Here is a 72089-nt window from a genome sequence, read left to right as displayed (position 1 = left end):
TGGCCATATGACCAATTAAAAATTGGGAGTTGTGTTTCTGTGGAAGGTGAGGAGAAGTACTAGAGGACAGATACGACTGTCAGCTATCCCATTGTTCAGGGCTACTTGTGCTGCCCAAATTTTGCTCCCACCCACTCCTCCTCTGTCAGTCATCTTTCCGTCTCCTGAATGGCTAGAGTACTTTATCTGGTCCTTCCTCCTAGCACATGACACTTCCTACCCTCTTATGACCACTTCTGTTGTGAGGGTTTTTTTAATCCCCTGCTGAACTTTGGCCATTCATTAGGCAGCATTCTGTGTTGAATTCTCTTGAATGTCTCCCGTCCTCACTACCAGTGGGTACAGATGGGGCAACATTTACCCCAATAATCTGTAGTCCCCTGGCTCTTGGTCAACCTCCTCATTCTGACCCATGAGCTGCCCATGAGCATTCTGAGTAACATAGTTCCTTTCTTACTTTCAAATCCTCTCTTTTCTTGGATCCAGATGTACGTCTATATGCTGAACCATGGATGGATTTGAGTAACACCCACGCAGAATCACCCTTCCCTTGCAATGATTGGAAAGAGGTTTATCATACCTGGCTCTTCGCAACTTGGGGTGGGCACCTCCCACGATGCCCTCAGCCTCTTGTGAAAATACGCCCGCCAGAGTCCAACCCATCCCTCTTCCACAGACATGTCTGGATTCCATCTCAGGCTCATAAGCCATTACATAATCATAAGCTGTTAGATAAATAATCACAGACTGTTATATAAACAATGCCCAAAGCCTCTAGCTCTTCTGTGCAAATACACAGTGTTATAAACATTGGATGGGTGAATGATTATTGCCTTCAGTTTGCCAACTCTCTGGATCATTTTCATCAGGCCTAAGTGCAAACTTGTGGTTTGCACAGATGTGAATAGATACTAATGACTCTTCGATTGAATGCACATCTGTTGACAGTGAAGGGGATCCGTTATAGATGGATAGAAACCTTGTCGCATGAAGAAAAGTGAGGGGTGCCAGTGAAGTGCAGGCAGAGAAGTCTTTGCTGTCTCTAAACAAAAATGATTTCCAGAGTCTCTTGAGTTTCACAGATGATGTGGGGTGTTTGTTATGCATTATTTCTCAGCTTCATTGCAACTTGAGCATGGGATCTCCACTTTACAGAAGAGGAAACAGAGGCTCAAAGAACGGATCTGCCCAGGGCACATCGATAGATTTTGGGGTTTGAACTCAGATCTGTCTGATTACAGAGCCAGTTGGGTTTCTGCTACAGCATGACCTTTTGGATATTTGATGAACTTTCTTGCAGCACAGGTAAGAACCTTCTGGAATGTGCTCCAGCAGGCTGAGCAGGAGCCAATGGGCAAGAGTATAGAGAGGGCCAGTGGGCTCGGTGGCATAGTGTGTCCCATGAGGGAAATGATCTAGCTCACGGAGTGCCTGGGGACAGGCCTAAGCAGAAGTCAGGAGCCTATAGAGAGGATTGCATCCAGTTGGAGGTTAGAACAACACCATCTCTAAGGCCCTACTGATTCCAAGACTGCAATCAGGATGAGAGGGGCAGGAGACAGCAGTCTTTTCCTGAAGAATGCAGGTGCAGATCATACTTAGTGTCCCAGGAGAAGCAGGTTGCACAACAATGTGAATGCAGTTAATGGCGATGAATTGTACACGTAAAAATGGCTAAAATGGTAAATTTTATGTGGTGTATATTTTGCACACACACACACACACAAAGTCAGTAGAAAAAGAAAAAAAAAAGATATAACTATGGTTAGACCAACAACACACCCAAACACAGGAAACATCCAATGTTATCAGACTGAAGGACGTTTGGTTTCAGCCCTTAGACTCCAGGCCAAAAAAAAAAAAGCATATTTGCTACATGACTGGACATGCCTTGGGGTCTGACTGGAGAAGGAGGACCCAAAAGGAGTCAATAGTATTCTTTGCTCACACACTGTGGTGATGGCAGGCCCAAGTCCCTCTTCCACTGTAGGTCAAGACTGATTCTTTGACCCACTGAGGTTTAGTCATAATTATTAAAATCAACAGATTTCTATCTGCGAGGTGTTTCATCCTTACCTTGCATGGGCTGCAAGAGTTCAGGTGATTTGGGCCCTGCAGGAAGGTCGAGAGACTCTGAGGAGGGAAAAGGAGGCTTCAGAAGTGACAATTAGTGGGCATGATTTCACCCCCTCTCTGCATGGTGTCTATAAGGGAACACATCCAGGGCCCTGTGGGTGATTAATGATCGATCATAGACCAAGAAATCTCTTCAGAGAATATGTTCTTTTCTATCTAAAGTCAAGTTCATTTTTCTGGCTTGGATTCCTTCAAATGAGTCAAAGAACTGGGACTTTGTTCTCATAAATCTAGTGTTCTTACCTGCCAAAAATTGCATTTATGAAGAGTGGCAGTGACCCAGAGAGGCAGAGGAACAATTGTGGGAACAGACAGCATTTGCCTTGACTGGGGGAAGAGTTTGCATTTTTCTCCCACCCTGTCCCACCCCTGTCCTATCCCCATACCTTCCTACCCCTTGGTTATCATCAAAACCTTCTTCCTGGACTCCCCATACCGGGTTCTCCAGACTTCAAGCTAACATTCATTTGCAGAAAAGTCCTCCTGAAATCCCATTTCCATCATTTCACGTTCTAGTTGACGACCCTTTCTTCCCGAATGTGAGCCCCCAGGTTGGCATCATCACGTCCCTCAGAGCTCACCGCACCTCCTTCCCCAGCCCTGTCCGCCCTGTACCAGCCCCCGTGGGCTCCCGCCAAGCCCATCTCCTTAACAACCAACCCTTTCTGGCCTCTGTGCTTTGTCATGAGTCATCCCTCCCATCATAAAACTGCCTCCCGCCTCATTAATTCAGGGCCACCACCTCCTGCGGTGCCCAGCTCACTGCCTTTAAGACGCGTTCCAAAACAGCCATTTGAGTATTGGTTCACTGTGCCCTGTGTCCCCCGGTTCACAGACCTTCCGTTTAACCATCTCCCTGGCTTTCTTTTTTTTTTTTTTTTTAAGATTTTATTTATTTATTTGACAGAGATTACAAGTAGGCAGAGAGTCAGGCAGAGAGAGAGAGGGAAGCAGGCTCACTGCTGAGCAGAGAGCCCGATGTGGGACTCGATCCCAGGACCCTGAGATCATGACCTGAGCCGAAGGCAGCGGCTTAACCCACTGAGCCACCCAGGCGCCCCCCTGGCTTTCTATCAGCATGTGGTGCAAGGTGAAAGCAGGAAATTATGGGGGTGGGGACAGGGCAGGAGAAAGTGAGGGACGGGGGAGGGGGGTGGAGACCTAACTTCTTCTTCGACAGCTCTTCCAACGATGATCTCTCTGACCTCCACTTTTAAAGGCACATGGTGCTGCCATTCCTGAGCCTTTGGAAGCTTCTGGGCTGCTTTTCATCTTTCCTGGCTCAGGGTTAGCAATGAGCTTCCCATAACTGCTCAGTCAGTTCCTACTTGTCCATGTGCTATCTTCCAACATACAGCTATGACTGACTCCTTCCTCCTTTTCTCTACCCTTATGGTCTTCTGCTTTTCTTTCCCAAGCCCTCTCCCGTAATGCTGATGGAGTTTCATGAACATGGGTGCAAACTGCCTTCTTTATCCGGAAGTCTCGTGTGACTATTTACCTTTTGTTGCTAAGTTCTTTCTGACTGAGTGTTCTCTCCAGGCACATGGCAGACCTCTGGTCACTGTCGTTGCCTACATAGCAACGTGCTTCTCTGGGAAGACACAGAAATGGTGTTTAGCTGATGACCTGAGCAGGCTTTGTTGACTTTGGAGGGTGGGACTGATTACACATGAGCTGACCCTGTGCCCTGTGAATCACTGAGCTTCCTCAAGCATCTTATTCTGGGCGGTCATGCCAGCTGAAGCCCTAGGGAGGACACAAGGCTTCTTTATCATTGACCCATTGGGCAAGCGACAGGTTCGTTTGAGCTACGTCCTCTGTCATGTCATAGGTGTCCTGAGGGGTCTGGATGCCCCTGCTGGGAGACAGAGACAGAAAGTCAATGCACATGCAGCCCTCAGTCTGCTTCTTCTCATTTCCCAGAGGGAAAACAGAAGATGACCCAGGCTTACAGCAGAAACACAATGAAAAAAGAACGCCCCATACCTCTGGGTCACCCTGACAGATGACACCCCAGTACAGGAGTTATTTCTGAACAACAGAAGAGCTGCCAAGCTCCACCCCTGCTCTGGGCTCCCACCATCCCACACGCTCACATCCTACACAGGCTTCTAACCGGCCAGGGGCCCCAGAGAGAGACAAGGAAGAGCCAACCCAAGTTGGCAGGTTATTTTTTCCTTCCTACCTGTGTTGGTTATAGTTACTTATAGGGTGGAGAGTTTGGGCCTTAATTCAAATAACCAGAACTGAACACTCTAGCTTCAATGAGGTCCTAGAAGTTTGGACCTATTTAAGCAGAGAAAAGGTGACTGTGGTCACACCAAGGAATGAACTACCTGTTCGCACAAATAATACATTATGGATTGAGTCCCTTCTCTGTGCAAACTCTGTGTTAGGACCTGGGGGTACAAGGATGGCAAGTAGATATTGCCCTGTCCTGAGAGAACTTAGAACCCATGGAAGACACAACAGGCAGGTGTGGTGCCTTCCTCGTGGTGAGTGTTCCACCAGGAGTGGTAAGAGTCATGCGGGATCCCAGACTAGGCATCAAGGATGGTTTCCATGCAAGACGGCATCTGAGCCAAATGATGAGTCAGGTGCAGGAAGCAGGAAGGGGTCGAGCTGAGCTCAGAGTTCTCACTACATCCCATGTGGCCAACAGCTGGCAGGTTTGGGTACAGGTCAGAGGGACCAGGACGTTCCACGGGGCGACACTTAACCCAAAGCACAACCAAGAGTCACGAGCAAGTTCCAAGCTGGGGCAGTGACTCACATTTTGGAAAGATGTCTCTGATGGCCAAGGGCAAAACAAATTGGGGCCCATGGCGGGGTGAGGGAGGGAGTCTACACAGTGTGGCAAGGAGCCCAGAGCCCAGCTGGGTCTTGGCAACAGAGTGGTGTCCTGCACGAGGTAGTGCAGAGGAACAGGACTCCTGAGGTCTTCAGGAGGTGGAATCACTGGGACTTAGAGATGGATTCACTCGGGGGTAAGGCTGATGGAGACCTTGGGTGATGGTCATGTTTCCAGACCGGGCATCTGCATGGTGACATTTACCAAGACAGGGACACCTGGAGGCAGTTCAACAGAATTGGCTGTATCTTTCTTACTTATAAAAGCAACAATGAGAACAGAAGATGCCCCTTCCTGGAAATTCCACGCCATGAGCCTGAGGAAGGGGTCAGGCCTAGCCATTCCGCTGCCCAGCTCTTCATCTTAACCCTGTAGTTGAACTTCATGTGCAATAAAGCACCAAGTCAACCGGCTCCTCAGGCTGATGCTGTGGCATCCCAAAGCCAGTCCCAGCTAGATGTGATGACTTCAGATGTTACTCCTTGGCCCCACATACTGTCCTGTATGTATGCATGAGCATATCCCAGAGGTCATGGCCCCTTGTCTTCTGAGACCTGGTGCATGATGTCACCCCTACCTGGAGCTCAGCCCCCAGCCCTCTCCCTGACGCCAGACCTCACTCAAAGCCCCCCAGCTCCTCAGGCCTCCTGAGATCCTTCTTTGTCTGAGGCAGAGCCAGAGACCGTGCTCTTCCGTTTCATGACACAAAAGGAAATATTAGAGTGAGCAAAAAGATGGCATGCATCCTCCCACACACAGATGACCACTTGGTTACCTTGGCTTTAAGGTCTGGACTTGCCCAGAAGTGGGAGCGTTCCTCTAAAAGTGCTGAGCTGGGTTTAGCATGGAGAAGGACACAGGGCTGACGAGGACACAGTCTCCGTTAGCTAGGAGGGACAACGGGCACTCACCTAAATCACTACATATGAAGCTGACCGTGATCGGTGCTGCTATGGGCTGAATTGTGTCTCATGGAATTCACATATTGAAGTCTTAACCCCCCAGCACCTAAGAAGATGACTCCATTTCAAGATAAGGTTTTTTAAAAGTAATTAAGTCAATAAGATCACGAGGGCAGGCCACGAGTATGACTGGCATCCTTCGAAGAAGAGATTAGGTGACTGACACACGCAGAGGGAAGATCCCAGGAGGACACAGGGGGAAGACAGCCATCTACATCCCAAGGAGAGAGGCCTCGGGAGAAACCAACCCTTTCTGGGACACGCAACCTCCAGAAGCGGGAGACAATAAATCTGTTCTTCCAGCCCCCAACTCGGAGGTACTTTCCTAGGGTCACCTGAGCAAACTCATAGAAGTGCCATAATAGAGGGAAACCAAAAGTGCTACCAGAATGCAAAGGAGACAGAAATTGAGGCTTACAAAGAAGGAAGTCAGTGGAGGGGTTATTTGTGGGAGTTTCAGGATAGACTGGCTGGGCTCAGACACCCCTGATCTGCCAGTCCCCTCAGCGACTGTCCCCACCAGGTCACGGAGAAGATCAACTGAGATGAACAGGTCCGTAGAGTAAGCCACAGGAAAGAGTAGGTATTGTTTTATTAATTATTGTAGAGGAATCCTTCCTCACATAAGCAGAGAACACAAGAAAACGGCACCCAGGAAGCCAGGGCCTGAGCAGGGGAAAGGTGAGTCACCTGCGAGAGCCGGGAGAAGGAAGATAGGACGGGGGAATGCAGGGCAGGCAGGAAAGCCAGGGAATGCTGGATTTCCCCGCTGGACTCTGTTCTCCAGCAGAGAAAAAAGGACTGTTCAGGGTTCCTAAAGCAAGTCAGAAGCAGGACAGGGAATGCTGACCAGCTAGTGGAAGAGGAATCTGAGAGAAAGGCAGAAACCCAGGCAGACCAGATGCAGGTTTCTCTGATGCAAAGGAGAGCCCAGTGAGTAACAGTGGCCCTTGTATTCGTTGGCCTTAAATATTTATTTCAATGTTTGCATGCATAAGCAATTCAAAGAGCCCAGACACAGTCACTCCCTCCAGCTCTTAAAAGATTTCTGCAGAAGTGTTCCTGGAAGAGGCAGTTAATGCCTTTGCTCCTTTGCCCTGAAATTGATTTCTGAGCAGCGGGGCCCTGCACTTGCGAGTTGGCTGTGAGTGGGGTTCCTTGGGTCACTCACACCTGGGTGGGGATGTGATAAAACTCTGGGAGCTCAGGTTTCCAGAGAGAGAGCAGTCCCTAGAGAATTCAGCTGGGAGATACCTGATGAATAAATAAATGGGTGCTCCCAGGGTCCCATCCATTCACCAATACTCTGCCCTCTAACTCTCTATCAGAATGATTCAAGCATGAACCTGCCACCTCTCAGCATGAATGGACTGTGCCCACCATCACTTCTTCCCTGTCTACCCTGTGTTATTTGGGTAACAGAGAAGTTGAAAGTTGTAGGTGGCTAGAATATGAATAGTTCAGTGGAATAGTTCAATGCTCCCATTTTGCAGATAAAGAAACTGAGGCCCAGAGAAAGGATCTGATCAGTGTTTTAGTCCATCAGTGCCCACAGATGACATTGGAATTCAGACACCATGACTCCCAACCCACAGGGTTGTCCTGTCCAGCGCCCACCGGAGAAGCGTTGACCCACAGAAACATAACGCAAGCCAGAGATGTCGTTTCAGCCTTTCAGGTCGCCACATTTAAAAAGTGAAAAGAAACAGAAGAAATTAACCTCCTTCATGTTATCAGCCGATGTGGGCAAAATGCACAGACTCCCTCAGTCCACACCTCTCATTCCACCATCTCGAAGCACGCTGTGCGCCTACTTGGGCTTGGCAGGGAGGAGGGCAGGGAGAGGGGGGTCCGACTCTGAATAGCAGCCTTTCCAAGAAAAGCAATCAATGTGCAAGCCCACTAGCCCATACATTTTGCAGAAAGTCTGCACTTCTCTCAGGAGCATTAAGCATATAGAGAAACATCCTCATAATGAATGTGTAGGCCGTGGTCGACATTGTCCCAGCCTACAACACACAGAGGACTTTTCATCCAGGCACCCTTTTCCAGGGTGCTTTTAGCTGACAAAGGACTCCTGTGGGCGGCTGGCATCCCAGTTATCTCCTGAGGTGGCTGGAAGTGGGCGGCAGTGGCAACTTCTGGGAAGAATGTTGGAACAGAAGGGCCTGGGGAGAGAAAGGGACTGCCTCTCATACTAGAGCCCATGTAGGTCAGCCCAGATGACTAACGTGGCATTCCCTCGCTCCTTGGGCGCCGGGAACTATACCAACCCGCAGGGCTTCCAGAGTTCTATCCGAAGCTGCAGCCAATGTCAGAGCTCACTCATTTCCAACAGTCTGGAATTCCACTTCAATTCCTTTAAAAAGCAGTTGCCAACCGGCTTGGCCTTCACCTTGTCCAAAGGCATCACTGTGCATCTCAGGGCCAAGGGCTTCTCTGCCCCTCTAGATGAGTTCTGGTGTTAGGGCCACTGAACAGATGGACCAACCAGGGTGGGTGATAAATAACAGATTCCCAAAGGAACAAAACTCTAAGACAAGGCTGGTATACTCTCCACGACCAGCTGGCCCAAGGCGCGGCTTACCAGACCGTCATCTAGGCAAATGCTCAGGTCAGTGGAATTCACAAGCTCCTCGGACAATCGGAGATCTCAGAGTGCGGTTACAGAGTTTCTTCTAGAGTTAATACATACACACATGGCCAGCAAGTCCTTGAAATGTGGCTGATCCAAACTGAGAGGCCCTCTAAGTGCAAAATGCACACCAGATAGCAAAGGTGTCACGTGGGGAAAAAAAAAAAAAGATGTCGAAATGTTTATACTGACTCCATGTTGCAATTATTTCATCTTGCATATATTGGATGTGTATTATTAAAATCAATTTCATGTGTTTTTTTTCAGTATTTAAATTTATTTATTTTTTCAGCGTAACAGTATTCATTGTTTTTGCACAACACCCAGTGCTCCATGCAATACGTGCCCTCCCTATTACCCACCACCTGTTCCCCCAACCTCCCACCCCCGACCCTTCAAAACCCTCTGGTTGTTTTTCAGAGTCCATAGTCTCTTATGGTTCGCCTCCCCTTCCAAATTTTTTTTTTATAAACATATAATGTATTTTTATCCCCAGGGGTACAGGTCTGTGAATCACCAGGTTTACACACCTCACAGCACTCACGATAGCACATACCCTCCCCAATGTCTATAACCCCCTCCCCCTCTCCCAATCCCACCTTCCCCCAGCAACCCCCAGTTTGTTTTGTGAGATTAAGAGTCATAAAATTGGACCACTTCCTTACACCACACACGAAAATAGACTCAAAATGGATGAAGGACCTCAATGTGAGAAAGGAATCCATCAAAATCCTTGAGAAGAACGCAGGCAGCAACCTCTTTGACCTCGGCCGCAGCAACATCTTCCTAGGAACATCGGCAAAGGCAAGGGAAGCAAGGGCAAAAATGAACTATTGGGATTTCATCAAAATCAAAAGCTTTTGCATAGCAAAGGAAACAGTCAACAAAACCAAAAGACAACTGACAAAATGGGAGAAGATATTTGCAAACGACATATCAGATAAAGGGCTAGTGTCCAAAATCTATAAGGAACTTAGCAAACTCAACACCCAAAGAACAAACAATCCAATCAAGAAATGGGCAGAGGACATGAACAGACATTTCTGCAAAGAAGACATCCAGATGGCCAACAGACACATGAAAAAGTGCTCCACGTCACTCGGCATCAGGGAAATACAAATCATGTGCTTTTTAAAATGAGACATGTGGTTCACATTGTATTCCTACTGGACAGCAATGTTCTAGTAGAGGCATTTGCTCTGAAAGGCCACTTCCTGGAATTTAATTCCAGTGACGCTGGATGGGATTTGACTAGCGGTGTGGGGATTGATGGCATAAGCTTGGTGGCTGGTGACCAGGACAAGGATGTGAAATGGGAGGGCTGGTTGAAAGCACTGGAACAACAGGGCCCCCCCCCTCGGCACCCCCTCCCCTGATTCATGGCCCTGGAGGCCGTGGCTTAAACTTCAGGTGAGGCACCATCACCTGGACGCAGGTCTCTCTGTTGGAAACCTGCAGGAGGACATCTCCACATGAGAGCTGAGTTATGTGATTGCTTCTCACCCTTTGGAATTGCAACATGAAATCTAGTGCCGAACCTTGTTGACACAAAGGATCCTTATAATGATGGAACTGATCTGTATCTTGCTTTGGGTGGTAATGCACAAAGCGATGCGAGGGTGGAAAGAGTTCCGTGGGCGTGTGGTGATGGGAGCAGCACAACCGTGTGAGTGTACTAAATGGCACTGCACTGTGCCCTTACAAGTGGTGAGGACGGTAAATTTAGTTAAGTGTATTTTCCCACAATTTTTTCAAAGTCAGAGGCTTTGGCCTAAAGATCAATGACTTTCCTTCCCGATTTACCCTGTTCAAGAAGGTAGAACCAATAAGCCATAAATCGTGTTAGCAAGACCTGGGGTCCCAGCTTCCGGGTGATTGACCTTAAGAGAAGCAGAAAAGGGTGTGTCCCTGGCAAATCTGTTGGGGGAAGGCATGGACCCTCCCGGTGTTCCAGTGCCCAGGCCTCCCCTCAAACATGTTCCATACCCAGATGGGTCCTTTATGCCACCCACAGGTGGACCCCCAACCTATTAGTACGGAGGTAGCCTTGATCAAAAATGCTCATCATTGTGGGTGTCAGAGAGCCAAAAGTCTAGGTGGAAGTATCAGTGCCTAGAGCTCCAAAGGCGCCGGGAAGCCAAGGCTTATTCCTGGTAGAGTACATCGAATCTACTTTACCATGTGAGGTGGGATTGGCATTTGGGGAGGTATTTCTCAATATCACTTCACTCGAGTTGCAAGGTTTCACATAAACTAAGGGGGCTTGACTTCATGGGGCCAACCCAATAGTCATTGTCAAAGCAGCCCCGAGTTTCCTCATTCACAGGAAACATGTAAAAAGAGCCCACTGAGGGGCACCTGGGGGGATCAGTCAGTTCAGCTCGGGTCATGATCCCTGGGTCCTGGAATTGAGCTCCAAGTGGGCTCCTTGCACAGCAGAGAGACAGCTGCTTCTCCCTCTGTTCCTTCCCCACCTCATGTACTCACTCTCTTTCTCTCTCTCTCAAATAAATAAATAAATAAAATCTTTAACAACAACAACAACAACAAAGAGCCCACTGAGTAGGGCAGAGCAGGGCAAGGAGCCTATCTGTACTCCAAGAAAGAGACCACCGAGAGATCTGCCGCTGAGTCACCAGGAGACACCAGTCAGCAGGGAGGAGGGAGCTGCCAGGCTGGGAGTGTCTCTCTTATCCCATCATAAGAGAGCACAAGATAACAAGGGTCCAATTTTGGTAATGGGGTCATTCCAGAAAATAATGATTTCTTTCCCCTTAAATTCACATTAAGCTGTCCAGAGCCCCTAGACTGCCCAGACTGTGTATTAAGAATTCCAGACATTGGGGCGCCTGGGTGGCTCAGTGGGTTAAGCCGCTGCCTTCAGCTCAGGTCATGATCTCGGGGTCCTGGGATCGAGTCCCACATCGGGCTCTCTGCTCAGCAGGGAGCTTGCTTCCCTCTCTCTCTCTATCTCTCTGCCTGCCTCTCTATCTACTTGTGATCTCTCTCTGTCAAATAAATAAATAAATATTTAAAAAAAAAAAAAAGAATTCCAGACATCTCGGCCATAAATTTCAGCCACAAGCGCATGTATTTAGACCCAAAGTTCCTCATCCCCTCCGGTCTTGACCTCCGCCATGGCCGTCGCCGAGAACCTGCGCCAGAAAGCAGCATCAGTGGTCCTGCATCTGACCTGGACAAAAACATGTGGACATCTATAAGATTCTGCTCTGTTTCCGATGTCTCCTTGGCCACTTTTCCCTGAGCCAAGAGATTCAACTGTTTATGAAAAACAGTATTGTATTCCCTCTTGGTCATCTAAGTCATGGGAAATTTTTGTGCGGTGATGCATAAATCCCAGAAAGTTTGGTTTAAAAAGTCCTCTGAAGTGTGGGTGGTTCCTCAAGTTTGTCCAGATTTACTGAATATCCTGTGTCCATAAAACAGGCCTGAAGGCTTCACCCGATCATCCACGCCCAAGAGGCCCGTTAGAATCATGGGCTCCCCCATTACGGAGTTTGGACAGCTGGCTGTTACATGGAGGACTTTCAAACTCGCAATCAAAGTGAGCCTACAAAGCCCAAGTCAGCAGAGTGGCTGAAGAATATGATGTTTTGACTCCGTTAAGGACGACACTCCCATGATCCAAAATCCCTCTAATAAAGTCATTGTAGTAAGTCCCAAAATGAGTTAAGTGTTCTCTTTGAGAAATCCGTCTTTGGTGTTTTATTCAATCCATCAACCAGTATTTCATGAGCACCTGTGTGTCGGAGTGTGACAAGGCCCCTGACTGCTCGTCCCTTCTCCCAACCCTCCTTCCCCTCATCCGGGAGAGTCTCCTATGGCCTTCTTCCATGACCAAGTGACCGCTGAAGAGCATTCAAATAAAAGCTCCCAAGTACTGAGATGGAAAGAGGGAGAGCTTTATTCAGCAAAATTGGTCTTAATTGGTTTCTGTAAATACACAAGCCGTGTGGGTTTAACCCCGCTTTTGTAAGTATATATTTAGAGATGGATAAATAGGCAGATAGACAGATATTCATGTGCCTATTTCAACACAATCAATCTGAAAGCATATATACGAAACTGGCCACCGCATTACCGGTACAACAGCATTCATTTTCTTTTCTTACAGCTTCTTCTCGTATTTTTTCTAGCGTAAACACATATCGCATGTGAAATCAAAAAACACAAGTGGGTTTTCAAGGAAACACTAGCATGAGAGGAGATAGTAAGTCGGTGTGATAACTACTGAAAGAGGTTTATGTGTGTGTATAGTTTGGGGGGGTGTTCTGAGTTCTGGCTGAGATCACAGACACTGTACATTTTAGGCATAGACACAGAGAAAAGTAAATTTTGTTATTTTTCCTGTGTGACTGGGATTAAAATTATATATGTGTACCTGTACATTATATCACCATATTTAGTTATCGAAGAGCCTTGACAACCATTAGCATCATCAGTAGGCTCCCTACTCCTACCCTATCCACAATCCTATCCACTACACTAACAGGTCTTGACAATAGGAACTCTATTACCCACACCAGACCCACCAATCAACAAATTTCGGTGGGTTATTTCTTTTTTTTTTTTTAAAGATTTTATTTTATCTACTTGACAGAAATCACAAGTAGGCAGAGAGAGTGGGGGTGGGGTGGGGGGGTGGGGACAGGCTCCCCGCTGAGCAGAAAGCCCGATGTGGGGCTCAATTCCAGGACCCTGGGATCATGATCCGAGCCAAAGGCAGAGGCTTTAACCCACTGAGCCACCCAGGCGCCCCTCGGTGTGTTATTTCTATTCACCATGTGAAGCTTAGGTGTTTCTATTCCGTGATCAGGATGGGTTTCCAATGCAAAACAAGTCTTGGCTGGTGTCCTTATGAAGTCATTTCAGCAATTAGTCTATTATCAATCCTTTTAATAATCCACATAGCAAATGATATCCTTGCAATTACATGGTATCTTTGCAACTTCCTTGGAAAATGAGGAGTCTTTCTGGCCCTGCCCTTGTTTTTCTGCTTGGGCAGAAGCCCAGAGGAGACAGAGGAATAAGCTGCAGGCATTGAAATTGATCTACATAAGAAAGAACACAGCAGGAAGGAAAGGGTGGAAACAAGGAAGGAAGTGGAAAGAGCTTGAAAAGGGGAGGGAGGGGAAAGCAGGGAAGATCCAGTGCAGCTGGAATTCTTCTAAAAAAAAAAGTGGGAGGAGAGAAAAGGGGCTTGAGCAGCTGGTGCTCCCTGGGGACTCTGGGTAGGAGGAGAGAGAGGAGAGGACCAGAGAGTAGACAGCATGAGTTATAAGAACGGCACAATGTGACACATTCTGCTTCCCCCCTCCCACCCAAGAAAGCCTTCAGCACATTTGCATTACTCCTCAAAGTTTGTGTCTCTCTGGCATGTATTAGTTGTCAGATCAGGAATCATTTTGTTTTGCTAGATGGGGAATCAAGGGGGCTGAAAAGGTCGGGGCAGGCCCCCGGGAAGCATCAGGAACAGCCAGGCTCTGCCTTTGCTGAGTGGCCCTGCCCCCATGGTACCACCACCCCACCCCACCCCGCATGAGCCATGGCATCACCCTTTCCGCGTGGCTGCATGGAGGCCAGATGGAACCAAGTACCACAGACTGGGGGGCTCCAAGAACAGAGATCTTCTGTCTCACAGTTTTGGAGGCTAGAAGTCCAAAGTCAAGGTGTCACAGCGGTTGGTTTCTGCAGAGGGCTGTGAGGCTAGGACTCATGCCCCTCTCCTTGGCCTGGAGATGGCCCTGTTGGCCTCCCCATGGTTTCTTCCAAGTGGGTGTCTCTGTGTCCAAATTTCCCCTTTTTTATAAGGACATAAATCACACTGGATTAGGCCCCACCCTAGGGACCTGGTTTTAACTTGATTAGCTCTTTCAATGACCCTATTTCCAAATAAGGTCACATTCTGAGGTACCAGGGCTTAGGACTTCAAAGCATAAATCTGGGGGTGGGAGAGACACAATTCAAACTCCAACACCCACTGGCAAACCCTTGACCTCTCGCTGCAGCTTCTACCTTGGGGGTCACACGGGGGAGTCCCTCCCCTTTTCCTTCAAGGTGCTCATCCCCAAGTCCAGGCCTCCCTGTCCTCATAAGGTATTACACAAACTCCTCTGAATTCTGGCTTGGTGACCTGGCTTTTCCCCATTTTCAGGCAGGACATGGAGTTTTATCAGATGCTTCCATTTCTCTGGGAAATTCTGTAGGGACTGAGAAGAGAAGAGACTCTCCCAGGTGGGCTCAGATCCCGTTGAAGCTATTCTTTGTTTTGAGCCCCCTGATTCCAGCTTTATCCCCAGGAGTCTGGGAGGGCTCCAGTGGAATGGACAGGAGGCTCCCTACTCCTATCCCGTTCGCTGCTCTGGGATAGACCTGGGCCTTGGCCTCATCTCTCAGGGGACTCCCTGATCCTTGTGGGGATGAGTCTGTTCCTCACAGCCCGGCATCTTCACCCTAGATGCCTGGGAGGATCTGCAACTGGAGAGACCGGTGAGCGGAGCGCACATCCAGGCCAGGCAGAGTCCCTGGAGTAAAGGCCAGGATGGGGATGGACAACCCGACAACTGACAGAAGTTGGAGGAGGGGCTTGCTGGTCACCAGGTGTAGCAAAAGGTTTGCATCAAAACCCAAATGTCGGGCACGCAATACCGGGGAGAACACAGCTCACAAGAGTAAGAACTTACAGTTGAAAATGTCTTCAATTGTGTCTTAGGGGATTCGTAATCGTAGGGCTTCTTAAAGACAAGTGGTTTTCCAAGGGAGGTCCCAGGGTGTGCTAAGGCTTCCTGTGCGGTCCCTCGGGCTTCTCCAGGGACCAGGGAGAGAGACTTGGGGGGCGGGGGGGGGGGGGGGGGGGGGGGTGCTCTAGCGCCCTTCCCCGGCTCCGCCCCAGCCTCCTCCCTGGCTCCAAGCAGATGCCCCGCCCTCACCTGCCTGATACACCCCGCTCCCCCACGGGATTTCATAGCCAAAAAAAAAAAAAAGTAAAAACCATATATTATATGTAATAAAAATAGATATTATTATATTTTAGATAATAAATATATACTAATTATACATTACGACTTTATATATAAATATACATTGTTTTACATGTATATAAAAATATATAATATTTAAATATATTTAAATATATATAAATTATATTTATATTTATATTATATTTAATTTAATTTAATTTAATTATATTTAAATTATATTTAAATATATATGAATAAATATATTTAAATATATTAAATATATTTATAAATATATAAAAATATACATATATATGCATCAATTATTTACCTAATGAGATCACCCTGCATATAAAATCATTCAATACACAACTATTCGGCTTACTGGTGATTTCCCCTCAGGATCGCATCTGCTCCATGACGTCAGCGTGGGGGGCTGTAACTCATTCCTGATGAGAAGGATCCTCTTCCATGTCGCGGGGAGCGGACTACCTTGAAAGGACCGCTGTCTCCAGGGGAGATGATCCAGCCTCCAAAAACAAGAAATATTCGGAAGCGGATCAACTTTGGCCTCGGATGCTTCTGGTGGGCCCTACGTGCACCAAATCAGCTTTTCAAAAACTAAGCGCACTGATCCGGCTGCCTCCGTGCAACACCCCCTTCCGGGAAAAGATGATCCGACGGGGCAGGGCTGCACACCTTCTGCGAAGTGCAAGAAGACTATGCTTCCTAAGGAAGGAAGAACATGGGGGGGGGGGGCATTTTCCTGACACCCCCGTCCTGGGGCACTAAGTTCTTACATCTGGGGATAGGGTGCTCTAAGCTGAGTGGCTCGAAGGAGAGACACCAGGAGCTGGCCTGCTCTACGGCCCACGTTAATTCTGCTCCCCAGCCTTTCGCGGGGTGCCTCCTGTACCCTGCAATGTGCAAAATGTTGGGGTTGAAAGGGGAGAAAGGGGCAGTCCTTGCCCTTAGGGGGCTTCTGGTGTCGTTGGAGCCATGGAGCTTTATGCACAGACGATCAAATCCCGTGCAAGGTACTAGCCGGAAGATGCACTCCCCTAGCCCAGGGAGCACCAAGGTGAGGCAGGGCCCAGTCTGGAAGCCCTGGGCCGCTTTCTGGAGCAAGGCATTGCCTTGCAGGACTTGCTTTATTGAGTCTTGGTTTATAAATACCTCTGGACAACACAAATGCACTTCCACGAAAGGATAGAATTTCAGCGTTAGAAGCAACCTTCATGCTCATTAACCCCAGCGCTGGTCTGATGCTAGAAGCCCTTCTAGGATACACGCACGGAATCGTGGGTTGGTTTTTGTTTTTTGTTTTTTGTTTTTTGATTTCTCTCGATACAGGGTGCTCACTACCACCTGGGGAGGGGGTTGGACCACCCCGGGACACTCAGGCAGAGGCCCCAGTTTGCAGAGCCTGCTTCCAGCTTCGGGGAGTATGAAGGCTGAGGAATGTTCCCCATGTGTCTGGCTTGTTCCACCTGCCCAGGGCCCCAAGCACAGGGATTCCGGGCTCTCGGGTTGCATCTCGGGTGTTGGAATGGAGTTACCAGCTGCCCGCGGTCACTCTGAACGCACGCAGCAGCTCAGGGCATGGCATGTGCCCTTCAGGACAAGCAGCACAGCCTGGTACCCGGGCCCTCCCCAGGCTGTGCCCCTCCTCTGCCCTGGGGCCCATGGTAACCACAGCCGTGGCGGGGCCTCGCCTGGTAGCTCGGCTCACCCCAATTAGACTCGCCATTCACCTTGCTTGCAGCTTTCTCATCTCACATCATTTTATGTCTGCCATGGCCCCAGGGTCTCCCGTCACTCTTCCAAGTGCATCGAATGTTCCAGGTCATGAGGGGCTGGGTCCCTACTGAGCTGCTCCCGCTAAAGTCGAATTAGCCACATCAACCCCACCTCCAGTCCCCAGTCAGGCCCTCTGTGCTCTTCAGTGGCCTGCCCTCTCTTCCCACCCCTTCCTTTCTTGGCATCCCTCCCTGCCATCCTCCCCCCATGAACCCCCAACAGAGAAGAATTTTGTCCCATCGTCTCTGATAACCTATGAAGCGCATAGTAGGTTTCAACACGCGTTTGTTGAATGAAGACGTGAATGCAATGTGAACCCCGCCCTCCCCACTGAATCTCACAATTACCCAGGGACGGGGAAATGACAACACGTTGTCGCAAACAAGCAGGAGGAGTGTTTGCAAGGGTTGGAGGCTCAGAGCCCATAACCATGAGTCCTCCCTAAACATTTGATCGCTTGATAAACAAGATGTAGACACGTGATGTGTTTCTTCTGTCTCTGCTCCTTAGCCATGCCATCCAAACATGGAGTCAGCTGCCTTTGTCAGAACACATCTTGGTTTGTCTGGGCTTAAACAAGGAGAAATGTCATCCTGAAAACCGTGGCCATTGCATTTGTGCGGCGATGTATAATGTTCAGGGAATTCTGTGAACAAAGCCATCGTGTGTGCCAATGATGGACTAGATGACTTCTGGAGCTTTTTCTAGATCAATCCCCCTGTTTTATGGCAAAGAGCAGAGATTCCAAGTGACTTCCCCGTGTTCCTGCAGGGAGGTGGACACCGGGCTGGAGCTGCAAGTTACCCCATTACCCCGCGTTCAACCTGCTCTGCCCAGCCAGCTGCCTCTCCTCCAGCCTCTTCCAGGAAAGACTCCCTCTTTTTACAGCTCCCCCCCGCAGGGATCTTCTGGACAACATCTTTTCTTTCCGGGGCTTATTCAGAAAAGATATGTGATGATGACAAGCCATCTGTGACTTTCCAACCTGTACCTGGAGTTTCTCCAAACCATTTGCTCCTGATCATAGGCACCTGGTACGTCTTTCTCCTGCTCCCACAGTGGAAGCCCGCAGAAGTGGAGCTCTTCCCTGGTGGGATTGTCTGATGAAGACCTAGCCTCCATTTAAGAAATGTGGGAGGGTGCCTTCTTGGAGCATATTAATTTTAGTAAGAACCAATTCTAAGGTGGTTTCTATGCAAATAGAAATATAATATTAGTGGTCATCGAGGTAAAGTGGGTTTCTTAATGAAAAAAAAAGGGAAAAAAACCCACCCTGATTTGTAATGTTTGCTTATTTCATACTCCCGCCATGCTTAATTTCCAGCTGCTAACATGTCATTTAAGAGGAGCTGGAAAGAGATGCACACAGTTGACTCTTATCAGCTCGGCTTGCTCCAGCCACCACGTTTCCTGAGATTTTTTTTCTATGAGCCAGGGCCTTTTTAAACTCACCTCACTGTGATCTATCTCTAAAAAACTGGAGCAAGGAAAAGACCTTCCTGACGGGTTTTGGGAGGACTGAATGAAGGCACACAGAGTTGACTCAGAGCAGTACCTGGCCCACAGGAAGCACTCGAGAGACAAACACAACCGTAATTACCACCACTGCAGCAGACATGATCTCCTGTAATCGCTTCAACAGCCATAGGAAGCAGATGCCCATCAGACAGCTGACAGGAGCCTCTCCTTGGTGAGCAGGTGTGTAGGTAGAGCTAAGAATATTGGGTAGTGTCTACTGCTCTGCTGGGGAAAGCAAGGCTACACAGTCATCTCTCGACGCCAGCATCCCAACTTCCCAGGCCTCCTGAGGATGGCTGTGATGGTTCCTTTCTTGTGTCAATTTCACTAGGCGAAAGGATGCCTGAATAGCTTATAAAATGTGATTTCTGAGTGTGTGTCCAGAAGAGATTACTATTTGAATGGGTGGACGGAGGGAAGGTCCGTCCTCACCAATGCAGGTGGACCTCCTCCAAGGCACTGGGGGCCCTGAAGAGAACAGAACAATGAAGGAAGGGGGAATTCTCACCCTCTGCTTGAGCTGAGACCAATTGGTGCCCTTGGTTCTCTGGCTTTCGGACTCAGACCAGGACTTACATCATCGATCTCCCCAAGAGAATTAATCAGTGTTCTCGAGAGGAGGAGAACCAGTAGGACATACAGAGAGATGTACAAGAGGACATTTATTATAGGAATTGGCTTATGTGCTTATAAAGCCTGAGAAATCCCATCATCTGCCCCCTGCAAGCTGAAAAATCAGGTGTAATTCAGCCTGAGTGTGAAGGTTCGAGAATGGGGAGACCCCCGAGAATCAAGTAGGTAGTCAGCTAGAGCCCTGGGGCATTTCAGCATCAGCACCCAGGAGGAGGTCCCACAGGCCTGCCCAGTTACAGGTGCATTGGCCCCTCTTGCCACCCCTCCCCCAACCCAACACCTATCAGTTGAGCTTGACACTGAGCTGCCAGGAGGGCTCTGAGGTTTCTCTGGGCTGAACGCAGGTAACTTCCTTATCCCCTGAGCAGTATTCACAGCCCTGTCACCCCTCACCTGCCTTTGTCCATTTCAGACACATCTCAACGTGGTCTTTGAGAAAGAGGGATAAGAATGCCCGGCGCTGAATGGTGTTCACTGGCATGTGTGTGTAAATGAGGTGGGCTCATCTTGGCTCATTAGCGTCAGCTCTGGGCACCTTTATTCCCTGATCATGACGTTTGGATGGTTCTGTGGCCCTAGATGCTTGGGGGAGGGGAGCAGAAGGCAGCCAGCTGCTGACTCGTGACTGCTCAGTCAGAGTGGGGCTGAGTGGGGATGAGTCTGGAGCTGTCTTGTGGCTACTTCTCCAAGGAGCTGAGTTCTGCTCCCCAAGGTCTTCACACACTCTCAAAGATGGTCTCTCCTGAAGGCCGCGGACAGCACCCTTGCCAAGTTGCCCAGGGCAGGGGTGCACAATGGGGGCCTGTTCCTGTGGAAGCCAGGAATATTCTATGAGAAGAAAGCAAAAGGAAAAAAATGTCTAAATATCTGTTTGTGCGTCCTACACCTCACCCACTCCAAACATTAACTTCATACCAAGCTCCCACTGGATCGGTGTCCAGGGACTTCAAGCAGCCCTCAGGCAGGTCAGGAAGGAGCTGAGGAAAGTCAGCCATTTCTATACTAGTTCTGATGAATGTCAGCCCCACAGCTGAAGCCCATGCTTCATGCTTTCAGGGGTTTTTTTGGGGGGGCGGAGGGGAGGTTGCGGGGGGTTGTGGGGGAGGTTCCTTCTCTGTTTTGTTTTTTGTTTTTTTGTTTTAGTTTTTTTTTAAGATTTTATTTATTTATTTGATAGATCACAAGTAGGCAGAGAGGCAGGCAGAGAGAGAAGGGGGGGGGAGCAGGCTCCCTGCGGAGCAAAGAGCCCGCTTGATCCCAGGACCCTGAGATCATGATCTGAGCTGAAGGCAGAGGCTTAACCCGCTGAGCCACCCAGGTGCCCCTTGTTTTAGTTTTTGATAAAATCATTTGCCACAGCTATATTCCAAGGGTGACAACGGTGGGATTATTTTTTTTTTCTGATTTGCATTCTTTTCCTATTTTTGATGTTATTTTTTTCCCCTTAGGTGAAAAGGGCATAACTTCAGCTGGCTCCATGAACTGGCAAATTTACATTTTGACCCTCCCTATCACACCTGCTAAGGATCACCTAAGCCATGGCCTGACTTCAACAGGTTTGGTTGCAAGCAGGGTTATGGCTTCATAACCATAACCAGGGAGGTGAAGGAATACAGCTTTTATCTTACAATCACCTTGTCCTGAGATTTAACCTTTCAGAAGGAAAACAGCCTCATCAGCTAACAGGATCAAGAAGCTTATATTCCAAGCACCATTCTGGTCACCTAAGAGAAAAGAGGGCAATTTCACAACCTAAAAATCGCTTTCAGTCTTACCCAAAGTCTCAGTGACCATCAGGAAAAAATTACAGAAAGGTCCTCTGAGCTTAGGCTTATTGGAAGGAAAGACAGATTTTAAAGCTGCATTAATGAAAACAATTTGATTCTGGCCCATAAACAGGCAGACAGATCAATGAGCCAAAATGAAGAGTCCTAAAAGTCCTGGAAAACAGGATAATTTAATGTTTAAAAAAGGGCAAACGTCCAATCATTGAGGAGAAAATGGATTATTCCACAAATGGTCTTCTTTCATGTCCTTATAAAAAATGTCCTCATACTGTATGCTTAAAAAAGTGAAAAGTCACGAAAATATCAGAAAAGAACACAAGGTCATTTTTTATGTCATCTTGGAAGTGGAGACAGTCTTTTAAGACAAACTCAGAAGCTATAAGAACAAATATCGATGAGGTTGATTGTACAAATATTTAAAGTTTCGTTCATACCAAAGACACTAAAATGACATCAGAATACAAATGAAAATATGGAGGAAATATTTGGAAGATAGGTTATGGTTAAAGGACAGATATATCAAGAGCTTAATATGAAAACAGGACTCCTGAACCAAGCCAAAGGCCAACAACTCAAGTTTTTTAACAAGCAAAACATATAAACAAGAACTTCACACACAGACAGAGGGAAAGAGAAATGGCATATTTTAAAAGGCAGATTATATGGTGGAATCCTGCAGGAGAGCTAGGGTTCACATCCCATGGGACCACATCAGCCAGCTAAAGGAACTTGGGAGTTTGCTTTAGCGCTTTCTTTTCTTCCTCATCGGAATTGCCACACATTATCAATCACATAATTTTATACCTTAGAAGTAGTCCTTTCTATTTCCACAATCAGGATTCAGATCCATTTCCCATCTAATTTTACTAATTAAGCACAAAAAAAAAAAAGAAGAAAAGAAGAGAACAGGAATATGGAGACATCAGTGTTTAAAAAATCAGACTTATGGAATATATACTTGTAGGGCAATACTTTCTATGACAATGGTAGCCTAATTGATCGCATCAGCTAAATGCAGAAGAGTATTTATGGAGAGAAACGTACATAGCACTGATGACTGCATTTCTCCTGCAAGCGTCATGATTTCTGGCACTGTTAATAAACAAACAGGTCCAAAGGACAATATGTCACTTGTTTAATAAGTTGGCACATTCATTCTAACAATACTATGTTTACATTTGTCCCATTTTCACTTTATTTGACCCTCCACATCAGCACATTTGCCCTAATTGCTTTCTAATTTGTGTACATTTTTGTGCTTTAAAAATTCAAACCAAGAAACCTTTTTCAGGGGCTCTTTATGTACTGAAGGGTGGGGGGTCTACTAGACTAATGGATCCATGTGTCACCTAGTATCATGTGTAATGCATTTCTGAAGCACAAAATTGCATTCTTGGTTTTTTTTTTCCTTATTCTGGATCTCAATATAACTTATAAAGAAAACAAAAAAAAAATAAAAAATAAAAGGCAGATTATAATCTATAAAATTTGTTACTACACTGTCAAAAACAATTTTGTTGTTACTAATTAGGGTGACAAAGATCAAAACTTTGATAATGCCCAATGTTGCCTAAGATGTGCAGAAACCAGCATTCTCCTGGACTGTGGAGGGAAGCATAGACAGGTGTGACCTTTTCCGAATATCTGTCCAAGTAAGAATGCACACACCCAGCAACCGCACTTGCAGGAACTCATCCTGAAGATGTCTTTGCGCACACTCCTCGCCTTTGTCTGAGCGAGAGAACTGAGCCCACCTAGACGTTCACCGAGAGATTAAATTGGTGAAATGTTGGTTGCATGCACTATGAACAGTCACACAGCAGTAAACTCCGCAGCCGAGTAAACGGAGGCGGTTGCTCTATGTGTTAGAAGAGAAACAAGCTCCAAGGTTGCTACGTGAAAACCAGGGGGTGGACCGTGTGTGCCTGCGCATGCGCATTTGGGTACACAGTTGCACATTTGCGCAACAAAGCTTTACTGAGCATCCTCCGCGTGCAAGAAGCTTTTCTACGCGGTGAACAAAATAGACGAAATCCTCTTTTCATGTATATAACCTGTGTGGAGCTCACAGCCTTATTATATTATATTTTAGCTTCTTATATCAACGGGGAGAAGAGTAAGTGGACAGGGTGGAAAGTCATGTGGATAATGAAGAGATGAGGGGTACAGGGACAGAGATGCCACCGTCAATCAGGTTCTCAGAGGAAAGCTGAGAAAAGCCAAGGTTTGGGGATGGTAAGGGAGAGGGGCTTCGCACCTGGATGGGAAGAGCGGTCCTGCCAGAAGAGGCAGCAGTGCAAAGGCCCCAGAAGCAAGCCTGGTGGCAGGATAGAGGAAGAGCCAGGGGCCAGGGAGGCTGAAGCAGCGGGTGCCAAATAGAGCAGGAGGGAGGTATTCCAGAGGAGAGGGGGCGTTGAAGAGCATCGGATGTTTGAGGGACTCCGGCTTAACACCCAGAGATGTGACATAATCTGAGCCCCGGTTTTAAGAAAATACAGAGAAAATTTCCAAACAGATGCACATCAAATAACGGTGGTAGCTTCCAGGAAGGGGAAGAAGAGTGGGGGTCAGGCAGGGAGGTGTGGGAGAGAATTACTTTGCATTATATTCTGTGGCCTGTTTTTTTAGTTTTACTGCACACAAATTGCTTTTTCCATTAATAGCTCCTTTGCCCCATGTAAAATGCAAAATAAAAGAACATCCCCCAGAAAGGGGCCCCTTTATTTCTGGATGGCTCAATAATCTAGAGTTTGCCTGGGTGATAGCTCAGGATAGGTTCCACACCAGGGCATGGGGAGAAAGCTTCCAAGTGGAGAGTTGCAGATGCCTGGATGGGATGCCAGGAATTGGAGGAGATATGAGCTGTCCTTCAAAGCATTGTGCACAAAGATAGAGTAAATAGATGGGAAGAGGATGGACTAAGAGATGAGCTCAGGAAGTTGCACAAAACTCAAGTCCAACCTTTCTTGGAGTCCACACAAAACCAAGAACGTCCTTGCAGGAGGACACAGTGGCAAACACCATCTGCCTAGTGTGTTCTGGGGGGAGGGTAGGAAATTTTATTTTTTAATTAAAAAAAAATTTTTTTAGGAAAATCTATGGTTCACCAATTTGTTTTTTGTTTAGGAAAGGAATTGTAAAGGGACACCTGAGGGGTTCAGTTCATTAAGCATCCAACTCTTGATTTGGGCTCAGGTCATGATCTTGGGGTTCTGAGATCAAGCCCCAAGTTGGGGGGTGGGGTGTCTGTGCTCAGCAGAGAGTCTGCTTGAGATTCTCCCTCTCCCTCTCCCCCTGCTTGTGCTCACTCTAAAATAAGTAAACAGGGTGCCTGGGTGGCTCAGTGGGTTAACTTCAGCTCAGTTCATGATCTCGGAGTCTTAGGATCGAGTCCCACATCAGGTTCTCTGCTCAGCGGGGAGACTGCTCCCCTCTCTCTCTCTCTCTCTCTTTCTCTGCCTGCCTCTCTGCCTACTTGTGATCTCTGCCTTCAAATAAATAAATAAAATCTTTAATAAATAAATAAATAAATAATAATAATAAAATAAGCAAACAAATCAAAGAAAAGAGAGAAAGAGAGAAGGAAGGAAAAAAGGAAAGGAATTATAAACAGCAATCCACTTTTGAATATACCTGGGATGCCCCACCTTGTCCTCCACACCCATTCATATCATTCTCTCTCTCCAAGCCTGGCTCTAAAATCTTCACCTCTTCCAGAAAGCTCTCTCCAAGGAATTCCACCTACCCTCATCCAGTCTACCAGGAGCTCCTCAGCACTCAAGCCACCGGGCCCACTTACCTTGTCCATGGCACATGTCAGCAGAAGACCTGGAAGACTTGGATGTACTGAAGTCAAATACTCAACCAAATCAGTGGGCCTCTCTGACCCTCTTTCTCATCTTCAAAATAATTGCATGAGATTAAAGGATCTCTATAAAATGATCTCGAACAAATCTACTCACTCAGTCATTCTATGGTTCTAAAGCAACTGTTTGTTGGGATAGCCCATGACCCAATTCAGAAAATGAGTTACCAAAAATGGAGCTCAAAATCCCTGAGCAGGCCCAGCCTTCTTGGTAATAAGGACAAAACCTTTCACATGAATGACTTTGAAGGTGACAACTCTGATTTGGTATGGAAGTTCCCATATATACTTTTTAAAATTATTTATGAGTTCCTCAAAGGCAAGCCTCATATCTTCTCTTCATCTGCTCCATCTTTAAGGTTCAGCATTGAGTTATTGATGAGCCAGGTCAGTGAGAGAGGAAAGCCAAACTGGTTTTGGCCTCTGCTTATAGATTGAACTGTTGCTTTGCCTCAAACCCTGCTATGGCTGTCCATCGCTCTTAGGGAACAGGTTGGTCTTCTGGTTCTCATTTTTCAAGGTGACCCACCTTCACCCTCTACCTACCCCCCAGCCTCAATATGGGTCACTCAGCCACCACCCTTCCCAACTGGAACTCCTCAAAGTGAATCAGGAAGGGCTGATAGATGCCTATGTAGAGTGGCCATGCCGTCTGGTGAGGAAAACAGTTCTGGAAGTCAGATATAATTTCTCTGCTTGTGTGAACCTAGGACCTTCTCTTATCCTGGGTCTTCCCCATCTTAGGGTGGCTGAAGCATTAAGTAAGGTGCAATAACACCCTGAAAATCTGTATGTTTCATACAAACATAGGGCATTACTCCACCAAGCCAAATCTGAGCGCAGACTGGGGAGAAAGGAACCCTAGAGCTCTAAGATTTTGTGGAAATCAAACAAGCAAATCAAATCGGGAGGCACTGATTACCACGAAGTGTCATCCAGCTCTTGAGAAGAGTGAGTTAGAGCTCTACCTGTCGACTTCAAGGACATCCATGAGGTATTGTTAGGTGAGAAAAGCTGAAGAAATGCTTTTGTGGGCACATGGCTGGCTCGGTTGGTAGAGCGTGGACTCTTGATCTCAGGGTTATAAATTCAATCCCCACACTGGGTGTAAAGATTACTTAAAAATAAAATCTGGGGAGGGGGGGAGAAATGTATTTTGTAAGATCCCATCTTTGTAAAAACAATGATTTTTTTTTAAAAACAATGATTTTTTTTAAAGGAAACATTAATTTAGCCATTTCTACCAATAAGGCCAGCATTGTCATGTTATGTTATTCAGGGAGTTTCCTTCTCATGAGAGTCTATGTGAAACTGCGTCCCTACCCCCATCAGTAATGCCGTTCTCAGCCTGTGCAACTGTGCAAGGAATCCTGAATGAGACACGATGCAGGGACCTAGAGGACATAAACAGAAGGATAAAGTAGTCACTACCCCTGCTTTGCTTTACTGCTATCCTGCTTGGAGATCCCTCGAGCACCAGGCTATCTGGTCCTCCTGTTTGAGCATTTCAGAGGCCAGAACTCTCCCGCCCATAGGCAAGTAAGTATCTTCAAAGTCTACTGGAAAAGAAGTTCAAACATGGGGCTCCCATCCATGATAGCCCACTCACCTCAATTTCCTCAGGAACAGGTCCTCAAACGTGACTGAGACACTCAGGACATGGACATGAGAAGATGAGGGGAGGGGATTCCCTCAGGAAAGACATCAAGACCACCTGCGCCAATACTAGGTTTCCGGAATAGAGGAAAACCTGGAATCAACCTTCGTATCCCTCAGGAATGGATAAAGAACGCTGGCACCTCAACGTGATCCAAAAGGATGGAGGCAATTTATGCACCACAACAAGGAGAGAGGTCAAGTGAAAAAAGCAGAATATGTATAGTGATTGCATTAAAAATAGCTTATGAATTACAATACGCATATATTATGTATATGCATATACTAATTGTGTCTGCTTTGAAAAAGAGTCTTCAAGGTATGCCAGCTGTAAATAATGGTTACTTGCTGGAGTAGACATCAAGGGAGAGAGACTTCTATTTACGTTAGACACTCAATAAAAGCAAGCTCTGAAATATATTGAAGTCACAGAAGCTGAACTTATGTCAGGGGTTCTTAACAACTTTTAAACAAAATGTATAGGATAAAAAAAGGAAAATAATTATTTTAAAACTAAATAAAGTATTTTTTAAAAGAGATCTTTTGGGGGCTCCTGGGTGGCTCCGTGGGTTAAGCCTCTCCCTTCGGCTCAGGTCATGATCTCAGGGTCCTGAGATCAAGCCCTGTATCGGGCTCTCTGCTCAGCAGGGAGCCTGCTTCTCTCTCCCTCTCCCTCTCTCTCTCTCTCTCTCTCTCTCTCTCTGCCTGTCTTTCTGCCTACCTGTGATCTCTGTCAAATAAATAAAATCTTTAAAAAACAGATCTTTTTGAAGCAGACTGTGGGTTTTACTAATGCACTACATAATGTAATATAATGCATTAATAGATGTAGCAGCAAGTGTAATGCCTACTGCCATTTCGAAAAAGCAAGGACCATACACAATATCTCAAGATGTCTATGACCATTGTGTGGTATGAAAATGTCTGTGCTTCCTACATTGGTGACAAAGTCACAGGTACTGTGAACCCCAAAGTGTCAAAACTCACTGAGAGATCAGTGAAAATAAAGATATAATTTTTTTACTTTTCAAATTCATGGACTCCTGAATTCCATTTGTGGACCTCAACTGAAGAACTCTGATTGTTTCTACCATCTAGAACATTAGCACCTGTATCTTGGTCAATTCTTCCTTCTCTTCTCAAGGGACCACCGTGGAGAATTGGATCCATGCAGATAAAGGGGATGTTCTTGAGGTGACCAGTGTCAGTGAAATAACTCAAATTCAGATACTTCTCATGGTCTTTTCCCCCCACTTTATTGAGATATAATTGATATTTTTTTAAAGATTTTATTTATTTATTTGACAGAGAGAGATCACAAGTAGATAGAGAGGCAGGCAGAGAGAGAGAGAGAGGGAAGCAGGCTCGCTGCTGAGCAGAGAGCCCGATGCGGGACTCGATCCCAGGACCCTGAGATCATGACCTGAGCCGAAGGCAGCGGCTTAACCCACTGAGCCACCCAGGCGCCCCAAGATATAATTGATATTTAAGGTACATAGTGTATTGATTTGATACATTTATGTATTGCAAAAGTATTACTACCATAGCATTAGTTAATGCCTCCCACTGTCACAGAATTACTTTTTCATTATACTGAGAAAATTTTAAATCTTCTCTCTTAGTAACTGTCAGTAATAATACAATACCATTAGTTATAACCACCATGCTATACATTAAATCCCTAGAACTTGTTAACCTTATAACTGGAATTTTGTACCCTTTGATCAACATGTCTCCACTTCCCACCCCTGGGCCCCTGGTGACCACTCTACTTCTATTTCTCAGAGTTCAGCTTTTTTAGATTCCACATATAAGTGATGCCCTACACTATTCGTCTCTCTCTGATTTATAAAATGGGTCTTTGAGACTGTGCCTTCCCTGGTTAGTGATGGTGGCGGGGATGGTGGTGAAGGTGGTAACTATGGTGATAGTATTGATTAGTGATGGTCATGGTCATGGTGGTGATGGTGGCGCTGGCGGTGATGGGGACAGTGGTGGTGGTGGTGAAGATGACGGCCATGGTGGTGATGCTGGTGACGGTCATGGTCGTGGTCGTGATGGTCGTGATGGTCATAGTGATAATAGTCATGATGGTGATGGCGGTGGTGATGGTGAAGGTGACGGTCATGGTGATGTAGCGATGGGAATGGTCATGGTCGTGGCGGTGGCGGTGGTCGTGATGGTGGCGGTCATGGGGGTGATGGTGGTGAAGGTGAAGGTCGTGGGAGTGGGGTGGCTGCTATTGTAGGTGTTCTGCCAAGAGCTACTCACTCATGGGCATCCAAAGGTATAACTTCCCCACACTCTGGAAGCAGGACCATAAGTGAGACAAAAGCCTTCTGTTCTGCTGAAGAGCTCTGAAGCCCTGAATGCACTATGCTCTGTTGAATATTGTGATTGTCTTTTCCAGGCCAGGGAAACGAAACGGAATCTTATGAATGAGGCGGTTGGTATTCCCCGTGACAATTTTGTTTGCTATCAAAAACCGAGGGATGTTATTGACAGTGAGGAAGTAGGGTAGAGGTGGTTCTTATATCTCCAGGAGTACGGTGGAATTGGACCTGGATCGTGAGTTAGTGAAGATGCACTGAAATCCATGTTGGAGGCCCAACTGGCCCTCACCAGGGAACAGAAATCAGACTGAGACTTGTAGGCCTTCCTAAAACAGATGATTCTGGAAGCAATTGCTATTTACTCTGTCATGCTTCTGTGATCCCGAGTCTTCAGAGTGAACTTGTTGACTGTTACCATCTGGGCAGAGCTGTGCTTCAGGAGGCTTCAGGGATCCCCGAAGGCTAGGTTGGGAAGAAGCCAGATGGCACCGACCTAGGATCTTGAGGCAATGCTTCAGGGTGAGGTGGGTGACCAGACTGACAGGTGTCCATGAGGAAGGTTTTTGGAATATCCCAGCACTCATCAGAGCCCCCCACAAAGCACCTGGGGACTTCCTGTTGTCCTCAGGTTGGAGGCTCAGACTTCCAGTATCTGAACATTAGGGGTCATGCTTCTCCCCAAGTTTGTGAGTCCAAGGTCATCTTGATTACTTATGCTTTGTGGAGCCTGAGTCACTTAAAACAAGTATCATTTAACTTCAAAATGACTAAATAAGGGCGCCTGGGTGGCTCAGAGGGTTAAGCCTCTGCCTTCAGCTCAGATCATGATGTCAGGGTCCTGGGATCAAGCCCCGCATCAGGCTCTCTGCTCGGCGGGGAGCCTGCTTCCTCCTCTCTCTCTCTGCCTGCCTCTCTGCCTACTTGTGATCTCTGTCTGTGTGTGTTAAATAAAAATCTTTTAAAAATAAAAAAAATTTAAATCTTAGAGACTAAATAAATATGAAGATCAAATGGAAGGGAAGAAAGTGAGGGGAGGAAGAGATGGGAGCAGGACAGGAGCTCCATGGGTACAACCAGAGAGAGGAAGGAATTGGAGCAGGAGCAAAGACAAGCAGGGGGAGCCATGAAACAGCACATTGCTTTCTCCCTGGGTCAAAATACACCCCTTGCCCCAAGTCCACAGAGGGGCCTACAAAAATCTGGAAAAGCTGGTAGGAAGCAGGGCTGTCCGTCATAGAGAAGAGGAAAGGTCGACTTAATCCTTTTGCTGTGGAGACCTGGGGACATTGCATTCAGGCCCAGTAGGCTAAGGGTCAATGCTGGAGGCCTGGGCTTGGCCCCCAGCCCGGGGTCTGATGGGGACAGTAAGGGAGCCCTGAGGTCTCCTTTGAACCTGTCCAGCCCAGTCCTCCTGGACAGAAAGGCAGGCAGGAAGTGAGTGTGTTGGGACAAGCAGTGTGCAAATGTGTGTTTGCAGTGTGCTCTGCCTCTGGGTTGCTGCAAGGGCTCCAAAGGGACACACCTGACCCCGAAACACATGTGAGCTGGAAAAGAGTTCCACAGTGCAACAGAAATAAACATGAAAGTTAGGGGCCAAGCATCAACTGGAGGCAGCTTTGCAAAGTTTGAAAAACTCACCAGGCCACTAAAAAAAAATCCAACTTGGCCAAAAATTTGCCATGACCTCACTTCTTTTTTTTTCCTCTTTTTTCTTTCTTTTTTCTTTTTTTTTCTTTCTTTTTTTTTTTTTTTTTTTAATGAGCAGCTGTCCTGATACTAATCCTGCCTCTTTCCATAATCTCTTTTTCATGAAACTGGAGGGAACATGTCAGGAGCCTAAAGCAAATATGCTGTCACTGAAGCCCAGGGTTCTATTGTGATTGTCCTCTGTCTCCAAGGCCAGATGTAAGCCTGAGTGTGCCACGCTCACAGCTGGGCCCCCGGCACGGCACCTGGCACAAGCAAGCACTTGGTGCCCATTGGCGTGGCTGCAGCATGAGAATGGGAAGGGAGCAGTAGATCTGTGAAACTGTGTCCCTTCTAACAAAGATTAGAGAAAAAATATGGTCAACTTGGAATTCCATCGTATAGACATGCGTTAGTCATCAAACAGAACCACCAGACATTCAGTTTTAATAAATTGCCTCTTGACCCTCCAGTATCCTATCAGGAAGGGCACGTGAGAGGTACATGCTGCTTCTTTTCCTGAATCGTAGAACCAGGACTAGAAGGAACTTTAGAGCAAAGCTGCCTACTCAATGCAAGCTTTGTACAAAACCAGGTCAAGTGGTTTTTCTAGCCTCTGGACATTACAAAAGAAACCATTTCTTCTCAGGGCCTTTTTGTTTCGGGTGTTGGGATTTGCTGTTGTAAATCATCTGCTCAAGAAATAGTTGAGCACCTACTATGTGCCGGGCTCCGGCAGTATGGCGGTGGGACTGACCTTGTCCAGATCTCACGTCACTCTCTGACTCTCCACCCAGGCTCTGCTGCTCCAGCGGCACACAGCGAATGGGCTCTGAGGAAGTATGCCCCAGGTGGAGGCAACTCCAGGAAAGACATCTTCACAGGAGAGGGTGACATAACTGAATCTGTGGGTCAGCAACCAACAGCCAAACACATCTGCCCAGCTGGAGGGTACACCAGCAGGACAGCCTCAAGGAAACCCAGGCAGAGGAGAGGATGTAAGGACATGGGAGGAACCCCGACTTGGGAGTTGGGAGCCCAGGTTCCCATCCCAAAGGAGTTCACTTACCCGAGGGTTAGCTAACCAGCTAGGCAAGCAAGGATGTAATCCTATGGAGAATAAAATGGACAAGGACAAGCTGTAGCACACAAAAGTGTGAGCAGAGAGCCTGGCACACAGTACACACTTCTTTCCAGCTGTCTCTTTCTCCGGTACTACGTTCACTCTCTGCAAGAGTCTTCCCAGCCAGTAGGCACACAGAAATGATTCCACCGAGGTGGGTTGCCTGAAACATTGTGTCTTCTCACAACTTTTGTCTACCCCGAATAATGCAACATTCTGGGTGGCCGAACAACTGAATCTAGACAGGAAGCGAGTTGATTCCAGGAGTATTGAAGGTGCCCAGATACACTTCCTAGAAGGGCTTCTGGTGGGGTGGGAATTTTTATTGCCCCTGGAATAGAAAGCCTGAGAGAAGAGATGGGGATCTCAACATGAAGTCCAGTATCTTTCATGGCACTCTTTATTCTGCCCGGTCCCATATGGAAATCGGGTCATGGTTGGGTCATGCCATATGGGGGTGGTAGTGGATTCCACCTAAAACTGAGGTGTTCCTGGCCTTGACGACACCCCACCCCCCAAAGCCCCAGAGAAATTGCACATGCCTGCTCTCTCCAGGAACATGCCCAGCCCAGCCATGCCTGACAGTTTGGGGACACGATAAGGAGCTGGCTGGGGCTCTGGGTCCCAAGTAAAAGATTGGGATTGGGGGTGGGGTGAGGGAGGAAGAGGAAGGATTTCTGGATTACTTGACAAACATAAACCCAGGTCTGAGCTTCAGTCCCTGTTCCGAGGACATAGGATCAGAGGAGATCCCGGGTCCCTGTTTACTCCCACCACCTCCCCCACGCCTCTCTCTTTCTGTCCTCTCTTATCTGGCACCGATAAAGTGCGGGCTCTAAAAATGTGGGTTCAGTCGTGAAGGGTGGGGCTACCAAAAAGCTTCTAGGAATGAATGACTCAGCCAAGGCTGAAAAGAGCCGCATTGTCTCAATGTGTCCCTTTGCTCGCACACATCTCACAAAGAAAGCACTTTTATGACCCTTTTACCACCTCTGTTGACCCATGGAGTGAGGCTGCAAGCTTGGGATTCCTACTGCTTCTGGTTTTCTGTCTCCACACACACGCCATCCATCCCTGGTTGGGATTCCTGTGCTTTATCTCCTCCTCCAGGAGACTTCTCGGCTATCTCCAAGGACCGTCATCAAAGCCCAAGGGTTAAAATCCCTACCTCAGGGTCCCCGTGTTTTTTTCTCCATGTCCTGACAAAATGACTTAAGGGGGACCAATGTGAGGTCTTTGTGGGTCCTACACGAGAACCTTGGGTCAAGAAAAGGAGGATTAGGGCACCTGGGTGGCTCAGTGGGTTAAGCCGCTGCCTTCGGCTCAGGTCATGATCTCGGGGTCCTGGGATCGAGTCCCGTATCGGGCTCTCTGCTCAGCAGGGAGCCTGCTTCCCTCTCTCTCTCTCTCTGCCTCTCTGCCTACTTGTGATCTCTCTCTGTCAAATAAATAAATAAAAATCTTTAAAAAAAAAAAGAAAAGAAAGAAAGAAAAGGAGGATTAGCTTCTCATGCTGTGCTGGTCACATGGGCTGTTAATAAAGTCCACCACTCTTGAAGTCCCCTCTATCTTGGTCCCACCAGGCATCCCATTCCAGCCAGAGAGCTCCCAGGCCACCCTCAGATATCTGGCTTGGACACACCTGTGCGGGCAGGTTTACGTAGTTAAGCTCCCGGAGAGCTTTCCCGCAGCATCTTATTTGCCAAGCAGCCTACTCTTCAAGACATGCTCCCGGGCCACGGCTGAGACATTGCAGCATATGGGACTATCTGATGTCCTTACAGACCCACCAGAGTGAAAACGGCCAGCGGCGGAGGTCAAGCATTACTGTTTAAACACCAACGGTGGAATTTGCAAATGGGTAAATACCATTTTGTGCGCAGGAGCCAAAGAATTTGTTCAAAAACAGCTACTCAGTATGTGTCAGGAGGAGGCCTTGGTTACAAAGCAACGGAGAAAGGGCAACAAAATATGGATTCTGGTGTTTCGTAAACCGACCATGGCAGGGAGACTAAGTGAAATGGCTCTCCTGCCAAATAGAATAATTCCAGATGCCAAGGAGATAAATTAGAGGCTGCAGTCTGTGGAACATCAGACAGAGCTAGTCTCTAGTCTCTAGCTCTCTCGTCCCCTCTTAGAGGTGAAAGTTCCAATATGTTCAGAGGAACTGGAGATAGCCCAACCCCCTCCAGTCTGGACAGGCCCATGAGCTTCCATGAGGAAGAATCCCCATTCCGTTCCATGCCCCACCTGCTCGGATCAGATTTCAGCGCCCGGAAGGGCTGCACGCCTGTTCTGGGAGCACCAGGAATCTCTCTCAGGTTCTCATGAACAAAGTTGGTGCCGCCGAGCATCCACTGGCCTCTGGCAGGCCCAGGGCAGTGGGATCCTGCATGCTAGGGTGTTGTGAAATCAAGAAACTCTCCCCCCTCCCTTCCTGTGCATACTCAGTGCTTTCTAGGGTTTTAGCAAAAGAGCCTTTTAGGAGGATTTTGACTCATTGCTCCCCACCTCCATCACGCTCAGGGAGGTCTGGAGCAGAAGACAATCTAAGCAACAGGGATTACTGAGAATCACCCTCCCTCCCCCAATGTGGAGGCTTCATGACTGGGTCCAGCTGCTCTTGTTTAACTGTGTCTTTCCTGCAGTGCTCATGCAAATGTAGTCAAAGCTGGTCAAATCCCCCTGTGGTGGCCTGGCCGTGAACCCCAGCTTGGGCTCAAACAGAGTCCCCCATTTCAAAAGGAATTAGGCTTTTTCTTTCTTAAAACGGTCTTAGGAGGCAGTGTGTCTGGACTAGAGTCCCAGATATGAGCAATTTTCATCACAACGTAAGGTGTTAATAATGTCCTTCTACTCGTGCTTCTGTTGTTATAATAGGTTGAGAATTAACTCAATCTAAACACTGTTACCTGTAAAACCATCATTTTAATTTAGAGAATATACAGATACTTTGTAAAAACTATTAAACACCTAAAAAAAAAAACTTAAAAAAAAAAAGAAAAAGTAACTGCTTTGCCCTCCAAGAGGGATTGGAAGAAATAATCCCAAATCTCAATAAACTCTAACACTCAATGTTAGACATTTGCTGAGACTAGCTTTGCTCATGAGGACCTGAGAGACATCCCTGTGCTCCCAGAACAGACAAATCTACTCCCAAATCTACTTCAAATATACTCTGGCTTTAAACTCCCATGAAAGGAGAGAAAAGAGAAAAATTCTCGTTGGGAGGAATTTACCACCTGCTTCCATGTCTATAAATGATCCACAGACACGAAATACAGTCATTCAGATTCACTGGAAACCACCTATATTTTTGTAAGAATTCATTCTGGCCAAGACCTGGCAACCCAGGAATGAGTCCAGGGCTCCTCTAATTTGTGAAGCTGTCCCAGTGCTACTCACAGCAGCCAGAGGTGAATGCCAAAATTTCTGCAAGATTCCTGTGTGGAGAGAATGCATGTGTAGGGTAAACTTGATTTCTTCAAATGGCATTTATAGCAACTTGCCTCTACATATCCGTTAGGGAAGCAAGATGGGTATCAACCGCTTCATGAATGTAAATACAGAAATTCAGGTGAGGTCGGAGAAAAGCTACCAATGGAGGCATGCTATAATCAATAGACAAACTCCGGTTGTGAGATCAGCTAGGTCTCCCTATCATAACTAGATTCCCCTTGCATCTAAAGACAAGCCTGTCTGCTTTGAGACTAAGTTTAACATCACTTGCTTTGGGGCCAATTGGGAACTGCCCAGAGCACGGATGGACCAGTGCTAAGTGTGGTCTGACAAATTACAGCTGGGGTCCAGCCAGGAACTTCTCCCCTGCCAACTTGACTCCACAAGGCAAGCCTTAAAGTAGTACAGGGGAGGAAATCCTCCATTTCTCAGCAGGGGACACTCACACCCTCCACGGCCACTTTGTAAACCCACCAAGGAGTAAACATCTCAATTCCAAGTTCAGGTGCCTGGTGGAGCAAGGTGGGCTCACTCAGAACACCAGCGTGCTAGTTTTGAAGCTGATGTATTCCTGGCTTCCAGTCTATCCTTTCCTCCAATGCTGAGATGTTGGCATTCAGGATTCTACAAACCACATTCCTGCTTTCCTCCCTGATAGGCTCCTGATAGGTATAGGCTCATACCCTATCAGGGGGTATGGGGCAGTGAGGGGGAGCTTTGAGACTGGAAGGGGAGGAAGGAATTCTCTCCTGGTTTGCTTCCTGTTTACCCCTCTGCTGGCTTCCTCTCCCTGTCTGTTTCCACTGGCAACACTTCTTGTTCTCTCGGGCAGGGTCAATTCCTTCCAGAAGCATTTGAGTCCAGTTTTTGGTTTTCTCAACCATCGCAGAATCAAACTCAGCCCAAGAGCTCCCCCTCCACAGAGACTGAGATACCCTCCCTGCTGGAAATTTCCTCCAAGCTCAAGGACACCAGAACCCACTGAGGAGTATCCCCTACCCTGCCCAGTCTCAAAAATCTGAGATTGAGCCCACATGCCTACTCCCCAAGTGCCTAACTTTTAATAAGTCCAATATCTTGCCTTTGCTCCCCCAGCCTTGGGAAACCTGCTTCCTTGCAGGTGGCTACCTGCACTAATACCCTTGGGCTCTCGTCCCACCTTTCCAGTTACCTGGTTAATAATTCTATTGGATTACCTCTGGTATGGTTTCTCTGTCCTGCCTGGACTGGAACTCATTCATCCTCAGTTAGGTTCTGAGCATGTATGGCAGGAACTGGGGCGTGGGGTTTCCCAAGCCCATCTGACTGTGATGCTGGAGGGGCTGTACCTGCCCACCCACGGCCCACATTCAGATCTGGTTTATCTCAGCCAACCTCTGCACAAGCAGGGACAAGTTCACATTTAAAGGGCATAGGGAAATTTGCTGCACATGGAGCTTAATTACTGTAGGATCGTGGTGGAGGGATGACTGGAGGGATGACTGCAGGGACTCCCTGCTAAACACTGGAATGTTTCTCTTTGCTGACTAGAAGGGAGCTGTACGGAAGCAGCCTCATCATGGGTTTTCGAGAGAAGATGATCTTGTTATAGTTTGCAGTGGGATTTTCTCTGGAATCCGTATGGAAGTGCCTTGGCTCTGGCATAGTGGAGGGACCTGTGGCCGGTACGGAGTAGGAGCTCCACACTGACAGCATGGTCTCTGACCTCATGTCCTTCAACACCAAGTTTCCAGGGCCCTTAGAGGACTTTTTCCTTTTCAGCTGCGTGATGCTGGCCAGCTTGTTCTGCCTCGATGTCCGTTGGCTTTCCTCGAGTGCCTGTGCGCATTCCAGATCTCTAGCTTTGCTTTTCTCGATGAGTCTCTTCACCATCGGGGACATATATGTCACATAGGCTGGCCAGGGGCTGTGTTTCTCAAGCACACAGGAGGGAAGCCCGATGTTCTCTGTGAGTTCTACCAGCAAAGAGAAAGACAGGAGATTTAGAGGAGCTTGCCTACAATAATCCAGCAGCGGGACCAGGTTTGAACTTTTCCCCATCATGTATAATTGGCCTTACACCCCTTGTATTCAGTGAGAATAAAATCAAAGCCAAAGATGGGAGATTGAATGACATTCCATGGGGGTATATCAATTAAAAAACAGCATGGTGGTAAAGGGTGGGGAACTTGGGAGTCCAGCCGGCTTGGCTTCAGACCTTTGTATAATATTAAACTGTTTACACTCTGGACTTCTATTTCTTTTCCACCAACAAAAGTGGTTACCAAGAGGCCACTGTAAGGATTTAAAAAAGCAATATGTTTTAAGGGCTTGGAACGGTTCAGCTTAGAGCCTGAAAACATGGGCTCTGCCATTAGACTGGTTGAGCCCAAATTCCTTCTCTACCCATGCAATCCCTGTGAATCTGAGGAACCCGTTAGCCCTTTTAAACCTTAGTTGCTTTCGGTGCAAAATCATGGTTAGAATATAATCAATTTCACAGAGCCTTTTGTGGGTTCAAGGAAATGTAAAGCTTTTCGCACAGTACCTGGCACATAATAATCAGTAAATAACTATGAACGTTTTGGCTATGTCTCCTCTCCTGTACTATTTTGTGTAATCCCCCAGTTAACTGAGGATGAGATCGAGGCCGACTAGCTTGCATAACTAGTGAACGGTGGGTTTGAACTCAAATCTAACAGGCTCAGAAATCTATAAGCTTTTCACTATAGTGATGGCCAGAAGTTTTGGGTATTTGGGGTAGGGAGGCTTTCTTAGAAAATTCTATTTATGAGTTTAACAAGCCTCTTCCTTTGTAGATACCAAATCATGGGCAGGTCATTCCCTCCCTCGTCCCTCTGCAACTTCACTCTGTCTAGCAGAAATGCCTTGTGATTTCTCTCCTGATGGTGCTATATTCCTTGTTTTCTCAAAGGGTGCATTACTTTGATCATTTGAATAGGGGTTTGGGAGGCAAGGAAGTTAAAAGGTTGATCTTGCCATCTTCAACCTAAATTCAGTGAAAAACACTATCACTGGGCAAAGTCAGAGAAAATACAGATCATACAGTTTATTCCCAGGCTGCCTGTGGACATTCAGGAGCTGGAGCTCATCTAGGGACAGATCTGTCAGTAAAGAATGTGTTGCGAAAGTCTTCATCTCCCTGCAAAAGTTGTCTATTATTCTGCCTAAGGCAAGATGTGTGACATCACCTCTCACTAAAAGAAAAAAAAAAAATGCACATCGAAGCTTCCAAATGCAGACTTGATGGTTCATCTTCGTCTCCTCCAAGCAAACGCAAAATGCCGAGATCTCGGGTGCCTGGATAGCTCAGTCAGTAGAGGATGCACGTGACTCTTGGTCTAGGGGTTGTGAGTTCAAGCCCCATGTTGGGTCCATGGAGATTACTTAAAAACAAAGTTTTTAAAAAATACAAAGTATCTTGCAGGTTGAGGCATTTGCTTGTATCTGGCAGAGGTGAAACTGTATCTGTCTGGAACAAAATGAGCAACAAGTCCTCCTTCATGCCCCACCCCCACCGGCAAGCGGCATACTTTCTACCTGCGTAATGAGAGTGGCCACGCTGAGCCCCACCTCGATGCCTCCCCACCCCAGATCTCTCAGCTTTAGCTCTCAGCTCGCAGCAGGAGCTCCCATTGCTAACGTCCCAAGCCCTACCTTCTTCTGTCCTTATCTTTCGTGCATCGATCACCTCCATCACTAAAGAGTTCTTCACATCGAAGGCCCAAAGACCTTAGGAAAAATAACACTCGTTAGCCAGGGCTAGCACAGAGTGAACTGAGAGAAGAGGACGCACTTTCCACGGAGCTACGTGGGCTCCACACAAGAGGTCAAAGTAAACACCATTTTCTCTACCAGCATCCAAACATGGTCATATTACTGGGCCAAGTTTCTGTCTTCTGGCTGCACTTCTCAGCCAGCATTGCGAGGAAGGTGGTCACACCTATGGGCAGTTTGAGGGGAAGTGCGGTCTAGTGGTTCTCAAACTGTGGGATGCATCTGTCTAAAGGGCTTGTTAAAACACAGGGTGCGGGGGTGCTGGGGTGGCTCAGTGGGGTAAGCCTCTGCCTTTGGCTCAGGTCATGATCTCAGGGTCCTGGGATGGAGCCCCGCGTCGGACTCTCTGCTCAATGGGGAGCCTCCTTCCCCCTCTCTCTCTGCCTGCCTCTTGCCTGCTTCTCTGCCTACTTGTGATCTCTCTCTCTCTGTGTGTCAAATAAATAAATAAAATCTTTAAAAAGAAAAAAAAAAAACCCACAGGGTGCAGAGCCCCACCTCCAGAGCTCCTGATTCGACAATCAATGTTCTAAACCGTTAGTGGGGAGGGAAATGCTGGCCGTCTGTGAGGTTTTATTATTAACCCCTAGTGATAAGAATCAGGTCCAAGAGGTCTCTGTAGGTCCTTTCCAGTTCTAAGACAGGAAAATGTGCATCTGGGAATTTTTAGCCAAGCATTCATTATTTTGTAAGTCCTGTCTGGCCATCTCTGTGAACCTTGAACATTTGAAATGCCATGGAGTGTTTCTACCAACACCTGTGAATGTCCAGTGAAAAAAGTCTCAGATGGTTTTTCCTTAGTTCCCAGGTGATGCTGGTGCTGTGGGTCAGGAGATCACACTTGGAGAACCTCCAGTCTAGAGCAGTGCTTCTCAAACTTTAGTGAACACTAGCATTGCCTGGAGAGCTTGTCCAAGCAGACACCAGGGCCCGCCCACCCTGTGATTCTGACTCAGTAGATCTGCTAGGGAGACCTGGGAATGTACATTTCCAAGAAGCTCCCAGGGGAGGCTGCTGGTCTGAGGACCACACACTGAGTAACGCTGCTTTAACTGAATAACGATCCCATGCGTTTCTTTCCGCTGCAGCATCTGCAGGGATGTGTGAAACTTGCTGGTGTGTGAAACATTCCCCTGAGATAAGCAAATTCCCAGGTTCTCCACCTATTTTTTTTCCTCCTAACCAAGGAAGTATGTTACTGACATGGCTAACCTTAAATTCCACTATATTTCTAAAGTAAGTTATTCCCAATGTCAGCATTTTATTATAACACACTAAACAAAGGATAGCGCATCCTAAACATTTAATCATACTCTTTTAAAAAAAAAAAGTTACTTTTGGTCAAACCTGCTCAGATCCAGGCCTTATGCAGTCCCTACTATTCTGTCTTAGTGGCAATCTTTCATGACAACACATTTTTAGGAGAACGCACAGTATCATTTTTCTGAGGTTGGAGAAGAATAATGTTCACGTGGACCTCTAGCCTACAGCCTCAGGTAATAATGAGCAACAAAAAAAGAAAGTCCTACATCTCCCTCTAAGCCCCACCATGGATCTCAGGATTGCAGACCACTCGCCCCAAGTTCCCAGTAATGAAGAGATTGTCACCCCCAGTGCTCACCCAGCAGCCTGTTCACCTCCAGTGGAAGAGATTTCTTGACTTATCTACCATGCAGCAGAACTTTTGGAAGTGTACGATAGGATTCATCCATCGTGCCAGATGATGGGGAAATGTTTTGAATTCATGATATTTTGAGAGTTTGGATAAGACCTTTTATCCTTGCATCTAAGTTTCTAACTAATAAACCCCAAAGCCTCAAAGAGGCTCAGTTCTTAGCAAACCATTTGTTCCAATGCCCACGTGCATTCATATAACCCAACATCTCGCCCAAAGTCTCTCATCATATCTCACGGGACCCCCTACAATAGTCTTCTGTGGCTCATAAACAATTCTACAGAATGGTAGGTTTTTGCTATACCTGGTGATGCAGGAACCAGGCAACTACAGACCCAAGGCAGGGAATGTTTGAGATGGCCTCAGAACACATGGGGAGGACTTGTTTGTTTGAAAATAAAGGAGACAAATAGTTGACATTAAGTCTGAAGACAAGCTGTGGGCTTTTATAATTTCCTTCAACTCTGGCACAAAGGTTCCATTTTTGTCTCCCTGTAAATGAAATGCAAACCAGCAGTCTACAGACAGAAACAGCATTGATGGGAGGGGCAGGAGGCATAACATTGAAGTGGGTTTCTTGTTTCTCCTACAGGCACAAAGGCTTATGTTCAGTCCACTGGGTTTTCAAGCCCAGCCCTTCCCACCCCAACCCATCTCTTGTCCCACCATTTCCAGAACCTCATCTGATATGCCGCACTTGGCTTAAATAAATTCAAAGGAGTGACACTTACCTAGAATCTGTCTCAGATTTGTGACCCTGATCGTGTTCCTTAATGTCTTGGGACCTCCATTATCTCTCTGCTCTGTTTCTCTCACAGAGGTTATGGCTGTTATAATAAACTGTCCAGAAACTAAAGTGCTTCTAAACCAGCAGCCCTCCAACTTTACCGCATATTGGAATTGCCGGGGATCTTTTAAAAATTCATATGTCTGGTTCCCACCTGCAGCGCTGTGATTTAGTTGAAATGGAATGAAATACAGCCGTCAGAATTGAAAAGCGTGGTTCTAATGTGCAGCAAAGTTGGGAACCACTGTTCTAGGAACCAAATCAAGAAACACTGGCGATTTATAGGGTATTCATTACTTAGAAATAGGAAACAGGTTTGGGAGATCATTCAGTCCTTTTGCAATTTTAAGACATACTTTCGTTGAAGGATCCTTGGATATATATGTATAAATATATACATAGTACTAAATGTCAGCGGCCTTTAAACATTTAAAAGGACCATAGTGCATTTCCACAACCACCTGCCAAAACCAGAATTTACTTGGATCAAAGGACAGCCAGAGCCTTTAAGTACTGAGCTAAGAAAACTGGCTGTGGAGAGCATTCTCATCCAACGCTAATCTCACCCTCTGTCTGTGGCCACAAGCTGCATCCTTATCTCAGGAAACCATCTTGCAAAGGGATTTTGTGGATTCCAGGCAGGACTGATGGATGAGTGCATTGACACAAGTCAACCCCACTCAGACTTTCTAGCCCACCAATACTGTGGAAGTGATGCTATTTGCTCGCTCATGATGGGCAAAGCATTACCTTCATCTAGTAATTCTTAAACCATGTCCCATAGAGTGCAAGAATCTCTCAAGACGTTAATTGGTGTTACTTATAGAGTGGGGAAATAGAGTCACCCTGTAAGGCTACGTAGATTGTTTAATCCAGGGGACAGAGCAGGCATGCCTCAGTCAGGGAAGTTTGAAGAATGATCTGTTCAATAAATTCCTTTTGCGCAGGACTTCTCAGAGCCTGTAATGAGCTACCTTGTTCTTTTACCTTCCAAAAGGGACATCGCTATGCAATATCCCCTCATCTCATTTGACCAGGACCTCATCCATCCACCCATCCATCCGATCCCTAGAGCATATCATGGAACTAGTAATCAGTAAACATTTGTGTGGATTCTAAAGCAATGTCCTTCTGCATCCTTGTTTTGGAACTCTGAGCATCAGACACAGTGATAACATAAAAGGATGGAAGGATGAACTTGCTCAAGGTATAGCCAGATCTTTCATGACTCACTTCCTCTGAAATCAGCCTCAGAAACTCGGTCCTGCAAAGGAGTCCACACCAAGAACAAGCCAACGTGAGGGCCTTGTGCTCTGTTGGAAACTAGACTTCTTTCCTCGTTTCAGCCTATCTCCTCTCTGCAGGCATCTCATCTTGCTTACCTCTCATCTCCCACCCTTCTCCTTGAGCCGTACCCAAGAGTCGTGTCTGACCCCAGAAGGAGAACAATTTCCCAAACAGGAAACTGATGTGGGCTGTTGTTCCACCTCTGCCTGCTATCTACCCCCACACCTCGCATATCCTCCCCTGCCCTCTGTTTCCTTTTCTGCCCTCTGGCTGCTCTTCATTTATTTTGGCTGAAGAGGAAGTTGCCACTTAAGCTATTAGCATCTTGGAAGGTTTATCTCTAAAATCAGCAGAACTGTTCCTGGGCAGAAATCAACTTGGTACAGTTTGCGGTTGATGTGTTCGTGTCCATCCCAAGTGGCCTCCCCAGGAGACACAGAAAGCCCCCCTCTTATAGGCCAAATGCATGCTCTGACCTCCTGCATTCCAGGGAAATCCAGTGCCCATCCAACAAGCTTCCTATTAACCCTGCCTCATCATGACTCTCTCCATCTCACTACCCTGCCCCTCCCACGGATGTTATGGAAACCCTTGTCATAGTCTTACCTCTACCTGCTCAGCTCTAGGGGGCTACACACATTGTAATGGTTTGATGTGTCTTTAAGGACACTGATGGTGGGGTACATAGGGAAACCTAGAACTGTTAAGAGAGGAGAGTGAGAGTGGGGAAAGGCAAGCTAGTCTCCCCCTCTCTATATGCAACAATATGCCCACTTCCTATCCTCATCTCTACCCCTCCCCAAACACATACACTCCAAACTCCAAGGAGAGAAGAAACAAGCCCATTACTGCACTCTGTTAAGTTGTACCTGATGGACAGCCTAATTGGTAGTTGTCAGCCTGTTCTGATATAGACCATGCCTCTCTCTGGGGGAAGCAACTCTCTCTGAGTCCATCTGGGGTGGGGAGGTGGGAGTCTGATCAGAATTGCCCAACTTCTAACACACAGACCTGGCATTACTGACTCACCATTTATGGTGGGTGGTACAGGGATACACTGCTTCTGGAAAATGCATCTGTCCTCTACATATTTTCTCTAACAATTATGCGTGTGCCTTGAGAGAGACAGAGCGGAAATCAAGTCCAAGTACCTATGGCCAAGCGATATCAGTTCATTCACACAGGCATTCATTCAACACCGAGTTCCAAGCACTACACCTTTAATGTGTGCGGGTTGTGCTCACCCAAAACACCTTAAGAATTCTCCACGTTCACCCCTTGCTTTGGGGTCATTTCTCCCCAATGTCAAAGGCTTACAAGGCAGATCTGTTTTCTCTGCCAATAACAAATCAAACAAGAATAATCCTTCACCAGTCTTCTTCATCCTCAAGAAAAAAAAACAAAAACAGAGACGTCTCTGTGCAGAGGTCAAGGCAAGTCCCAGGAGGCACTCTGCAGAGGGTTACTGAGCGTCCCCACGTACCAGGTACCACGGTGAGGGCTGGAGACACAAAGCAGAATCAGGCATAGCCTTGGTTCCAGGAACTCACAGCCCCTTGAAGAGGACAGACCACAAGCTTCCTAGTTTGTGGGTGGGGAGAGATGTCCAAAAACAGATTTGAGAAGAGAAGATGTGTTTGTGCTGAGTCTTGAAAGACAGGGGAAATGATGGTCGGCGGGCATGGTTTAAATGCCTGCCTCAGTGTTTTCAAATGTTGAGTGGTGTGCTCAGGGTCCACCTTCTTCTTCCAGTTTGCAGATCATAGAGGCTATTTCCAAATGGTATCCTTTCTGCATATGAACTACAGTGCTGAGCTGGCTGAAGGAACACTTTACAAATTCACTACAGGAAGAATCACAGGCCATTGTATACCTATCCGGTAGAGCTACGGATCTGAGTTTTATATTTAACCCAAGGCCTACTCAGTCATAAATATTAAAATTTCCATCTTGAGATGTGACATGAAGACCCATTAGGCACAAAGCACATGCGGGCATGTTATCTGTAGCTCACTTTCCAAATCTTAACATCAAATTTCTGGAACAAGCCAAATAGGCATAATCCGAGGAGAGATTTTCAACCTTTCCTTTCATGGACATTCTGGGGACACCTGTGCCTGGATAAGCTAGACAGGTAGGACAGATGTGGAAAAACAGGCAGCAAGAAATAGTTTTATAATTTCCTATTCAGGAAACCAAATATGAAAGGCTGTCAGCAATTTGTGCGCAGAGACCCTCCCTTTGCCTGGCAGCTGGCTCATGAGCCATGGGACTATGAAACTGTGGGCCCCGCGATGTTTAATCAATCAGAGAAAGGAAGTCCTGCTTCATGGGAACAATGGAGCATTGTGAACCTACATAACACATGGGGGAAACAGGCAGGCATTTCCCAGGACTGGCCTCCATCAATGGGCCAGACCACCCCCTTTTGAAAGGCTCAGAGCACTAGGAACCCAGGCCAGCGTTTGTTTTGAAGAAGGTGAGTTGCATTTGAGACTTGGCCTTGAAGCAAAACACTAAAGTAGCTGCCTTCTCTAGGATTCAATTGTTCCATCAGCCTATTGACAGTATGTCCGTAGCATCACACAGTTACCCCAGTTCGTGCCAGCATGTAAGAAAATCCACTCATCGCCCGTGGCTTGCACCCAGCCCTTGGGTCACAGACAATATCAATTATAATTAAATCAAAATTCTCAAATGTCCGGGGGTTGAGTTGTCCCTACCTGAACCACAATCCCAACAAATTGTCCTCCTGAAAACTGAGAGACTGACTGTGCTTTGTCCCAGATCCCCTTGTCCATACTCAGCAACAACCTTGGTCCCAAAACAACTCACAAAATGGAAATGAAGCAAAAGGAAGAGGTGATGTTTGGGACCGAGGCCAAGGAAGGAGAGCTTTGAAGATGGGTACTCAGCACTCTTACTGGTGGAGGCTAATTTCAATGCTGTGCTAAGATAGTTCTAGCTGATTAGCATAGTCCCATACTCTTTCCTGCATGCGGCCAGCCCCCTCGTGCACTGGCAGATTGTGGGGAGGAATCAGAACAAATCATCACCTTTCTTAGAAAAGCAATTCAAGGCGTGTGTCCTGTGAGTGATGGCCAGTTGCATCCTGCTGTTTTTATTTACATGTGGCCTCGTAACAGAAATTATACACCAGCACTATAGAAAGTTTGGAAAATATTTTTTTAATTTCATGATCCCTGTTTGCCAATACACAACATTTATCTAAGTGCTCTCATTCTTGGCTTATGTGGTGATGGCCACAGGGTGTACACATCCTTCTAAACCATCATTTTTGTCCTAACATTAAGTTTGTATTTTCTCAAATGAAACAAGATGGGATCGGGAGGGAGAAAAATCATGAGACCTTTTTTTTTTTATCTTATTTATTTATTTATTTATTTTTAATCTAATTTTATTTTTTATTAACATATCATGTATTATTAGCTCCAGGGGTACAAGTCTTTTTATATCTTTTTTGTTATTTTATTTTATTTTATTAACATATAATGTATTATTAGCCCCAGGGGTACAGGTCTGTGAATCGCCAGGTTTACACATTTCACAGCACTCACCATAGCACATACCCTCCCCAATGTCCATAACCCCACCACCCTCTCCCTATCCCCTCCCCCTGGCAACCCTCAGTTTGTTTTGTGAGATTAAGAGTCACTTATGGTTTGTCTCCCTCCCAATCCCATCTTGTTTCATTTATTCTTTTCCTACCCCCCAAGCCCCCCATGTTGCATCTCCACTTCCTCATATCAGGGAGATCATATGATAGTTGTCTTTCTCTGATTGACCATAATACACTCGTACCCCTGAGGCTAATAATACATTATATGTTAATAAAAATTTTTTTTTAATTTTTAAAAGGATTGTATTTTCTCATGTTCTTAAAGTCCTCATGGTTATTTTAGAGGCTGCTTAGTAATACATCGAGTGAATGACCTATTATGAATCATGCCTGCATTTGGGGATTTTAAGGTGTTCCAATTTTAGTTGCTGTAAGTGATGGCAGTGTCTTCTAAAATGGAGAATTCATTGGTGTCCTTCTGTTGTTTATAAACCTGTATATAGCAAGGTGCTCAGGAAATGTTGGCTGCTGGTTTTTAGTCTCCCAAAGATCTCAGTACTGCCAAAACCACTCTCCTCTCATTGCTGAGAGGTGATTTGTATCCTCCCTGCTCCCCTGTCTTCATGGACAAAGAGCAATTGGGACATATGTGGCCATAGTCTCTAGGGGTCCTACCATCTCCTAGGTTTGTCGTTCACTGGAGCACAACCCATCATGATGAGGTCAGAAAGTGATACAAAATCTGTGAGTGATGGCTCCCCGTGCCAAAATGAGGCAGACTTCAGGGAGAAGAACTGTAGCTAAACTCCTCCCTCTGCCCCATCACCCCATCTGGAAGGGTCAGGAGAGAAGTTAAAAAGAATCAGCTCCCTGGGGACAAGACCAGCCGTGCTCAGGGAAGTTGCCCCCCAGAAGCCGCCTACAAGCTGCAGTGCTTTAAATGTATGTGTGATCAAGGAGCTAGCAATGAGATCAATGAAAAATACTCTTAATTTTCCAGGTATGGTGCCTGGAGCTCAAAGTGTGGAGCCAAGTGAAAGCCAGTCAACACCGACTCCAAACAAAGAAGGTACAAAATATTCCAGCCAACTGTCAAGACATTGGGTGACTGTGGAAGGAACCAAAGAACCTCAAAAAGCAAGCCAATTCCCCATAAAAGGACAAAGAGCATGAGCCTTTTAGTGAAGGGGCCACCAATTCCAACTCCCCACTCCACCCTCCAGCAGTAATGAAACCATCCCAGCAATATCGCTCCCAACTGAGTTCATATATATTCTTGACAAGGTCCCTGAGTCATCAAGAAATTGTCAAATTGTGTGCCATATTTTCTAGTGAGAAAGCAAGGAAGTATGAAAAAGATCTTTCCAAAGTTTACAAGTTTCCTCCAGCAATGTGCAAAAGGAAAGGGTGCCAGGAACTTGGAAACATCCATATTTGTTCTCCAAAAAGTGACTGAATAGAAAAGGGGGGCTTCCCTGGTTATATAGGTTGATGAAAGTGGTCCCTTTTGCTCTTGTTGACGCAGCAATCTTCTGAAAATTGACATATCAAATTACTCAGGTGTATGTCCCATTATAAGTTATTATATTGGCAGCCTGAATTATTAATCATTTTCCATTGAGTGTGGTCAAAATCACTTACCCAAAACCATATCACTCTACCACTTTGTACCACTAGGACCTTGATAGTTAACCAAAACATGTTCCTAGAACCCATCTCTCTTCTGAGAATAGATTCTTATTTCTAACAGCATATTAAACACGTCTCTCTAAGTGTTTTGTCTTTCGTCTGTTTGAAACTAAGTCAGTATCTGCTATTACATCCATATTTCCACAAACATCTCCTCCATCTCCATGCCTGGTATCTGTCAATGACATCACCATCCTTCCTGACACTCAATGTAGAAACTCAACTCCTCCTACTTCTCACACCCTGAATCCAGGCTCTGTTCTCTAAATGTCTTCCCACCCCTATTCTTTTTCCCTCTTGCTTATCCTCCATATGGTGGCCACAAGAATTATCATTTATAAATATATTCATTCATCCATTCCACAAATATTTACTGAGGGCTTATTCAGGCACTACTCCAGGCACAACATTCTAATGAGAGAAAAACAACTGAGGAGGTTCTGATGGTGTCACACTTCTGTTCAAAAAATATTTACTATTTCCAAGAATGCCCCTTCCTTAAAATTCGGTCCCAGAAAAGCCTCCAATCCAGGCTCCTAACACTATGATTCTCCGCTGCACACAAACATAGAGACACATGTGCACTCGACTCATTCCCCCACACTGGCCAAGCCCTAGACATGTACCACTGCCTTTGCCCTGAGCCTTCTTCTCACTCCCCACTTTGGGGAGCTGCATGTCCCCCAAAACCCAGAGCATAACTCAACCACTCAGAGAAATCTTTCCTAACCCTCCCAGGGAGAAAATCTGTCCTTCCCCTGTGTTCTTGGCAGAAGGCAAACATGACCCTGTTATAAATAGCATTTACAACATTATATGAAGAAAATTGTCAGGGATCAAGAGGTGTTGGATTTATTTGGAAACTTAAGTAAACTGATAAAACTGTGCTCAAAATCTGAAAAGCTGAGGACAAGAAGCTGAAATGTGGAGATACGCCCACCCTTATACATCCCTGGGACTTTTCTGCAACAAATGCTTTGTTGGATCATCACCAAAGGACATGCCCTCTCTTCTCTTGAGGGAGGGCTGCTTTTCCCCTGCAGACCCACAAGTTTCAGGACCTGGAGGATGGTATTCATCTTCCTTACTTCCCCCTGCCATTCTTAAACCATTTTCCTCCCTTCTCCTTTGAAGCTCACCCTATCAGACCATACCACCCCATACCACCTGGTTGTTGCCAACTTCTGTCCTTCAGCTGCTGGCAACTTCAGTTTCTGGCACACTGGCTTCTTTGCACCATGATCACCCTGTTATCAACAGTGGTCTCTTCACCATCTCATGAATGATGCATGCACGCTGCCTTCCCTCCCATTACAATGGATAAAATGTCCACATTCTTATCAAAAACATCTCTCCAGACTCCTCCTCCTCTTGTCTTCCAAAATGCAATGGTTATGGGTAATAGTTGCCCACCCTTGTGTCCTTGAAACATCTTCCTACTTGGCTTCTGTGACATCATACAGACCTGTTTTCCTCCCATTTCACTTGTCACCCTCATTTTCAGATTCCGCTGATGTTTTCTGGGCTACTTCCCTTTTTGTATCTCCACTTGTCCCCAGGATGACATCAGGGAGTTCTGTGGCCTTGAAGCTCATCAATTTGCCAAATCCTACCACTAACCTGACCCCTTCCCCAAAGACCAAACATATATATCTAACTGCCAACTCTACGTTGTCATTTGTATGTCTAATAGGACCTCAACTCCTCATGGTTCAAGCACAACTCTCCGCCTTATTCCCTAAAATGTTCCTCTCCAGTCTTCCATCATTCACCAAATCACCCAAGTCAAAAATGTCAAGGTTGTCTTTGATTTCTCTTGATTCTTCACTTAGTACATCCAGTTCATTATCTTCTCCCCATTCACACTCTGCCATAATGTAACTTCTTTACATCTCCACCCTAGTCCAAGACATCAACATCTATTCACTGGACTACTGGATACCAGAGCACTGGTCTCCCTGCTTCCACTCTTATGCCCTTACAATTCCTTCTCCAAAGAAGACCCAGAGGGATCATTTTTAAATATAAGTCAGATTAAATCATTCCACGTGCAATACCCCCAATGGCTCTGCATGCCTTCTGAGGTACAATGCAAATTCCTTACCTTGGCCTACAAAGTTCTCCTTGATCTAGCCCCCACCTACCCTTCTGGCCTTCACCAGTTTCACTCCCCCACCACTCCCTGCAGAGCCACACTGGCCTTCCTCCTCCTCTCAAACCCACCAAGCTTGTTCCCATGTTAGCGTCCTTCTCCAGCCTCTGCCTGGGATGCACTTTTTTCTGAGTTCCACATGGGTTTTTCCTTCTTACAAGTCAGGATCCAGCCTAAATGTGGATTCTTCAAGGCCTTCCATGACAATCTAGAGTAGCCACTGATCACTACCAAATCTCCTATTTTAGTTCTGTGAATAACACCATCCCTAACTGATATATATCCTATGATTTGTTTATCTGTTTACTTTCTCTTAACCAGCTAGCAGATTGGTTCCATAAGAGCAGGGATCTCATTCATCACATTCCCTGTCCTCAGGCACTTGGATTAAAATCATTAGATAAATGAATGTTCCTGCAAATGCCACAAAAATTACCTCTGTAATTTCTATGAATTTTTGGAAATCCAAACATCAGGCAGCTACCCACCCATGCAGGGGGCACAAAGGGAACCACGGACTAAATGACCTGACTAGAGCTACTACTAAAGAAGGTTGATTGGCAAAGGTGGGACATCACCCTGATAAATATGACAAACAGATTATGGTTCACGGAAAGGCCTGGGTTCAAGTCCTAGCACCATCACTTACTGCTTCCAAGTGGGCAATCATCTCCCCTCTCTCAGAGCCTTAGGGTTTCCCCATCTATAAAATGGGAATGATACGTCTCCCTCGCAGGATTTTGATAAAGATTAAATGAGAAACTGTATGGGAAGTGCCCAGAAGGAGCAACACTTGGAGCCACAACCATCCAGGATTCCAGTCTCCTGAAGAAGCTAAGTGAAACCTTACTAATATGAAAAGTCCACAGGACCTAAATGTATCCAATTCCAACTCAAGCCCTACTCTGCTTTCCCTCTCAACGTGCCTGTGCATTCCTATCTGGTCCAGCACGTGTTCTGTCCCCTCTGCTCCCACCAGACATGGTCAGGTCTCACCTATACCCGATGCCATAGCTGGGGTATCTTCCACCTGTGATTCTGGATGTAACTGCCTTTTCACGGACATGTTTTCTTTCCTCAGAATGATTATAAATTAGATGCATGCTCCTCCCAATACCTCCCTCACCCCACTGGTCTCCCTTCCAGGGGCTGGTCCAGTGACATTTCCCTTGGGAGGCTGGTCAGCCCTGCACCCTCTTGTATTTCAACTACCAGGGACATTTGTTTCACTGTCTGTTACTTAGCTGGATATTCCTCCCTTCCTACATTGTGTTTCTTAAAGCGCAGAAGTAAGATCTTTAATTTCCAATCAACTCCCAGACCACACGTCACCTACTTTGAAGACTAACTATGGTCAAGTTCTAAGGCCAGACTTGCCTACCTTTTTCTGATCTCTTCTTGTCCTTCCTTCTCCCATCTGGAAGTTCTTGCAAGTCTCTGGTGCAGTTCATTTAACTAAGTTTCTGAGAAAAATAGAATGAGAAAGGTAAACTTGTAAAACATATTATATTGTAACTAATATGCATAGTTTTGGGGGAAGTGGGCAGTTGAGTGTATAGAAAACCGTTACCTACAGTTGAAAGAGAAAATAGCAACTGCCAATCCCCCAGAGGTCAAGGAGGGAGGGGTCTCCTGAAATTGGGGAGAAATATTTAGTTACTAGTCTCAAATGAATCTTTCTAGGCACAAATATACACACGTAGTATACAATGACACATCATTGCTGTCCACATCGAAAATATGTGTGGGAAACATGCCAGGAAATTTTGAAGTTCTGACAAAAGGAGTTTCTGTTGAGTCAGAAACTCAATTAAGCAATGGGGGCTGTAATGTGTCTCCTTGGCATGGAGGAGGGATGCGTCAAATGCTTTTAAGATCCGGGAACAGGCCCCTCATGGAGTGTGTTGTGTGGACATCCTCTGCCCAATGAAGGCCTGGACTTTGAGGTCCACCCACGTGCAGCACCACAGGACATGCTCTCTCCTTGTTGTTCTTGTTGTGTTTCTGTGACATCATTGTGTACATCAACATCTCAAGAGGGCAACTGATAAGAGAATTAGCCACAGTTCCTAAAAAGGCAAGGCTGTGTAGTAGACAATTGTTCCAGCAAAGTACGAGATAGAATGAAGAACATGAGCTCAGGGCAGTCCAGCGGCTGCTTAGCTGTGTGACCAGAAATAAGATACCTCAACCTCCTGATCTCTGCGTGCTCATCTCTACAAGAGGGGCAGTAACTACACTTGGATGGCCATGAGGCTTTTTGCCATAAGATAATTCAGATAAAGCCCTGGGCACATGACCTAGGCCCATGGTAAGATCCTACTGGTTGGGTTGTGGTCATCATCATGAAGGCAGGACTGTGATATTTTCCTCAATGCCAAAGCAATGTGGTTCCGTTTTCAGGCTGGAGAAATTAACCAAATGTGTCTCCTTCAAAATGGACAACCAAGCTGAAGATCAGGGAAGAGACTGGAGCAGTGAGAGGTCAGAGGATGAGCTCAGGGCACCCTCCAATACCATCCTGCTGTCCCCACATGTCACCCATCCCATCCCAACTTTCAGGTCCCGACAGCCCTTCTTACACCATCCACTCCCCAAAATGACACCCTCTAGAGATCATCTCTGAGCCCAGGCAGGTCTGAGACATCTGTGTTCACATGCACTCATACACACATAACCCCGAGTAGAACACCCATAGAGTACACACACACATACACACACGTACACACATGCATACACAAACACTGTGTTAACTCTCCCATATCACCAGCCATGTCTACCATGCAAACTTCAGCTTTGACATCCCCTGTCCCAGATGGGTTCTATTTCTCTTCTCAGGTCACTGCAGCCCTGGGCTAGAATGGCTTAATGAGAAAACTGGGCCAAGAAGTCTCACCAGATTCCCAGTAGGAATAATCTGGAGACTCAGGTATGCAAACAACTTTAAAAGGGACACGGGGTGGAGCACAGAATTGGAGTCGGGAGAACTGGTTTGAAAAATCCAGCTTCATTTCTGTATGTCCAGTCTTGAGCAAGTTACTTAATCTTTCTGAACCTCAGTTTTCCCAGATCCAGGATGAGAAATGTCCTGTCCCGTTCATGTTTAGGGTAACACAATTAATTCAGGCAAAAGCATTTCATGACCCAAAAAGATCTTTCTGAGTCTGCTTTCCTGTTGAAGACAATGAACCCTGAACTAATGGTATAAATTTCATTCTCTGGTTTATGACCAGGGCTCATTTTGGTAACAAGAATACCAAAAAACACTGGAATCCAAGGTGAGCACGAGATGAACTCTAGCGAAAGCTGCTGGGTTGTGAAGCTCTATTCTTGAGTGACCAAGACCACCGAGAGAGGGCTGTCTTGGGCTTGTCTGCTGTCCCTGGAGAAAGGGTACGATCAGACGGAAGAATGGAGTTTAAGTGTATCTGGTTTGGAAGTTTGGAATCATTTGCCCCTGAGAAGTCCCCAATAAGACTATTACAAGAGGGTACGAACCTCTCAGGAGCAGTGAGAATAAACACAAAGCTCCTCACCCCTAACCCCTCACAGCCACTGACTTATCAGAACTAGTGGGGAGACAAGGCCCACAGGCTGAACAGACTCAGCAGCAACTGGACCCAAAGGCCTGTGGTAGGCAGCCTCCAAGATGGCCCCAGTGAGCCCCTGCTGGTATTCACATCCTAAGGAAATCCCTCTCCTTGAGTATGGGCTACATCTAGAGACTCCCTTCCAACAAATAGAAGATGGAAAAATGGCGGAATGTCACTTCAGAGGTTAACTTAAAAAAAACTGTGGCTTCTATCTCGAGCATGTTCTCTCTCGTGCTCTCTCTTGTTCATTCTGAGAGAAGCCAGCTGCCATATTACAAGCTGCCCTATGGGGAAGCCTCGTGGCCAACAGCCCATAACCATGTGAGTGAGAATGGAAGCAGACCCTCCCCCAGTTAAGCTTTCAGATGGGACCACAGCCCCAGCCAAAGCCATGACTGCACCCTCATGGAGAGACCATGACGCAGTTACGTTACACTTGGATTCTTGACTGGCAGAAACTGCGAGATAATAGACGTTTGTTCCAACTGAGTCTTGGGGTAATTTGTCGCACAGCAAGAGATACAAGGCCCCTACCAGACGGAGCCCCTGAGACGAAGAGGGAAGAGAGCTTCCTATCCTGCCAGCAGTGGGATGATATGACTACATCATCCCACTCCCTTCTCTAGGGAACCAGGCAATTTCTACTGGAAGGAGGCAACTTTTCTAAGTGAAGCATATATAGTTATAAAGTACCACAGAAATAAAGCCATCCTGTAAAAGCCAATTTTGACCAGGCCATTCATGGCACAGCAAACATACCGATGGAGGGATGGAGTAAGGCATGGAGCAAGGTGTGAAGGGGGGCTCGGAGACGGTACTGGGGCACTTGCCTTGCATAGTACTTGAGAGATATAGGAAGTTGAAATTGTAGAGCGTTCTCTTTAAGACCAGGTAAAAGGGTCTTTGGCATAAAAATGGCTTTATGAGAGCAGCCAGATCAAAATGTCAGGTTCTATCATGGAACGTTTTTTTTTGTTTTTTTTCATGAGATCCATTTTATTTATTTTTTCAGCGTAACAGTATTCATTCTTTTTGCACAACACCCAGTGCTTCATGGAACGATTTTATCCAACCCCAACACATACTCTTTGGGCTTCTCCTCTATCCTGAAGACAGGAGGACTGCCACCAATCTTTCTTTCCTGCTTGTGCATGCACAGGCACACACACACACACACACACACACACACACACACACACACACACAATATCCAGGAGCAGGTTTCCTGGGTCCAAAAGCACAAGGTCTAAAATGATGTGAATTTCAAGGTCACCGTCTGCCTCACACCCTACTTGGATTTGAGCTCTTCCAGTTCAACAGGCTGAAAGGCACCTGCCCAGAGGCTGAAGCTTCACCAAGAACTCTACAGAGAGCAAGTCCTTGTGGGATCCCATGAGAGATCCCCCTGTATTGCTCATCAGCTCAGAACACAAGAATGAAAACATTGTTTATTGTGGCTGGCGGAAATGAAGAGCACCTTTATCCTGGAATGGATCCCGTTAGTTTCCTGAAGTTCTCTATCTTTAAAACTATTGACTTATCAACACTTAATGAAGAATGTCTCCCACGGCCCCATGCGGTCCTGTGGTCATCTTCCTAAGCAATAAGTAATACCAGTAGTTACAAGTTGCCACAATCCCCAACCCCTGTGGTTCTGAGAGATCCATTCAGCTCTGTTCGGGACAGTTCCTTCCAGTCCAACTTTCTAGCCCTCATGTCTCTAAGCGTCTCTCTGCCTCAGTTTCCCTGTGTAAAATTAAGGATTTGGGTCTCCCGTCTCCCGTCCAGCTCTGTCCTCCTGCGTATCTCTGAAACCTCATACCGCAGGCCCCAGAAACTGGAATGCGCTCCAGTTTCCCAATATCCCACCAAATGAATTCCTTATGAGCACAACTTCTGGGTTTATACTAACAGAGAAAACACTGCAAGGCCTGACCTTCAAAACTCAGCTTGTTCTCACTCCCTGCTGTGTTTTGAGAAAGAAAAGCTAACTTTTGCCCTCTAGGGTGGGAAATGTGAAAGGCAGAAGCCCGGGGCTCCGAGCTGGGACCACAACAAACCCCGCCAGGCGCAAAGCCCACAGACCTGGCGCTGACAGTCTTTCCATCCACCGAGTGGAAATTCTAGATGCAGAAGGTGCCCAGACGGACCCTGCTCTTGCTCCCCTGCCAACCGCCGTAAACCTGTTTCTGTCCTGTTGGAGTTGCAACATGGAGCCAGAAATCTGGAAGAATTTAACACCCAGTCGGTTCAGACACAGGAAAACATTGTTCAAAGCAAACACTGGAATCCCTCCCTCATCATCCAGGAATGTAGAGACTGGGTTGAGATCAGCAGCTTCTCAGAAAAGCCATCCCTATGCTGCTCTGTTTGGGGCTACGGCCCAGGACGGCCAGGAGGGGCTCCGGAGCTCTGTTCTGACGGAGACTTGGTCAAGGCTGGGAGGTCAGCACGTGGGGCCTCTCCCCTCCGGGGCAAACATGGGCAGTGCCTCCCACCCCCTCCAGCTACAGAACTCACTGCTTCCCTGTGGGACCCAGCCTGCTTGCAAAGGCCCTGTCCTGTCCCTGAACTTGGGAGAGGCTCAGGAGGCAAAGCGCCCTTGGAAACAAGAGGGGCTTGGGATGCTCCGGGATTTTCCATTTCCTTTGCCTGTGGCGGGCTGTGAAAGGGGCACTTTTCCTTAAGGAAGAAAGGAGGCTTTGTTGCCCGGCGAGGGTGCAGCACCACTAACCAGAAGACGTGTGTGCTCCGTGGGATGTGGCCACCAGTGTTCACCCCACTTGGACTGAGACTTAACTAATTCCATCTCCCCAAAGCCCTGTGCCAGGTCCCCACCCCATCTCCTCTGGCTCTGGAGAGTGGAGAGGAAGGACTAGCTTCACCCAGCGGCTGCATAATGGATCCAAGAAAGACGTTACACATTAAATCACTCGTGTCACGGGGTCCCTCTGCCTCAAATTCTGCCTAAACTCCACCCACGTAGATGCAGTTTTGAAACGAGCTGCTGAAAGTTTTCTGACAATATGTAGGACAGAAACTGCAAGTTAGGAATAGTTCGAGGAGAACAATGCAGAGAGCCCTAGACGGTGACTTTGCCCCCGGAAGCTCTGAGAAGAGACATCATGGCGGGGCTGCTGGGGAATTTAGGGGAGCAGCAAATCACGTGACAGCTTGTGTCCTTGACCCTGACCACGACACTCACCCTGCTCCTCAGCATCAAGGGATCCACAGAAAGGATATTTAATCCCCTCGCTTAATATGGATTGAGCACCTCCTACTGAAGCGGGTGAACAAGAGGGACATCATCCCTGCTTTCAGGGAGCATATAAGCCAAACCAGGGGTTGGGAAGGGTGCTCCTGGGACCGGAGCAGCAGTGGGGGTGGCGGTATCACCTGGGAGCTTGTCAGCAATGCAATTTCTCCGGCCCTACCCCAGTCAACTGCATCAGAAACTGTGGCATGATGTCCAGCCACCTGCACCCTAATGAGACCTCAGCCAATGCTGATGGGCACCGAGGTGTGAGAATCACTGATCTGACAGCCAACATTTTACTGGATAATAGGGAAAAGATTAATTTAAAAGGTTAATGGTCTGCTTTAGGCATAGACATAGTGTTAATATGCTCCTAGAATCAGAACAGTTGTGCCAAACTGTGGTGTCCCTGGAAATTTTTGATTCCAGTTTCAGAAACACTTTTTCACGTCAGTTTGGTCCCTGGTGGGTTCCTAAAACTTTATTTTGAAGGAGAGGCAAGAGCCACTCCTCGACTCATGAGCAATGAAGCAGGTGGGATCTCTTAGGAGGCAACAACCACCCCAGCTTTGTGGAAGTCTGCTCTGTTGTCTTTGGAGCTCCCCCCTCCGTGAATCCTTGTTGGCCATCAAGGAGGAGATACAACCAGACTTCCTAGTTGAGTTGATTTTTAAATAAACTGGCCAAGTGACGAAGTTAAATTTTGTTCGTCCATTCAGCAAATCGCTTCCATGTTGCCAAACTCAGTTATCTACTTGGCATTTAGTGCAAGCTTGTCTGACTTGTTGGCAGCAATGGGTCCCAATGGCCACTCTCAGACTTCTTCTCTCTCCTGGTTTTGCCGTCTCACGGCCCACTGTTCCTGGATCCTTGCCAGATCCTGCTTCTCTGCTCTAGCTTTAATGTGAGAGAGCCCCATGCTCTGTCCTGGGTGCCCTTCTCTTCACCATCTATCTGCACACCCTCCCAGTCTAACACCATCGCTGTGCCGCGACTCTCACACATGTGTCTCCAGGCTTCCCTGAGCTCTTCTCAGAGCCCCCATGAACCCTCAACTCCAGGTTCATGTATCAAACACCCTGCCAGACATCAGTCCTCAGATGTTTTATGGATGGCTCAGAACTACCTTGTTCAACACTGAGGTTGAACACACACACACACACACACACACACCCCAAGAGCTGCTCCTGCCCTGGTCTTCCCCATTTTACTAAGCAGCTCTCCAAACAAACCTTTTGCCAAAAAAACTAGAGAGTCTTTTTCCTCTCCCCTTCATCCTTAAGATCCAATGTATCATCAAGTCAGGTCAACTCAGCCTGTAGAAATATCCTGAATTCATTGTTTTGTCTCCATGTTATCATGATGACTAATAATAATAATTATAATAATAATAACTCATAGCATGGTACCATGTTTTACATATATTAACTCATTGAGCCTTCAAAACTAGGAGTTACGTGCTACTATTATGGCCTCTTACGGAGGATAAAATGGCGGCACAGAGAGGCTCAGTGACTTGCTCAAAGCTGTACCTCTTGTGGAGGACCCAGGATTTGGACACGGGCACCAAGATCCACGTGATTAAATATTTGCGGTGCTGCCTCCATAACCACCGGGACACTCACACAGTCTCCAACCTGGACTCCCTGCTTCTATTCCTAATGCCATACAGTTTATTTTATACACACAGCAGCCAGAGTGGTCTTTCTAAACATGCGCCTACATTCACATCCTTCCTGGAGGGTTTCCACATAACCCTTGGAATGAAATCCAAACTCCTATGAAAGTTGCCTCTCTCTCTCTCTCCCTTCCCACTCCAATCACATTGCCCTTCTCTCTGTTCTCGAACTCACCAAATTGCAGCCATTCCCTCCACCTGCAAGGTCCTCCCTACACATACAGATTTGGTAAAAAGATGAGGCCAAAGACTGAATGGAGAACAGGGATGAGAACTGAACCATGAAAAAAAATCCATATTTAAGGAATGGGAAGAAAGAAGAGCCCATGAGAAGACTGGGAAGAGACCCAGAGAGGAGGAAGAAGAACTGAGGGAGGAGACTCAAAATGCCAAGAGAAGGTATCTGAAAGGAGATTATGGTATAATTTTTTTTAAAAAATGGTCTTTGTCCCTTATTCCTGGCTCAAAACTCCTAAAACCTTTGGAAATTATTGTCTCTTGTGTGCTCATGAGATGACTCAGCGGGGAGCTTTAGATAGCTTCAGGCTGGTGGCTGATGGCCAGAAAGACCGAGCAGGTAATTCGATGGTTAGAACTTTCAGTTCCAGCCCAACCTCCATGAAAGGGAGAAGGGTTGGCCGTTGAGTTCAATCACCGATGGCAATTGATTTAACCAATCGTGGCTCTGAAATGAAATCTCTATGAAAATCCCTAAGCGATGGGGTTCGGGGAGCTTCCAGAAGGTGAGGGACCTGGGAAAAGTGTGGAAGCTCTGTGCCACTCCAGCTCCATCTCTTCATGTGGCTATTCCTGACTACATCCTACTTAATAAGGGAAACATAAGTAAAGCATTTTCTTGAGTTCTATGAATCATCCTGGCAAATTATCCAGCCCAATGAAGGAGTTGTAGGAAATCCCAAATGTATGGCCAGTTAGCCCGACGTGATCTCTGGGACTTGAAACTGGCATCTGCAATGGGGCCGTCCATTAAAGTCGGCACTAGGAACACACCTATGAGAGCGACTCCATAAAAGGACAGGGTAAAAGCCAGAATTTGGAGAGCTATGGAATTAAATGGGACATCCACGTAGCCTGGATGTCTTTGGGCACTTGACGTATATTTCAACTTTTCTTAATAATTAAGATATCAGGATGGCAGGAAATCGAGGATAAGGAAAGTAACGACAAGTCAGAAATGGAGACTGATGTAGGCTAGCACTGCCTCAGGGTGACATATGCTTCATTTCATTTATTCTTTACGGTAAACCTACGAGAAAGCATCACCACTATGTGCAGAGGAAGCAGTCTCAGAAAAAAATCAAGCCATTTCCTCCAAGTCCTACATCGAGTGCATAATGAGGTTAGAATTTAAAACCAATGGAGTGCCTGGCTGGCTCAGTTGGTAAAGCATAAGATACTCTAACTCAGAGTCGTGGGTTCAAGTCCAGCATTGGACATAGAGCCTACTTTAAATAAATTAATTTTTAAAAAAAGAATTCAAAACCAAGTCAGTCGCACTCTAAAACCAGTGTTCTCAACTAGTATGCCATGATTGCCTATCTTGAAACCCAAACAAATCTACAAATAAACGGTTAGCATTAGTGAGTTTAGCGAGGTTTTTGGGTACAAAGAGAGCGCATCAAATCATTTGCATTTTTAAACATCAGCCGTAAACATAAAATAAAATGTCTAGAAAGATACTGTGTACAATTGTTTCAAAGACCTCAAAGTTAGGGAAAAATCTAACAAAAGATGTGCAGGTCCTCTTTACTGAAAACTATACCTTACTGAAAAGACATGTTTAAATATCTCTATAAATCAAAGGAGGTACCGTGTTCATTGCCAAGAATGCCAATTCTCCTAAAATCGGGTCATAGATTCAATGTGATCTCAAAGAGAATCCCAACAGGATTGTTTATAGAAACTGACAAGCTGATTTCTAAGGTTTATTTAGATATAAAAGGAGCTAAGAATAGAGAAGGTAATCTTGAAGACAAATAAACTTGAGGAATGTGTTATGCTGGATTTCAAAACTCATAAAGCATGAATAATTAAGACACTGTAGAAGGGCATCATCTACAAGGTGCAACGTGGGATCAATAGACAATTGCTTGGAATAGAAAGCTCAGACAAGGGGCGCCTGGGTGGTTCAGTGGGTTAAAGCCTCTGCCTTTGGCTCAGGTCATGATCTCAGGGTCCTGGGATCGAGCCCCCACATCAGGCTCTCTGCTCAGCAGGGAGCCTGCTTCCCTTCCTCTCTCTCTCTCTCTCTCTCTGCCTGCCTCTCTGCCTATCGATGATCTCTGTCTGTCAAATAAATAAATAAAATCTTAAAAAAAAAAAAAAGAAAGAAAGAAAAAGAGAGAAAGTTCAGACAAGACCTACCCAATGGCTCTCTGCAGCAGTGAGTGAAGGACAGTATTTTCATTAAATGGTGCTGGATCACTTGATGTCCATCTGGAAAAAGAATTACCTTCTCGTAATACCCAAAAACTCAAGTCCAGGTGGGTCGTACTTGTTAGAGCTAAAACAATGAAGCTTCTAGAAGATAAAGAGGAAAATATCTTCATGCTCTCAGGGTAGAAAAAGAGTTCTTAGAGTTAAGAATTTCTGTTCAATTGGAAGACGTCATGAAGAGAATGAAAAGACAAGCTTCTGTCTGAGAAGACTGTGGTCTTCCATATAACCAAAATGGGCTTGTATTTAGAATATATATTTTTTAAATGTTTAGGGGCACCTGGCTGGCTCAGTCAGTGGGGCATGCGACTCTTGGTCTCGGGGTTGTGAGTTTGAACCCCACAGTGGGTGGAGAGATTACTTAAAAATAAAATCTTAGGGGCACCTGGGTGGCTCAGTGGGTTAAGCCTCTGCCTTTGACTCAGGTCATGATCCCAGGGTTCTGGGATAGAGCCCCGCATCGGGCTCTCTGTTCAGCAGGGAGCCTGCCTCCTCCTCTCTCTCTGCCTGCCTCTCTGCCTGCTTGTGATCTCTGTCAAATAAATAAAATTTTAAAAAAAATCTTAAAAAGATAAAAATAAATATAAATTTTAAACCCTACTAATCAATAAGAAAAAGACAGGGAAAAAAGCAGAAAATTAGCAGAAAAATTTGAATAGTTTCATCACAAAAGACAATATACAAAAGGCACTGTAAACAAATGAGAAGGTACTCAACCCACAGAGAATGTGTATTAAAACCTCAGTAATGGAGTGCCTGGGTGGCTCAGTGGGTTAAAGCCTCTGCCTTCGGCTCAGGTCATGATCCCAGGGTCCTGGGATCGAGCCCCACATCGGGCTCTCTGCTCCGCGGGGAGCCTGCTTTCCTTCCTCTCTCTCTGCCTGCCTCTCTGCTTACCTGTGATCTCTGTCTATCAAATAAATAAATAAAATCTTTAAAAAAATAAAATAAAATAAAACCTCAGTAAAATACCACTATATGCCCTAAGAATGTCTACAATTTTTTAAACTGACAATGCCAAGTGGAAAATGAGGAGCATAATGAGACCACCCATAACACTGCCAGATGGAATGTAAATTGAACACAATTTGACATCATCTGCTAAAGACAGACATATGATCACTCTTAGACTTAACAATTGCACGCCCAGGTTCAGAAAAGCATAACAGGAAAATGCATGGTCGAAAATGTTTCTAACTGTGATGCTTGAGACATCCAAAAATTGAAAAGAACCCAAATAGCCACCTAGAATAAAAGGGATAAAAATAGGGGTCTATCCATTGAATGGAACGGCAGGTAGCAATAGAAAGAAACAGGGGACTCCTGAGTGCGTTCATCCTGAATGACTCTCACAAACATAACACTGAACGAAAGAAGTCTAGCAAAATGCAGTGTATTTCTAGACACTTACATTTTCAGTGTAAAGGACGGGTGTGCTGAGCACAAATTCAGGATAATAATTACCTCTGAGGATTAGAGAAGAGATAATGCCAGGGGATGGGTTGGGGGACGGGGGGGAGGTCCTGGGGCCTGGCAGCATCCTCCCTCCTGACAAGGGTGTTGTTACCAGGTGTCCACTTCCGGAAAGTCGCAACGAGGCAGCCTGGATGTCTTTGGGCACTTGATGTATATTTCAACTTTTCTTAACAATTAAGATATCAGGATGGCAGGGGAAAGGACAGGTAGAAATGGGGCCAAAGTTGCTAAAAGGAGGGGTGAGGTGGGGTGGGTATGGGGGGCTGTGTGCGCACACCTGTGAACGATTCTCTTCGGCATCGGCGGGGAGACTTACACTGGAAGATGCGGACAGGAGAGGACACAGAAGATCTGGTGTAATGGAGAAACAAGGGGGCAGAGAGAGCGGGAGGGCTGGGTCTTCCTGACTATGAGTAAAATAATGGATCATTAGGCCAGAGAACCCATTAGCAAAAGAGCAGAGGGCCTGGAAAAGCAGCGCAGGTGGCTTGCACCAATCAAAGAAGCCTGGCCATCAGCCAGCGACTTCAAGGCTATGATTAGCAAATTGGCCCTTGTCTCCTTAAGGCTGAAAGTAAGCATCTAAAACCAAAAACAAAATCATTCTTTCCCGTGTTCCTAGAAACCTTAAAAATATATAAAGGTAAAATAAATATTTATTTTAGAGATAAACAATGAACATTGAAAATCAAAGTAGGCCGCGTATTTCTCAGGGAGCAGGCCTGACCTGCCGCACATTCCTGGCATCTGGCCCCAACTGGGCACTCACTGTCACTTGGATGGTGGATTCCTCAAGCCCCGTCCCCCGTGGAGCCCCATCTTCTCTCTCTGCAGTGGAGTCTCCACCATTTGCTGTAGGCCATGGACATGAAGGTGGTCCATCCCAACTTAAAATACCTCCTCCTAGACACCCTCCTCGGAGCCTGTCCTACCTGCCTGTCTGCCTGTCATCGGCGATATGGTGGCCTGGGGGAAACTAGGACTGGGCAAGTCCCATGAGGTCCCGAGGAAGAAACAGGGCTAGGGGCCAGCCAGGGATCAGTAGCTGGTAGAGAATTCTGAGCTGAGACGCACAGACTGGCTGAAGTTTGAACAGCAAAGGACCACGTCAGGAGCCAGCAAAGTGATGTTAGGAGGTCGAGCAGGCATTAGGATCGGAGGTCATATAGGGTCCAGGGACCAGGGACCCAAAGTCATGTGGGAGTATGGCATGGGAGTTCAGAGCTTGAAGCATGGTGTCAGGTGGTGTTAGGTTCTAGTGCTGGACCTGGCTAGCCAGCAGCATAAACTGGGGCTGGTTACTGACCTCTTGTGCCCTCATATTTCTCTGGCAAAGTGGGAATTGCATAGACATAAGGATGGGGATAGGGATGGGCATGGGGTTGGGGTTAGGGATGGAGATGGGGGAGATCATGGAGATGGGCTTGGGGAGCGTGAAGGGATAGGGATGCGCATAGAGTTGGAGACAGAGATAGGGATGAGCATGGGGGCGAGGTTGGGAAGGGTGAAGGAACGGGAATGTGCACAGAGTTAGAGATGGTTGGCCCTGGCAGGAACGAGATGAGGAAAAGATCATGCACTTGTACATGAGCCAAATGTCAACCTCACTGGGTGTTTGCTGCCATTTCAAAGCTTGCTTTGTCCACCCCTTTGCAGGCCGGAGCTCATTCCTGCCAGTGACGGCACCCTGCCACCTCCGAGCATGGTGGCAAGTCCTGGGAGCAGAGCAGTGGGTTGGGTGCGGACATCCGTCTCTCCTCCTGCCTCTGGTCCCGACCTCCTCAGCCTCTCCCCTCCAGCCTCGCTCCCTGCCCTGCCTCCCCACCAGCTTTTTCCAAGTGTCCCTCTCCTCTGCCCCTCCCCGTCTGCGTTCAAACATCGCCACAAGTCCCCGCCTCTAGAAAATTCTTCTCTTGACCCCAAGTTTCCCTGACTTCTATTTTTCTCCTTTTCTCAGTCAAAATTCCCCAGGGAAAGGCCGGTACCAGCTGCCGCTCTTCCCTCGCTCCCCAAGGCCCTGCAGACTGACGTCCGTCCTCACAGCTCCGTGACAGCCACTGCGCAGGAAGGAGCCAGTGGGGTGACTCGTGAGGCACAGCGATCGGGAACTCCAAAAAGTGGGGGTCGGGAGGGCATTCACAAAGACACACGCACGTGTGCACATGCAAGCACACACATACACACAGAGACATACACACAGACACACACATACATACACACACAGGCAGAGGCACACATATACAGACACACACAGGGACACAAATACACAAACACATGCTTACACACATACGGAGACACACAGACACACACACACCAACATACACACACACACACCAACATACAGTCATACAGGCACACAGGGACACACACAGAGATGCACACACACGCTGACAAACCGATTCCAATATGGCACCCAAGAGGCTCTCAGTCTGACTAGAGGAATGTGGAGGGAAGCTCAGGGCCAATTATGGCTCAGCCTGCAGACTCAAGAGAGCAAAGCGAAGCTGCTAGACTCCAGGGCACCTGGGTGGCTCAGTGGGCTAAGCCTCTGCCTTCGGCTCAGGTCATGATCCCAGGATCCTGGGATCGAGCCCCACATCGGGCTCTCTGCTCAGCAAGGAGCCTGCTTCTCCCTCTCTCTGCCTGCCTCTCTGCCTACTTGTGATCTCTCTCTGTCAAATACATAAATGAAATTTAAAAATATATATATAAAAGAAAATCTAGTTTCTAGAAAAAGAAAAGCTGCTAGAATCCTACATCCAGAGCAGACCAGGGCTTTGCGGGGCAGGAACCCTGCACAGCCTGGGGAGGAAGCCACCATGTGCCCCGCATGAGTTCCAGCTGCAAGCCCTTGGAAGACATGCCTGAAATAATGTCCACTAAAGTGGAGGGAAGAAGCGCTCAGAAGTCTGAATTTGAACCCAAGAACTCTGGCTTCTCTGCAGCTCTCATGCTGAGTCGGTGTAGTTCAAGCAGGTTCAAAACCCGAGCGGCCAACATAGAGTGGTCTCCGTGGCTGTGGCCACCAGAAACACCAACGCGGGGCCCCCGAAGAGGCACCTGTTCTCGCTACCCCCGTCTACACCACAGTACCTGCATTGATCCTAAGGTTTACTGAACGTTATTTTTTTTTAAAGATTTATTTATTTGAGCGAGAGAGTAAGAGAGCACATGAGAGGGGCACAGAGAGAGGGAGAAGCAGGCTCCCCACTGAGCAGAGAGTCTGATGTGGGACTCGATTCCAGGACCCCGGGATCACGACCTGAGCTGAAGGTGGACGCTCAACGACTGAGCCACCCAGGTGCCCCCTGAGTGTTATTTTTATTTAATGTCACCTTTTATACCCTGTTCTTATTTTTAAATAAACCACTTGAATATTCTTTTTTTTTTTTTCTTAAGAAGGCTGTTGATCTTTTTCCATATAGGTTCCTATAGGTTCTTAACAGTCCTAGGACAGGCATTTACCAGCCCTAGCTTTGTACTCTCTTGGTGCTGAGCTCTGTCCAGAGGCCGTGCACCTCTGGGGACGTGACACGCGATCCCTTGCCGCCCACCGCCCAGGAGGAAACATGGGTAGTGTGTGTGTGTGTGTGTGTGTGTGTGTGTGTGTGTGTGTGTTTTGTTTTCCTGTTTAAGTAGAATTGTCGCCCTGACGATGGAGTAGAATCACCTGACCGGCTTTTTTAAACGTACCCACGCAGGAGCCCTCAGCAAACAAAGTGAATCCGGATCTGGGCGGTGGAGTTTGGACATCAGTATGTGTGACAGAGTCCCCAGGGGGTGTGCGACCAGAATTGGCAGCCACTCAGGGAAAAGACTGCCTGACATCCTGGGAATCCTCAAACAAACCGAAGGCTCCCGTGAAGGACCTGCCTTCCCGCTGGTAGCTGGATGTGTGCGTTTTCACTGTCACCCTGGACTGTCCCCATCAGAGATACCTGCTGCTCTACCCAGACGCCTACCTGAGAGGTCTCCGTGATTCCCCATGCTTCCTCCAGTTCCCTGGTGGTTCTCCTGCCCGGTGCTTATATATTGTCTGCAAATAGTCTAGTCCTCGATGCCGCCTCCCTGTCGGTCTTCTCACTGCAACCAGCCATCCTCTCTCTGCCACCCTCTCAGGTGGTCCTGACGTCAGGGTAAACGGGGGCATTGTGACATCAGCAGTCACCATGCTCCCCACCCATGAATATTCTGTCCTTGTTCTCTTCCTCCTCGGTGAGCCACACAGTCCTCAAACCCTGGTGCCGGAACAATCTTTCCTGCCCCCCTTAGTGAAATGCCTACTATGTGCCGGGCATGATCTCATTTGGGGTCTCTGATGGCCGGAGAACCAATAAGACATGGATTTTCTTCATTTTAACACACATTTATTCTGCACAATACCTGGCCAGGTACAGAGATGGATGAGACTGGTGGTCAAGTTCCTTGGTGCCAGAATCATCTAGAGTGCTTATGAAGACACAGATTATTGGTCCCAGCCTGGAGTTTCTGATTCAGTACCTGAAGGGTGGAGGCCAAGAACTTACCTTTCCAGCAAGCTCCTTACGACATTCCTCTGACACAAAATGTTCTTTGGATGAACGGGGGAGAGAATTGCTGTCACCAGGAAGCTGTTTGGAATCAGCTGCCTCCCCTCCACTCCAGTGACCTGTCCACATTTGCAATGGGGTGTGCAGTTTCTAACCCCACCTGTGGCCCCAAGATCCTCCAAGATTCAAGGAGGACAGGCCCAGAGCCGGCTGGGAAACATGGCGGTGTCATTGCGCTTATCAACTTGGGACAGCACCCAGAGCCAAGCTGGACTTGTCTGTTACAGAGCTATCTGGCCCTACTGGTAATTCCCCTGACATGTTTTTTTCCCTGCCCATTACGTAAGCCTACCCTTCCTGACTGCCCATGACCCAAACCCCCACTCAGACCCTTGTCACCTTGCTCTGTCCTGATATCAGGTCTTTGCATCCATTCCCATCCCGTAACTCCCACGCCAGTGGGACCACGGTTCCAACCTTTCCTCAGACATCATGGAGGATACTCCAAACAAGGATGCAGAATCCCTGGCCTGGCTGTTTGGAGATGCTCTAGGGCATGCATGAGCAAGAAAGGAAATGAGGTCTAAGAATGTTTCATTCTCTCTCCTGGAAAATCTAGGGAAGACTTGGATATCTTTGCATGCAAAGATCAAGGGCAGGGCTAGTTTAGAGTGGGGGTGGGGGTGGCCGGTGACCTACCATACCCTGTGGTTTCACAAGAACCTCCAAAGATGAAACTTTTAAAGTCTTGGGCAGCTTGAAGGAGTTGTTTGAGCTACTTATAGGTCTAATACTGCAGGTAACAGGAGCAGGGACCCAGCTGGGAGCCAGTCCCTGAACCAGTCAGTTAAAGAACCAGAGTGACATGGAGAAGTGACATCAGTTCTGCCACCTGACAGCACACAGACAGTGCCTCAAGAGGCCATGATGCTAATCACATCCGTGTCTATGTTGTTCATGGCGAAACTCCAAGTCTTGGAAAGAAAATCTATAGCCTGAGTTATTTTCCTCCCACAGGGCTGGCCTGGCCTTTGTTGGCTTTAGGGAGGTGCATTTTGCCCTCCTCTGTGGGCAGCAAATTCCCCACGAGTCAGCATGATGTGCATCTGGGCTCACCCACTGGCTTCTATCGGCTGTGAGAGGGACAAGCCAAGCTAGTGTGCAAAGTAAGCCACGATGCTCACTAGTCTGGAGATACTCACAGGCTGCCAAAGTCCCTCAGTGCACCTCGCCAGCCTGGTCACGGGCCCTCCTTGTCAACCTCCCAACAGGCAGATGCTGAGTATGGTTCCTTCCCTTCATTCAGTGCAGAATGAGTTAAGGTACACAGGGAGCCTAAGAGCTAGCTCTCAGTCACCCGTGCATGCACCCTGTGCCAAGTACAGTTCTCAACTTTTCATGCACTAACTGATCCAGTGTTCAAAATCTGCAACATGGACCTAACACGTAGGTTCTGCTCTTTTAATCCCCATTTCACAAATGAAGAAACTGAGGCACAGAGAAATCAAGTGAATAGCCCATAGATACACAGTTCCTCAATAGAAGAATCAGATGTGCCAAATCAACAGTGTATGCCATTAAGAAGGGGAAATTGGGGGCGCCCAGGTGGCTCAGTCCGTTTGGTGTCTGACTCTCGGTTTTGTATCAGGTCATGATCTCAGGGTTTTGAGATTGAGTCCCACATTGGACTGCATACTCAGCGCAGCGAGAACATGCTTGTCCTCAACTCGGGATTCTCTCCGTCTCCCTCTGCCCCTCCCCCTGCCCTCACTCATGCTCCCTCGCTCTCTCTCAAAAAAAAGGGGGGGGGACCAACTACCTCTCTGCATCAGCTCAATGTAAGAACCCACTCTGAATCCATAGTGGGCTTGCCAAGACCCCCAGCTCCCACCTTTCCTACATGCTCTTACATTCTCTTACTCTTTCCCCTCACTACTCCCCAAATCACTGACTAAGAGGACTCAGATGTATCTCTTTAGCCCACACACTTGGATTTTCTGTGAAAACTGAAAAGAAAATCTCGGAGAAATCAGTACTTTGGGTCAGAAGTTTATCAATTCTCCCTGTGAGTCCCCAGCTTGCATCCAGAGTGTTAAACTCCAGCACACATCAACCTGTCCTAGTAAGGTCCCCTACGGTCCTGTTTCTCAAGTTGAATAAGTCAAAAGAGAACTGTGGCATGGCCTGGAACAATCCAGTTCTCTCGAGAACACAAATAGTATATTGAGAAAGAACTGACACTTGGCAACAGTGCCAAAGTTTAAGGCACATCCTGAATGGCAGGAGGGGTTGTGGAATCACAATTGCATTGCAATCAGCTGATATCTCTTTTTTTGTACAGATTCCCCTTCCCTTTCTCTTGTTGTGTCCTTATTTGCTAACAAAAGCATTTCCTACAGTCTAGAGTATGCTGATGACATCTCCATGGTGTCCTTTAACTGGTTCCTCTGTCCCCTATGAGTTGGCCATAAGATCTAAAGCCTGGACTGTGTCCAGTTTCACTTTTCCATAGACAGTATGATAAATAGGAATGACATAATGCCAAGTTGTCTCTGTTTTTGTGATGTTAGCAGCTGCTAATGATTGCTGATAAGAAAAGTTATTTCATCAGGAGTTTCAAATTGATGATATCTTAATTTTACCATTCCTTCTCTTTTTTATGCAGACTACATCTATAAGAAGACATTTCTCATCAACATTGCTTACACTGAGGCTCAGTACATGGGAAAAGTGGAACAAATAAGTCATGGATTTCTTTTCTCTTATTTATCAGTCTTCAAAATAATGAAATAGATATTTGCATGCTCCGAAAGTGACTTAAGTTTTTGGGGTTGTGATGAACTTACACTTGAAGTGTTTCAATCCATTGCAGTCCTTATTCTTACAAATCCTCAAAGTGTCCCTTCTCTAGCCAGCCAGAACCTTTTCAAGCTGGTTCCTGAGTCCTTTTGACATGAGCCTAGATGTGCTTGATAGTTCCCTTCCTGTTTTTATGACAGGCTGTTCTGGGTGCATCTAAAATGTAAAACAATTTCTCTAAGAAGCCCTCTTCATTTTGGTGCAGAAGGTTGTTGGAGGCCACATGAAACTCACTCTCATAGCTATGTTTGGCCACATCTGAAGCCTTCCCCAGATGTTCTCCACAGGCCCTTCCTGCAGGACCCTGCCAGGAACAACCCAACATATACCATAAGATAATGTCTCAAGGCAGATTTCCGGAGATCCATGGTTGCACTACAAGCTACATTTATTTCACTTAAACACTGGTGGGTCCAGAATTTAAGAAGGGCTCAGCTGAACAGTTCTCCAATCCACATGGCATCAGCCAGGGCAGCAGAACTAGAAGGTCTATTTCCAAAATGACTTCTTTATAACTTGTCTGGCATCTTGATGCTCCCTAATCTCTCCCTTCCTTTCTCTCTCCCCATGGTGTCTCATCCTCCAGACTTGTTCCCGTGACTTGGGCTCCTCACCAGCACGGTAGTCACAAGAGGCAGGAGATAAAAACCACAAGGCCAGTTAAGGACTTCCCTAGAACTAGCACAGCTTCACCTCTGCCCTGTTCTATTGGACAGAGGAATCACATCATTTGCCCAGATTCACAAGGGTGGTGCAATAGATCACACCTTCTGGAGCGATGACAAGGACAAACTGCAGAAAAGCGTGTGATTGTCATGGCTATCTTCAGAAAATAAAGTCTCAGAGTAACTACGCCTAGTCTCAACCTCAGGAGTCCTTTCCCGACAGCACTTTCCCTTGATTCGTTCATTCATCCACTCAACAAACAATTCCTGAATTGGACTAGTAACTCTTGCTGAGGACTGAAAGCAGAATTTCTTAGAAAATGAGAAAGGTTTGGAAACAACTTCAATTTTTTAAGTTGAATTTCTCATTAATTCCCAGCTTATTTTTGTTTAATCTCATAAAAAGCAAACTTTGCCTGTCTTAGGAAAGCGCCAGTATCATCTCCTCTAGGAAGCCTTTCCTGATCTCCCTTTGGGCATATTGATAGCTCCCACAGCACCTTGTTCACACACTAGCTGTGCAATGCTTATATCTGATTTGTAGTTGAGTTCCGATCCACCTCCAAATAAAGACTGTGTTTACCGACTAGATGGCCATGAGACTAAGTTCTGGTCCATGAAATGTAAGTGGAAGTGGTATGTGCAACTTTCAGGAAAGGTCCTTAAAGAAGGAGTGTATCTTTGTCCTTTCCTTTCATCTTTCTTGCTGCCAAGAATACAGACATGATAGCTGGAACTAGAGCAGCCATTTTGTATCATACGATGACTTTGGGAATGGAAACCACTTACAGCAGAACAAAGAGTTAAAGAGCTCAAGTTCTTGACACTGTGGAGGGCCCCTCCCACTCTGGACCCAGTACATCAAGGTTTTCACATGAGACAGAAATGAACTTCTATAATGAACTTCTATGTGGCTTAAGCCACTGTTTGGGATTTCCTGCCACTCCCAGTTGAACTTAATCCTAGCTGATAAAACTCACATCAAGAGAGTGGGGTGGCAAAATGCAATGCAATGTCTTCTCTGCTGAACTTTGTACAGAACTTGCAGCTCTTGGTGGGGAATACTAATTCTACAATATAATTCTATTTCCTAGGCAGGAGAATGGGTAAGGTCAAATAATAACACAATGGCCTAAACTAAATGCATCTGGGGACATTGTTTATGATGTCAAGAGTCTGCAAATGAACTCAATGCTGCTCAAAGA

The 72089-nt window shown here is 46.7% G+C and overlaps 1 protein-coding gene across 1 annotated transcript; it reads right to left on the bottom strand.

The window, feature by feature from the left end:
* Nucleotides 1-36921: 36921 nt before the first annotated feature.
* CDRT4 (CMT1A duplicated region transcript 4) lies at nucleotides 36922-56188 on the bottom strand. Its single transcript, XM_045984906.1, has 4 exons — nucleotides 56050-56188; nucleotides 51753-51834; nucleotides 39082-39156; nucleotides 36922-37379 (listed from the first exon to the last, which is right to left on the bottom strand). The coding sequence occupies exons 2-4, from the start codon at nucleotides 51820-51822 to the stop codon at nucleotides 36922-36924; spliced, it is 603 nt and encodes a 200-aa protein (XP_045840862.1). The 5' UTR covers nucleotides 51823-51834; nucleotides 56050-56188.
* Between the last annotated feature and the right edge of the window lie 15901 nt (nucleotides 56189-72089).

Source organism: Meles meles, chromosome 18 (genome assembly GCF_922984935.1).
Source record: "Meles meles chromosome 18, mMelMel3.1 paternal haplotype, whole genome shotgun sequence".
Taxonomy (NCBI): Eukaryota; Metazoa; Chordata; class Mammalia; order Carnivora; family Mustelidae; genus Meles; species Meles meles.
Note: the sequence above shows the minus strand (reverse complement) of the source record. Positions and strands in the feature narration are given on the sequence as shown.

What these genes read in the sequence shown, in the direction of transcription:
- CDRT4 (XM_045984906.1), bottom strand. Translation starts at nt 51,822, where the DNA reads ATGAACTGCACCAGAGACTTGCAAGAACTTCCAGATGGGAGAAGGAAG. An exon ending in CAAGAAGAGATCAGAAAAAG is followed by an intron (nt 39,157 to 51,752) that starts GTAGGCAAGTCT and finishes ATTTTTCCTAAG; the next exon opens with GTCTTTGGGCCTTCGATGTG. An exon ending in AAAGATAAGGACAGAAGAAG is followed by an intron (nt 37,380 to 39,081) that starts GTAGGGCTTGGG and finishes CTTTGCTGGTAG; the next exon opens with AACTCACAGAGAACATCGGG.